Source organism: Engraulis encrasicolus, chromosome 19, assembly GCF_034702125.1.
Source record: "Engraulis encrasicolus isolate BLACKSEA-1 chromosome 19, IST_EnEncr_1.0, whole genome shotgun sequence".
NCBI classification, from domain to species: Eukaryota; Metazoa; Chordata; class Actinopteri; order Clupeiformes; family Engraulidae; genus Engraulis; species Engraulis encrasicolus.
In genome coordinates, this window is record NC_085875.1 from 21,750,726 (window position 1) to 21,813,151 (window position 62,426).

The 62,426-nt window shown below is 43.0% G+C and overlaps 4 protein-coding genes across 5 annotated transcripts in view; 3 read left to right on the plus strand and 1 right to left on the minus strand.

Annotated features, from left to right (window-relative positions):
• The window catches only part of LOC134435061 (procathepsin L-like), a 13,424-nt gene extending 1,117 nt beyond the window's left edge, over positions 1-12,307 (plus strand). Inside the window, exons 2-10 of one of the 2 annotated variants that reach the window (XM_063183817.1) lie at positions 1-39; positions 321-525; positions 945-1,045; positions 1,339-1,481; positions 1,854-2,027; positions 7,384-7,575; positions 9,737-9,902; positions 10,983-11,088; positions 11,553-12,307. The exon at positions 1-39 is cut by the window's left edge and continues 65 nt beyond it. In XM_063183817.1, coding sequence (XP_063039887.1) covers positions 946-1,045; positions 1,339-1,481; positions 1,854-2,027; positions 7,384-7,575; positions 9,737-9,902; positions 10,983-11,088; positions 11,553-11,652 — 981 coding nt within the window. In that variant the 5' untranslated portion in view covers positions 1-39; positions 321-525; position 945 and the 3' untranslated portion in view covers positions 11,653-12,307. Of the gene's footprint in view, positions 40-320; positions 526-771; positions 813-944; positions 1,046-1,338; positions 1,482-1,853; positions 2,028-7,383; positions 7,576-9,736; positions 9,903-10,982; positions 11,089-11,552 lie in introns of those variants that run through there. The other variant, XM_063183818.1, reaches the window with a different exon arrangement.
• A 12,032-nt stretch (positions 12,308-24,339) lies between these two features.
• LOC134435300 (procathepsin L-like) lies at positions 24,340-30,558 on the minus strand. Its single transcript, XM_063184184.1, has 9 exons — positions 30,535-30,558; positions 29,263-29,326; positions 26,861-26,931; positions 26,501-26,665; positions 26,161-26,352; positions 25,303-25,480; positions 24,934-25,048; positions 24,722-24,826; positions 24,340-24,551 (listed from the first exon to the last, which is right to left on the minus strand). Exons 1-8 carry the CDS (start codon positions 30,556-30,558, stop codon positions 24,724-24,726), a joined length of 912 nt encoding a protein of 303 aa, XP_063040254.1. The 3' UTR covers positions 24,340-24,551; positions 24,722-24,723.
• A 9,059-nt stretch (positions 30,559-39,617) lies between these two features.
• Positions 39,618-43,155, plus strand: LOC134435302 (procathepsin L-like). Its single transcript, XM_063184186.1, has 8 exons — positions 39,618-39,717; positions 40,308-40,450; positions 40,685-40,885; positions 41,217-41,408; positions 41,782-41,959; positions 42,537-42,672; positions 42,894-42,994; positions 43,089-43,155. The coding sequence occupies exons 1-7, from the start codon at positions 39,618-39,620 to the stop codon at positions 42,991-42,993; spliced, it is 1,050 nt and encodes a 349-aa protein (XP_063040256.1). The 3' UTR covers position 42,994; positions 43,089-43,155.
• Positions 43,156-50,462: 7,307 nt separating this feature from the next.
• On the plus strand, positions 50,463-59,547 carry LOC134435057 (procathepsin L-like). The gene is made up of 9 exons (XM_063183805.1): positions 50,463-50,553; positions 51,103-51,203; positions 51,509-51,651; positions 52,158-52,349; positions 52,688-52,885; positions 55,005-55,182; positions 55,758-55,863; positions 59,057-59,157; positions 59,336-59,547. Exons 2-9 carry the CDS (start codon positions 51,104-51,106, stop codon positions 59,386-59,388), a joined length of 1,071 nt encoding a protein of 356 aa, XP_063039875.1. The 5' UTR covers positions 50,463-50,553; position 51,103; the 3' UTR covers positions 59,389-59,547.
• Positions 59,548-62,426: the final 2,879 nt, after the last annotated feature.

The window sequence follows — 62,426 nt, forward strand, 5'->3', positions numbered from 1 at the left end:
TGGAGGACCTGGAGTTCCACGCTTGGAAACTCAAGTTTGGTGAGAAGGATTTTTGATGTTTGATCTTATATCTTTGAAATATTATCACCATGAAACGAATCAGTTGGATGGTGCTGGTTCAAGTTTAAGTGGTTTTTTTTGTCATTTCATTGCCCTAAGGTAACAAAATTGTGTGGAACAACAATACTAATTTCAAATAATATATAGTAAAAATTGTTGATCCACTAATAGATTTTTTAAGTAAGGTCTTCATCCCCTCAATTAAAGAGCTGTTTATTTTATAAAACTCACCTACTAATAATTATAATACTCTCATGAAGCGCTGTAATGCAGTAATCAATGATGGAAAAGAGGACGTCACTGTTGGAACTGGCTCCAGTTGGAACTGAAAGTTGTGGTCACGTGGCTGGACGTCATTTGGAGAAGTTAATAGATCCCCATTTACATTAAAGTAAATGACTGTGCAGCTTTTGTCTACTAAAACATTCTTCATAATCATCTAAGGAGGACACCATTCTGCGACAGGTAGGGATGATATTCAATTTGTTAAATAGATAGGCCTACTTATGTAATTGACTTGTTTAGAAACACAGGCGCGCACGCACACACACACACACTGTGATTTGCAGAGGTGTCAAAACTGAAAGCAAGAAGTAAATTAATGGTGTAAGTGCAACATTTGCGTATGACATTATAGCTGCTAAACCAGTTATTCCACTATCCAATGAGGTAGACTGTACTGAAATGAAACCTAAAAAGTACCCACCGACAAATGTTATCCAACCAGAGCAGAATTAGCTGGTCGTAGGCAGGTACACATTGTCTGTCTGTCTACTGGTTACTCAGTGTTGTTGTGTTGGAAGGAAACTGTTTTCAGTTTATCTTAACTTCTACTTTTCTACTTATCTGTGATTTGCGCACACTGGTCTTGATTTATGTTACAGCATGACGTGGTTGATCATAGCAGCTGCCTGTCTGGCAGTGGTGAGCTGTGCCAGCATCTCTCTGGAGGACCTGGAGTTCCACGCTTGGAAACTCAAGTTTGGTGAGAAATGTGTCTCTTTAAGCATACAGTATTTGTGGGCTTTTGTCCTTTACAGATGGTGTAAGGTGGTGATATGACCCCAGCCGAACTCGCGCATATGAGCAACTTCTGGTAAATGGTATGGGTTTCTTAGCAGCTTAGCGCAGTGCACCACTGCAGTCCCAGAAATTGTTAACATTTATTATCTTTTTAACTTTGAAACACGTTACCATTTGAAACATCCATCAGTTGTGAATACTGTAGTAAAGTTAAAAAAAAGGGAAAATCACCTTTCTCTGATTTCGGCAACACAGACAAGGTCTACCAAACTGTTGAGGAGGAGGCGTATCGTAAAGACATCTGGCTCTCCAGCCGTCGCCGGGTCCTGGCCCACAACATCCTGGCTGATCAGGGCATTAGCACCTACCGGATGGGCATGAACCACCTCTCAGACAAGGTAAGGGCAGCACACCTGCTTCTGTAGAAAGTAGCATTGTGGTGGAGATGCAAAATACAATACTAGTATTATTTAGGTGTTCCGGTCTACGTATTCTACTAATGCACATTACTGTTCTCTGTGCTTTTACGTACTTGACTCAGGTGTGGTTATTGGAGTTCCGAATTCATTGTGCCCCCAATAAAGTTCTACATAGAATCTTGGTGTTTTTTTGAGGTCACTGTGCAAACCAACCTTACTTTGGGAACTTTTCTGTTTGAGTTCATACACCTGGTTAAGTACCGGTGTCTGTACATCTAGCTCAACAAAAATCCATGCATCTTAGATCATCCTTCACAGTGTAGTCTGTTATGTTTTGTGCCCTCTGAACAGACTGCGGAAGAATATGGCCATCTCCTGGGTGTCCTGACTCTCCGCAATGTCAGCATGTCTCCACATGAGGACTCCCCTCGGCTGCTGCCTGCATCTGTAGACTGGAGGAGAACTGGCTGTGTGACTGACGTTAAAAGCCAAGGAGACTGTGGATCCTGCTGGGCCTTCAGTACTGTAAGTCAGTGTTTCCCAACCACTGTGCCGCGGCACACTAGTTCTTGTTTTTGTGTGAGTTTTTTTTTTAATATATATATAACGAATTCATTATTATCAGCAAATAATGCCCATGCCATTATCTATTAGAGCCTGCTGCTGACCGGTGTCCTAATCATGTAATAGTTCCGTATCACTAGGTGGCAGCAGGTAGCGAATTGCATTGGAGTAAAGATAAGAGGCATGAATGTGATTGTGTGACAGCAGGGTCAGGTCTCGTCAGAGCGTGTGGGTAGCAGAAATGTAAAAGTGATGGAGACGTTTTTGAAACCAAACATGAACTCCGATCTTGGTCCTGGACAAGCTTTACATTTCATTTGGATTTATTTGTACGGGGGATGCATTCAACGGCATTGATTCCATTGTGCTAGGTAGGCCTATGTGGTGAAAAAATATCCAACAGTGGTACCAAACAAGCAAACGAAACACCCTTCACTTCAAAACAAAAATGCAGACTATTTTTGTTGGCCTGCGTAGCCTGTGTAAGCAGACAGAGAACCAGGCAACATTCATGAGGGAAAAAATACACAAAGGTAGCGTATTAGGCCTAAATGAGAGCGCCCTTACTAGCTACCACGTAGCCGAACTTGTAGCTAAATCAAGAAAGTTCCACACAGTAGCAGAGACGCTAAATATTAACCGCCTGCAAAGCCGTGCGCTTTCTAGTCGAGTGTGAGGATGCGAGGGCTGATGCGAGGATGCTGAGGACCCTTCAAGTCAGACTATCCAGCTGCTTGCTGGTAAGCATTAGACCAGTTTTAGGAAAATTTGGGAATAGTAATCACCTCCTGTTACCTCGCGGGGGAAACTTGCACCTTTGACATACCCCAGGCACAATTTCCGATCATATTTTAATAATAATATGATCGTAATATTTCGCTAAAACATGAAATTTCTACATTGAGTTCAATGGAGCGCTGTCAGAACTGTCCGACCTCGTCCATTTGCTGCGTTGTGAGTGGTCAAACAGCATTTTAGGTCTATATTGTTAATATAGGCGGTTACAGAGTAGGCTATAATTTCTTTTCATTATTTCATCATTTTTGGTTGGTGGTGTGCCGCGAGATTTTTTCAAGGGGAAAAGTGTGCCTTGGCTCAAAGGTTGGGAAACACTGCTGTAAGTTACACATTTTTGAGGGGAATTGATAGCATATGCATGTCTGCTTCTATTCAGCTCTGGTGACAGATAAGTACACTTGCACTTAGTTATCTTACTGCATTTTCTACTAGAATATGGCATAGCCTACAATACGAGTAACCAGTAAGGAAAGCATTGAACATTTCTTGGTCAAAGGTGCATTGGTGGTTAGGCCCTATGGTGGTGTTTGCAAACAAAACTACCATCGTCCAATATTTAACTATAAAGGATTATAAAGAAATGAATGTTAATACGTATGTTCTTCAGGGGATACTGTGGTAAAGCTAACAAACCTGACCATATACGGGCTACATATATTGTCCATCGGGACAGCTTTGAATCTTATCTCAACCCCTCCCCATCTCTCTCTCCCACTTGCTTCCTGTCTGCTCTCACATGGTCTTATCTAAATAGTAGAAAATCACCAGGAATGTAAAAATGTGTACTAAATAGTGATTATTTAAGCAATAAGCCACGAGAGGCCGTGGGTTATGCTCGATTGATAACGGCCAAAGGGAGTGGGGCACGAGGAGTTCCGTAAACGTCCCCTTGCCCGTTATCAATAGAGCATAACCCACGGACTCAAGTAAAAAAACAGCAGGAATGAAATATCTTTGCAATCACACTGATACCCCAAACCACATATGGTGCAAAGATGTGCCCTCCTTGCAGACTCCCTACCCCAACTGCAACATATTCTCATTACCTACGTAGATGCGCGGGGTCTAATTTAGACACGCATAGAATCTTCAGGTGGAAGGTGTAGGTTTACGCTTGATTGACCACGGCTATCAGCCAATCAGAATCAAGAACCGGACCGCAGTGTTGGATACAAAATCCGGAAACTCCGCAAAAATATGCCAAAAGAGGATATCCGGTTGTCAGTAGGTGCGATCAATTTACTGCAACGGCTGTATCCGCATTTAGACAGCAATGCATTCTGGCTCAAAAACTTGCATGACGGTTAGATTTCCTGTCAAATTTCGGTGATGTTGCGTCGACGAGGTGACATGTCACATGGTGTCAAACTATCGCGGGATGAATGCGACTGCAGTCAGATCTTGCAACCTCTGCAGTTGCTTATCCCCTTCAATGCTCGCCTGCAGACTGCCTCCGAGGTCACGCGCCCATGAACTAGTTGGTCAACAACTCACTCACGTGAGTCAGCTCCTCCTCACTGCCTGTCCCCCCACTCCTCACACGTGGTGTGTTAGTAGAGCAAATTGGTGCGAGCTCATGGTCTCGTTCATATTTGTGGCCGACTTTAAATGCACTGTATTTAATAACACCCACATCGTGACAACAAGTTCTCGCTCACGTGCTTCGGCAATGTTGGTCGACAGCAACAAAGTCAAACACTTAGTGGTTTCTTTTGCCTTAAGACATGTAAAAGTTTTTATCTTTTACCTGACATGTTTCGACGGTGTTACTTCCGTCTTCATCAGAGGGTCACTGTGATGTTGATGAGTGACGTGCTTTAAAAACAGCTGATGTTGTTGTGGAGGTCTGACCTCCCTGTCAATAATGACAGGTTGGTCACACCTCCTGCTGTTAGAGTTGTCCTCTTAGGATGGTGGTCCAGGTGTGTGAGAGCATGTATGCCCCCTCATCCCTGTTCATGGTACTTGGGCTACGCTTTCTGATCTCCATAGACTCCTTAATCCAGCGGTGGTATCTGTTGTTCTCTTGCTGTATGACTTTTGCCTTGTCCCAGTCCATGATGTGATTTTCCCTCCTACAGTGGTCAGTTATGGCTGATTTGAGGTTCTCCTGTGTGGCTCTCTCCTTTATTGCTCTTGTATGTCTTTGTTCTGTTTCCTTTTCACACTCTTTTTTATGCTCATTTTTTCTTATGTTGAATGTCCTCCCTGTCTCCCCAATATATGACTTGTTGACCGGCACGGAATCTCATATATGACATTGCATTTGTTATGTTGGTCTATTTTGTCCTTGGGGTGTACTAGCAGCTGTCGTAGTTTGGTGTGTGGCTTTACTGGCGTTTGTATCTTGTGTTTCTTCATGGCTCGCTGTATGCGTTCGGTGATCCCTTTGATGTAGGGCAGGATCACCATTCCTTTGTTTTCCGGTTTTTGTGTGGACTGTTTTTTTCTTTTCTTCCCTTGTGTGTCCTCCTTCGTTTTTACCTGTAGGGCGCCTTTCTGAATGGCCCATGGTGGGTATTGGCAAGCTGCAAGTGCCTGTCGGATGTGTTGTTCTTCAGCTGCGCGTTCGTCGGGATCGGTAATGATGGATGCGCGTTCGTAGAGGGTTCTGACAACGGATAGTTTGTGCGCAATGGGGTGTTCGGACGTCCAGAGTAAATATTGGTCCGTGTGTGTTGGTTTTCTGTAGATGGTTATTCTGATGTCTCCCTCGTCTGTGTGGTGAATTTTAATGTCCAGGAATGCTATTGATTTGTCCTTCTCCTCCTCATGTGTGAATTGTATGTTGCCAGTTTGGTCTATGGAGTTGAGGTGATCAGTTAGTTGTTGCGTTCGTCCAATTTTTATTTTCTCTAAAATGTCGTCCACATACCTCCGCCATAACGTGGGTCTGCATTCCTCTGGGGCAGATGTGATGGCCTCCTTCTCCAGGTGTTCCATGAAAAACCCACACATTATGGCAGAGAGTGGGTCCCCCATGGCGAATCCCTCCTTCTGCCTGTATATTGTTCCACGGAACTGAAAATATGTGGATGTGGCGATGAAATTCAGTAATTGGCTTATGTCTTGTGCTGTCAGTAATGTGCGTGTTTTGAGTGTTCTGTCAGTCTCGAGGCGTTGCTGTATGATGTGTAGTGTGGCCTTCACTGGTGTTTTTGTGAACAGTGACACCACATCGTGTGAAATGAGCATCTCATCCTTCTCCACTTTTACCTTTCTCAGTTGTTCGGCTAGCTGTTTGGCGTTCTTGCAGTGGTGTTCCGTTTGGCCGAGAAGTGGTTTTATTATTTCTGCAAGGGCCTTTGAGAGGTTGTAAGTGACGGATCCGATGCTGTCCACAATGGGTCTTAATGGTGCTCCAGGTTTGTGTATTTTGGGGGTGCCATAAATCCGTGGGGTTATATTTGCTGTGGGTATAAGGTTGTTGTATGCCGTTTTTTCTATTTTCTTTGCGTCCAGTAGTGGTTTTAGTATGGCTTTGAGTTTTTTCTTTTTGTCTTCTGTTGGATCTTTCCTGAGTAGGCCTACCTCGTACGTGGCCGTGTCTGCCAACATATTGCACATTTGTGTTTCATATTGTTCTGAGTCCAAGATGACCGTCGTCCTGCCCTTGTCCGCCGGCAGGATCATGATGTTGTTGTTTGCTCTCACACACCTGGACCACCATCCTAAGAGGACAACTCTAACAGCAGGAGGTGTGACCAACCTGTCATTATTGACAGGGAGGTCACACCTCCACAACAACATCAGCTGTTTTTAAAGCACGTCACTCATCAACATCACAGTGACCCTCTGATGAAGACGGAAGTAACACCGTCGAAACATGTCAGGTAAAAGATAAAAACTTTTACATGTCTTAAGGCAAAAGAAACCACTAAGTGTTTAAGTTAAACAGTTAGACATAATGAACTTAATTCATATAGCAACAAAGTCGTACGGGGCTACTGTTCAGTGTGTGGCCAAATTAACTGCAGCTGTCAGTCCGCTGTAATTGCAGGGGATAATTCAAGACAGCTGTCAAGCATTCATGTCGTCCTATCACTGTTCCACACTCCAACCATGGCGGTAATGGCATTGCACTTTACCATGCCGCCAGTACTGACCGTAGAAGAAGAAAGGTACTCCCCTCCCGACCATTCCGTACAACGCTGTTATGATGTCAGTAATCCCTCCTATACTCATGAACGTGCGTTACACCCATTTGTGGGGGAAAACAACCTATGCAAGTCAATTGGTGATGTTGGGGTTTATTAAACGAAAGATACGGACCTGTAGACTAGCGTTGTTCACGCGCAACATGCTGAAAATGTGCTGTGTTGCCGGCTGTTCAAATAATATAGCCAAACAGCCGTGGCTGAAGCATGGAATGTGTTCATTTAGGCTACCCGATGTAGCATGTAAGTCAATGAGACATTCGGTTTGTTTTCACCCATAAAGGGGCATAACGCAAATTTAAGAGCAAAGTACCCGGATGGCCGTTCATGAGTATATATCTATCTCTCCTTGATTTAAACAGACAGGTGCGCTGGAGTCCCATACCTGCATTAAGTATGGCAAACTCCCCTCTCTGAGTGAACAGCAGCTGGTGGACTGCAGTAGGAAGTATGGGAATGAGGGCTGCAATGGCGGAGATGAGGGCGACGCTTTCCGCTACGTGAAAGACAATGGAGGGATAGACACTGAAGCATCCTATCCTTACGAGGGACAGGTAAGGTTCAGTACAACAAAGCCGATATTACAACGATTGTGTACCACTGATTCTTGAGAAAGTGGCTAAAACAGGTTGTAATCTTGAAAGAAAAAAAACGAAGTGAATTACAAAGTAATATAGTATATCCTCGTAGACAAAGGTCTTGGCTTTTCAGAAATGCACAAGGCCAATCTCCCCATTTTCAATTTTTTTCAGAAATCGGGTTTTTCTCCGATAATACCTTGTTTTTTGTCAACACTGTCAGACACAATTAAAAGCAATAAAAAGTGTATTGATTTGGTTGCATATGTATCTGGAGTTTTTAAGTGATTGTGTGTGTTTTTTGGTTCACACATATGCCTTTAAATGCTGAAAATTCACTTTCATTCTATTTTAATACTGCTTCATGTGTTCTAATTTAAAAATATGTGCTGTCAGACAATGCTTACTTTATGCCTAAATAGATCAAACAATTTTTTGTAATTTCACAAATATTCGCGTAGGCTTAAATTTGCGATTACTTTGATAATTCAACAACTCCAAAGGAAAATTTTGTAAGCACATTCATTTAAAATGTCCAAAACTCCTTCTTACGGTGGTGACTTAAGAACTGACGGTGGTGACAGTAATCTGAAGGTGGTGAAAGTGACCTAATTATTACCTACATTTAGCAAAATAAATAGCCCTCTCGAGTCAATGACATCTAGCATAAACACTTTATTTTTGTGTGTGCACAGTATGTTTGTGCATGTGTTTTTTCTTAATTTGTTAGATACTCTAGGAAGTAGGCCTAGATTATTGAAAATGTGGCATAAACAGGTTTTACGTTGTTCAAATCCAAAATATAGAGGTGTATTATCATAGATGAAGGTCTTGGCTGTGCAGTGAATGTATTGGCCAAGCTCCCCATGTTTTACATTTTTCATAAAATGGGCTCTTTCTTGGTTTTGTCACCAGCGTCAGACAGAATTAGAAGTAAAAAAAAATATGTTTACTGAGTGAATTACTTTTACAATTCAACATAATTGTAGATACTTATTGGAAGCATATTCTTAAAACTTGTCAAAAACATGTAAAACACATGATTTTTTGTGAACTACATCAGATGTCACCACCGTCAGGTTTTGTGACAAAAAACCCTCCAAATGCACCTCAGTGGAGGCTGGAGTATAAGTTTGGGTCACAATTATTACTAACATGTCTGGTAATGTTTCATTTACCAGGACAATTCAGTAAAATATGGAACATGATGATGAGCTGAACAAAATCTGACGGTGGTGACATCTGACGGTGTGAGACAAAAAAACACTCTTTTACATATTGTGCATTTTTTGCTCACATTAGCCACTTCGTTTTCGCTCTGTTTCTTAGGGGCTTCATGCCGCTTCTGAAAAAGTATATATAATTAACATGAATGTAACATAATACTATTAAAACCCCCGACGGTGTTGACAGTTTATGGTTGGGACAGTACCAGTGTCCAAACAAATTATCAAATTTAGGAGAAATGAGTAAACTTACAGGAACTTCTGTGATGGTAAAGTATTCAGTAGAGCTAAAGGTTTGAAAAGGGGTCCTAAGTAATGATAATGACCTTGTGCATACCTGATTTTATTGTCTTTTTAAAAAAAAATCTGACAGTGGTGACTAATATGCTGGACACACTTTGTGCAATCAGAAAATAGTGGTAAATATTGCTTTACACGCACTATGTGCATATCTGCAGAACCACTTCAATATGGACTTTCACATCATGGTGATATTATTCAATAATATCAGTGATTTTTACATTTTAAGTCAATTGAAATGATGATGTCTGTCCTTGAGACAGCTGTTTTTACAGGGTGTGGGCAGGTTTATAGCCATGAAAAGTAATACAATTACACTTAAATATTTCAAACGACTGTACATTTGTGTAACAGACCACTGGGTCTTTACCCGGATTCATTTTGTTCATGAAAATGTAGTTTATTTTCAACAGAATTGGCAGTTTATTGCTGAGACATGTTTTAGCCACTTTCTCAAGAATCAGTGGTACATTTAAAAGCAATGAAAGTTGAAGTTCAGCTGCTTTTGAACAGGTTTTCTTTTTGAAAACATCCTTGACAATAATAATGTCCTGTATACTTTTAAACTGCTACACCAGAAAAGTGTTCTTAAAAATTTGACCAATTCTCAGGATTCAACCTGTCGTTTTAAATCTTCGAATATTGGTGCCTACTGCCGAGGACATAAATATTTGGCCCATGGGAATGAGCATGCATTGCAGGAGGCCCTGGCGAATGTGGGTCCAATGTGCGTTGATATCGATGCCAGTCATGACTCCTTCTTGCACTACTCATCTGGTAAGCTGTTTTCATGTGTAGGCCTTTTTCACCTGACGTCAGACTACTTTGATTCAATACATTCGAAGCAGGTATAGGCTAAGTTACATCTGGTGGTAGAGACATAAACATACACCCCATCTCAATAAAATACATAGAGTAAAGGCGGGAATACGATTTAACGATTTAAAAGTTCTCACGACTCACGTCCTCACACTATACGAGCCGACAGACGGAGGCAAGCAGAATGCTCCCACTGTGCGACACGACAGGCATGTTTCCAGGGTCTGCAGAGGAGGGAACATGCACACCTGAAGTGGAGATGAGGTCGTGCTCAAGAGCGAATCGCGCCGCCCTGTCAGTTTGTGCATGTGTAGGCCTAGTGTCAAGTCGGGCCGTAGCACTGCTTTAACTGTGCGATTTAATCACGAGGGACGACCTGGATTTCAAACTGTTTTGATTTTCTTGCGACCCTACGATTACATACTCGTGAGGTGAACTCGCTTGTAGTTACCCCTTGTAGGCTACAGTAGGCCTACACGACACGAGACTCACGATTGACCTGCGATTGAGCAAGAAATCGACCCAATTCCCCAAAAAGACGTGCGAGTGCCAAATTGTGGAAAAAAGCGGGCAAAAAGTCTCATAGTGTAAGCCTGGCTTTATGCATCAGACTAACTAATTAATTATTAAATTAATACAATGCATATACTATATTTAAGATAAAAAATTGAATGATGGAAGCTGGTTATGCCCAGGGTATAATCCAGACAGGATGAGATGAACTCAGCCAACTTCCTGAATTGCGGGTTGAAATTAGCCTACAACTGGCCCTTCAGTGGCATGTTTTGAAAAGAAATTAAAAATAGCTTTACTTTCATCTGCCTTTAATTAGGGTTATTTATGTCTCTCCAGATACTTCTACCACTTTCTCAAGAACATTAAATGGCAATTGTGTATGATAATGTGCCATACAAATGGCTATTGCTACATGTATATTGATGTCAGGTGTGTAGAATGTGCCATTGTGTTCAGACTTTATCATTGATTTATTGATTAGGCCTATTTCTCTGTAATTGATCGATTGATTGATTGATGTAGGTGTGTACAATGAGCCTGCATGTAGCAGTTCGAAGGTAGACCATGCCATGCTGGCTGTTGGCTATGGCACTGAAAAGGGCGAGGACTACTGGCTGGTGAAAAACAGGTGGGGTTTTTGCTGCTATATCCACTTATCCGCAACAAACTCTTGTATTGCCTTCAGTGGCATAAAAAACTGGGTTTTTAATGATCTCACATATGCCATGCTATTTACACATATGCCGAGCAATTCATTTATTTTTTTGCACCTAGGATGGGGTCACCACAAACGTTTGTAAATAGCACGGCATATGTGAAATCATTAAAAACCCACTTTTTTATGGGCATCTCTCCATAGTTTTTTTTCTGAGTGCGAGCTTCAGACCTTCTGAATTTGAATTACTCAACAATAATAGGCCTACTTAAGTTACAAAGCTATTTGCTAAATTGTAGCTGTAGGATATGGACATCTACAGTGCATCTGTTACAATTACACGTTTTTGTAGATACATTTTTCTGAGCACTACTAAGAAAAAACTTGTGTAGAGTGTCTGACAATTATTGTGCTGCTTTTGTGTCTTGTCTCTGAAGTTTTGGTGTTGACTGGGGAGAGAAAGGCTACATCAAGATGGCCAGGAACAAGAGGAACCAGTGCTGCATCGCCTGCTCCCCAGTTTACCCTCTAGTCTAGTAGTCTAGTAGTCTAGTAGTCTAGTCCAACCAGAGGTCAAAGGGCAGGGAGACAACAATACTCACAGTAAATTTTGCAGTGTTAATTCAACACTATTCTGAACCTACAGTGTATCTGGTCTGATTTGATAGTTAATTATGGTTTGGCCCCACCCAAAAATGTTACTCTTTGGTAAGTCCACTTAATATTATGTGAATAAAGAGTTGAGATCACACTGGCCACCAGCATAATTTTACACTGACTTTTGACTCTTCACAGTGCCGTTAATACTCTGTGTGGATTTATGCTCAGCTCCTAAGTTTACTCTGAAATGTTGAAACCCTGTTTTTGCTAATTTAGCCATATTGCTCCAAAGACTGTAGCCTACCATACATCTAAAATCACAGTATGGCGATTTGGATAAGGTCGCCTATCTGCTGAGTATTATATAGCCTAATATTCACTCTCAAAAACACTGCATCATAATCAGACTCAAAGTCAACGTTTCTAATTTGATTACTAATGCTTAGTTTATTGATTATTAAAGTTTTGTAAATGCATAGGCTATCATGTGGCTTTCCCCACAGTTTTGACATCTACTGTAGATCTACTGCAAAAGATTGATCATTACAATGGCTTTGTTCTTTCTTACAGTAACATGCATTGTCAATAAATATTCAAGACAACAGTTAATACTTTCAGCTTTCATCGTGTCTTTCACTTCAATCGTCTTGTGGGCTCATCTACAGGTAGTTTGTCTCTGAATGTTAAATGGTGAAGTCAGCATTATTATGAGCATTATTGCTGCACGCATGGACCTTACACACAGAAAGACAGACAGACAGACAGACAGAGACACACACACACACACACCAGTGGCGGAGCGAAACAGTAGCCCCTCATACGGCTTGCCATGGTCACAAGTGAATGTGATGTCCAATCCTTCATTGTAACCAATTGAACATTAATTGACACCTGTCAGTAACCTAATTATGGGTCAGGTGGGAGCAATTGAGCTTCCCCTTTAAAAGGTACTACCTGTTATTTCACAGGTGACCTGAAGAAGACCGACAGGCAGAAACGTTGTCACGTTAAAAACCTGTTAATTTAACTTGACAGTGCGCGGCACTTCTCTCCTCCCACAATAGGGCCCCCAACACCCATACAGGAGGGCCCTGGGACAAATGCCCCGCTTGCCCATAGCGCCGCCCCTGACACACACCCACACACACACACACACACACACACACACACACACACACACACACACAGCAATCACATTGACATTGAGGAGTACACAGACACCGTGACCTCCTACATCACAAAATGCATCGATGATGTTACAGAAATAAAACACATCACCACCAGGGCCAACCAGAAGCCATGGTTCACAGGAGACGTTCACCGACTGCTGAGGGCCAGAGACAAAGCCTTCAGAGCAGGAGACGTAGCTGGCCTAAAAACAGCAAGGGCAAACCTGTCCCAGGGCATCAGAAAAGCAAAAAAGGAATACTCGGACAAAATAACAACACACTTCAAAGACAGCAGAGATGCACAGAGCCTGTGGCAGGGCATACAGGCCATCACGGACTATAAGCCTGCACCACGAAGCTGTGACAACAACACCTCTCTGCTAAACGACCTGAACAGTTTCTTTGCCCGTTTTGAAGCACAAAATGACACTCATCCACAGAAAACTCCTCCCCCCCCCCCCCCCCCCCCCATGATCAACCCCTTTACCTGTCCTCTGCCAGTGTGAAGAGGACACTGGCCACCATCAACCCACGCAAAGCAGCTGGCCCAGACAACATACCTGGCCGAGTGTTGAAGGATTGTGCAGAAGAGCTGAAGGATGTCTTCACAGACATCTTTAACATCTCTCTGGAGCAAGCAGTCATCCTATCACTTTTCAAAGCTGCTACCATCATACCTGTGCCGAAGAAATCATCACCATCATGCTTCAATGACTACCGTCCTGTAGCACTGACGCCCATAATCATGAAGTGCTTCGAACGGCTAGTCCTGTCACACATCAAAGCCACCCTACCCCCCACCCTGGACCCCTACCAGTTTGCATACCGAGCCAAGCGATCCACGGAGGATGCAATTTGCTCTGCCCTCCATCCAGCCCTCACCCACTTGGACAATAAAGACTCATATGTGAGAATGCTGTTCATTGACTTCAGTTCAGCATTCAATACCATAATACCACAACAACTCATCAGAAAATTTGTCCTAACACGCTCCATGTGCATGCCGTATTAAACATCTCGTGATATAAAATAGGTTATCAAAAAGACCAATGTCTTTGTATATTACACGCAGACTAATCCACTTTCACCAGCGTCTTTAAACATTTAAGTATCTGTCTAGTAAACTTGTCCACGGTGTAGACTGTCTATACCTGTATCACAATGATCAAGCCTCACATGCAAGTTGAAACATCTTCTCGTTAAATAAAACGTTCTTGGGTCTATCTTCAAAAGACCAATGTCTTACATACGAGCGAAGCATCGCCATAATATGTTTCATTTCAATGTTGTATTAAGAAATACCCCTTGACAAATTAAATCTTACATTACATGCAGACTGCCTAAATCACACATGTGTACGCCTCGTGTGCATGTTGAAACATCGTTAAATATAAAATACGTTCTTGGGTCTATCTTCAAAAGACCATTGCCTTACTTACGAACAGAGAATCTCAATAACATGTTTGCTTTCAATGTTGTATGAAAGCACCTGTTTATTATATCTTAATTAGTGGTGGGCCGTTATCGGCGTTAACGTGCTGCGACAATGTGAGACTCTTATCGCGCGATAAAGAAAATATCGCACGTTAATCTATACTCAAAATATGGCTTTGGAGTTTGGGTATGCACGTCACCATAGCGCTTGATTGACAGACGCTTTCAGACTGCGCCCCAGTCGCTTCTCCTCTCCACCTGTTGCTATCAGCAGACCTAAATATGAACAGGGTTTGCATGCTGAAAACATTAATCTCTCTGCCGTGGTAGGTGTTGTTTGAGTGTTTTTTTTATAAATGGTAGACTAAAGAGACGTTATTGTTTGAGGTGAAGCATAGGGAGAGTAGTGAGTAGCCTACCAGCCCGACATAGCCTACATTTCCTCACGCATTGCATGGAACACATAAACATTGCATGGACCACATGAACAACTTCCAGAAATCTTGCCTGTGCCATAATTGCAAAACATTCCGTGTGATATGCATTTTGAAGATTGTCAAACTGAAACTGTCAATATCTACTCTCGCTGAATGTTTGTGTTGCTATGCCGCATGTGCGACTATTGAGATACAACAGACGGTAATAATAAACCTCGCGGTTGCCGCGCTTGAGGTTTATTTTTTATTTTTTTGCAAACTGAATTCATTTCAAGTTCTTACTCCTCGAGAATTTTAACTCTGAGAACAACTGTCGGGTCCCCAAAGGCCAGTGCTGTAGGTTCTAGAAATCCAGCCTGGAGCTGTGGGCTGCTGTGCGCAGAGCTCCTCCCTCTCTTAAAGGAGCGGCTGCTCTTTTTAACAGTCAGTGGCAGATCTCTCTCTCTCTCTCTCTCTCTCCCTCTCTCTCTCTCTCTCTCTCCCTCTCTCTCTCTCTCTCTCTGTCTCTCTCTCCCCATTAGAAATGCTGAATTGTTGAGGTCATTTTGTTTAAATAGCCTAATTGTTTGATAGATTTATCTGTAGGGTCTATTCGCCTATACAACTTATAGCGCTGTTCATTCTGAAATTTCAGTATCTTATAACTGTAAATGCTTCCTAACATATTTGACACACTTTACAAATATTGCAGTGATTTTTTTCCATTTTTTCAAGATGAGATGCATTTGGGAAAAAAGAGATGAGCTCTGATCTAATGTGCCATCTTTCTTGAGAAACCCCAAGGTTTTTTTCGGCATTATTTCGCTAGCATGCCTATTCTGAATGAGCCATTTTGATATAGATTAATCTAGATTAATCTAGATTAATTTCATAATTACAGTGAGATTAATCTAGATTAAAAAAATTAATCTATGCCCACCCCTAATCTTAATACAGTTCTTATCACGATTCTTACCTTTAAAAGACGATTGCCCGAGGACACGCTCTCTCGGGCTGTTTTTTCCCGCTCAACTGTTTCAATACCGCAATCTGATTGGGTTGTAATGTTGTTAGGTTTCCAGCGGAGCATTCTATTGGCTGGGCAGATATAGTTGGCTGCTGCTTTCGCCTGTGTCGCTTTACTCGATTAAAAGTATGATATTAAAAAAATGTGCAAGTTCTAAGAGTGGCAACAAATTTTATTGTGTTAAATAAAAAATGAAAGTGCGCTCTGGAAATGTTCAGGTTCTCCCTCGCCAATTTTTTTCACTTTCAAGAAAGAAAGCAGCAACGGGCGGTGGGCCCATCGTCTAATACTTACTGTATCTTCCATGTCCGCGTGAATAATACTGACGGTCACGTCACTGCCGGACAGGTGCCAGTCAGGACAGTAGTCGTGCACGCGCATCTGGCGAGCACAGCAGTCATGCACGACTTCTCGTAGGCGGGACAGGAAGTTGATTCATTTTTCCATTTTCAGTTTAAAAAAGGCAATTTCTTGCGTTTTGCGACTTCAAAGGTAAACATTTTTAACTTCAAGCGTTCTGATATGACTATACAACCCCTAAAATGCAAAAAACGGGACTTGGCGTTTGGCAACAACAAAACCTGCAGACTGCAGCTTTAGTAACACTTTACAATAAGGGTACGTGAATATTAATATATATACATATCATTGCTGTATCCAATGAAACATTCCTTTGATCTGTTCTCCTGGCAGAACAACGAAGAATTCCAGCAAGCCATCCTATTGTCAAGCTTTCAGTCCAAAACCTTGCCCTGGCAAATCCACTGTCTCATGAGGCAAGAAATAGAGAGCAACAATCTGTTTAAGACATTTACCTGCTTGTTGCTTTGCACCTTGGCTTAAGCCATTAAACTCCTGGCCGTTACGCACAGTCAGAATGTTCTCCTTTCTTCTCTTTGAATGCAGCCGACTCTTCCTCCCTCCATTATCTTTATACAATATCAACATTTTATCTCAAGTTTCTCACAGTTATATGTTTGGTTGGCAGTTTTGTTTGGTTTGCAGACTAGTTCCTGTTGTAAGGTAAGGTAAGGTAAGGTAACTTTATTTGTACCCGAAGGTAGATTTGGTTGGAGGCAAAAGTAGCAAAAGCTTACACAGACAACAAAGTACTGACACACAAAAAACTTGCACCAACAGCCCAATACTAATGACAGTGACAAAGGACAATAACAAAACAAAACAAGGACAACAAAAACATGACAGACAGCAGACAAGTGCTCCAAACCAGGATATGAAGAAGTATAATAAACAATAAATATATAAATATGTATATAAAAACAGGGGAAAACCTTAAAATGTTGGACTCATGTGCTATTCAGTGTTTTAATAGCAGAAGGGATAAAACTGCATCTATACCTCTTAGTTTTGCAGGCCGGCATTAGGAACCTACGACCTGAGGGGAGAGGCTGAAATTCACCATATAGTGGGTGGGATGTATCATTTAAGATAGACCCCGCCAGTCTCTGCAACTGCCTACTGTAGAGAGACTCCATGTTGAGCTGTGATTCTCCAATTAATTTACCAGCCCACTTCACAATCTGATTAAGGGAATTTCTGTTTTTGAGGGGTAAGTTGCTGAACCATGACACAAGGCTAAAGGACAGAATTGACTCAATAAAACATCTGTAAAACATGGTTAGCAGCTTTTTATCTATATGGAAGGATGACAGCTTCCTTAGGCAATGTAGGCGCTGGTTCGCCTTTTTATACCCAGTTTCACAGTGTGCCACAAAGGTGAGCTTACTGTCGATTGTGGTCCCAAGATATTTATAATTGTCAACACATTCCACTACCTGACCTTTTATGGTAGTTGGTTCCTTATTAGTGGCGTGTTTTCTAAAGTCCACACACATGTTTTGTTTGGAAGTGACACGTTATCTTGGCTGGACTTGGAACGAGAAACGACCCGGGCAGCCCCTCATACAGCCCCCGTTTCTCTACAATATGATAGCCTTTAGTCCGTTGTCAACTATATTTAAGATGGACGGATGGGCCGCCCCATCTTAATGGTGGGCTGCTGCTCTCTAAGGGGAAAAACAACAACAACAACAGAAATACCCCCAAAACAACAACATCAGCCCCTGAGGACTGTTGGCCCACCGGGAAAACGACCTGTATGGCAGATTACCAGTCCAGCCCTGCACGTTATGTGAGAAGGCTATAGCCCCATAATAATAGTAATTGAACAGTTAACTACGATTGTAGGCTATTACACTACTATGACAATACACAGGGCCTTTAGTAATGTGCTGTAACTTTGTCATTGCCATTCTGATCAGTAGCCTATGTCAAGAGCAACACAATGCGAGCACTGGGGAACTGACGTATTAACCCTATTTTAGAAACAAAGAATTAGAACTACCACTCCTAAAGTTTGGGTACAAACTGTGACCTGTGCGGTGAACTTGCAATATTTCTGTTCAGCCGAAGAGCCATGAACACCAGTGCAAGGGAGAGGGATGGAGAGGGCGAGCGAGAAAGAGACAAGAGACACAAGAGGGTGGAGCGAAGCCACAGGTACAGAGAAAATAGAACAGTCTCCTGACCTTAAAAGCCACAGGTGACCTATGTCATTCAGGGTCATTTCACATGAAATCTTTGGGACCCGACCAACTCGGATTTTAGTACAACGTGGTGCGCCTTTTTAGTGGCAAGGTAGAACATTTTACATCACATTACATTACATTACATTTAGCTGACGCCTTTGAGCAAGGCGACTTACAAGGAGAGAGTTTATGCTCTAGCAGGGTAAGGCGCAGTGTACAGTTGCAACACCGACAGCATTGTCCGACACAAAGTAAAGAAGAAGACGTAGCAAAGGATAAGACACATTAAAAAGTGTCAAAAAGTAAACAGAGACATAAAGGCGCAGTGTGCAGTTGGGACAGTCACAGCGTTGTCCAACACATGGTAAAATACACGGCATAAAATAATAAGAAGGATAACAAGGCATTTTGGATAATAAACAAAGACATCTAGATGCAGTGTAGGCCTACAGTTGCAACACTGACAACAATGTCCAACATATGGCAAAAAAAGATGTTAAAAAGGATGTTAAAAGCAATTTAAGTGCACAAAAGATGTTAGGTACATAAGATAAGTTAAAACGTAGTGGCTAAGAAGATAAAAACTAAGGAAAGAGGTGACGAGGTGAGAAGAATTAGTTATGTTAAGAAAGTTAAGCAGAACACACAACACAAATTTGCACACACCTGTGGGGGATATAGCCTAATGCAGGCATCACCAACGTGGTGCCCGAGGGCGCCAGGTAGCCCTCCAGGAGCTCCTGATGTGCCCACCAAGGATGTTAGTAACAATGACTACCAGATTTTAGTCACAGTTTATGTTTATCTTAATTTAGACACAATATTATTTCTCTATAACCTATAAGCTAATTATTCAATCATTGATTTGGGAATGATGTCAAGACATCCGTAGAGGATTTTGAACAAACAAGTCGCCCTCGGGTAGCTCTAAGTAGCCCTCTAGTAGGCCTCGAGTAGCTCTCGGACCCAGAAAGGTTGGAGACCACTGACCTACTGTGTACGTGCGCGCACGCATGTGTGTATGTGTGTGTGTGTCTCATTTCACCTGAAATGACCCTTCTGTTCTGTTCTCTGGAAATGTGGCCACTGGTAGACTATGTGGCTCTTCAGCTGAACAGAAATATTGCAAGTTCACCGCAGCCCCAAAATTTGGGTCGGATATTTTAGGTCGGTGGAACAATCCGAGCAGTGTTGCCAGATGGAAAATGCTGAATTATCGTACGGAAATCTCAAAATTATCGATTTAGGGGGCTTTTTGGGTGGAAATTATGGTACAAGGCCCAAATTGTTGTTTCAAGGCATGTAAATGAACTGAATGACAACTCTGAAATTATCGTACATCATGTTTTTTTGATCGTACAGAGGACAAAATGCACAAAATTATGTAACAAATACTGTACGATATTTATCGTACATCTAGCAACACTGAATACGACCCAAACATTGACGTAATGGCTCATGCCATCTCTCACAAGCTCTCTGCATTAAATGTATTTTTCTAATTTGCAAATTTTCTTAATTGCTTTGGCATTCCTCAAATCTCTCAATTTGCAAAATACAAAATGCATTCTCAATACCGTTTGAGTCTCTAGCTCCAAAACCTTAGTTCATCTCTCAAAAAGAAGTTTGTGTTGAAGGATGGGTGGGACAAGATAGTCAAATGGATTTGTCATGTTGTCAACTGACTAGTTGGCCTACTATGAACATGTGCAGTCAACACACACACACACACACACACACACACACACACACACACACACACACACACACACACACACACACACACACACACTCTGTGACACTGTGGACACTTTATAATTTGGCGTGTGTGTGTGTGTGTGTGTGTGTGTGTGTGTGAGTGAGTGAGTGAGTGAGTGAGTGAGTGAGTGAGTGAGTGAGTGAGTGAGTGAGAGAGAACTGTGTATGTAAGAGTGAGCTACTGTATACATGGTTAATATGTGTGTAAGGATGTGAAATGTCTAGGCTATGAGCTGATGAAGCGCGCGCCTGGCAACTTCCCGACCTGTGTCTTGCAGAAAGGACAAGGGGATGTCTCCTCAATAAGACAAATGCACCCCATCTAATCTCACGAGGCACGAAAGAGAGAGCGACAATCTGTTCTCACTCTGTCCAGATATGTATCTGCTTGTTGCTTTGACCCCTTGCTTACAGAGGCAGCCAAACTGTATTTTCACTATGATTTTAACACACATCTCTTATTGCTTGACCACCTGGTCCCAAGCAAATATCTTGTCACTGATACACAAATTGTAGAAACAGGCACACATCCAACATATACCATCACTGTCCTATCATCCAGAAGTATGGTTTATAGTCTGGACAATTTAATTTCTTTTTCAAACTGCTGTTTATTTTTTAAAATTATAAATGATCTTGTTCCCCCTCCCCTTAAAGGAGCACTCATGCCAATTTCAATATGCTGTTGTATTACTCACGCTACCCTTGACTTGTCAGTACCCGGTGATGCTGCATTTTTTTTGGCTCAGCCCTTTCCGAGATATGAGCATTTCTAATGTGGGCAGCTTTTCTTTACATTTAAAACAATCTTAACATAGGCATACTCCAAATGTTTTCCCAAAAGGTATCGTTGTCTGCTGATGTTGCATAACCTTTTGGATGTTTTTGGGAATAAATATTTTTTATTAATATATATATTTTAATGTAAACAAATCCTGCCCTCATTACAATGACCAGGATCTCGGAAAAGGCTGAAGAAAAGAAAAACAAATCTCAGGTACTGACAAGTCCAGGGTAGTGTGAGCATTACAACTGCATGTTGAATTTTTTTTTTATCTTAACACCAATTCCTGTCCAGGGACTACAGATGAGAATTAGCCTCATGGCTATAATCTGGCTCAATTGTATGTTGTGCACTGTCCCTCTGGAATAAACAATAAATGAATACAAAAGAAATGAAATGGACATCCAATTACTGGCAGTTAAGAGGAGTCAGAGCGTTCTCCTCACTTCTCTTTGTATGCAGCTGACTCTTCCTTGCTACAGGTACATTATCTTTGATGTGTTTATGATGTCAGCTCCATGTTAACTCTAGAATTCGAACTACAATTCCGGTAGACCACATTTGTTTGGGTGCAGGGTCGTAACGAGACATTTTCAAATACCGAGGTCAAATACTGTGTGCTGTACTGTATACTGTACATTTAGAATGTGTCGAATTCTTCAGCCAAACTCTCACTGCCTTGAGGATAAATGGGGGTGGTGTATACAGATGAATTCATCATTGTTGATTATACATTAAAAGTAATTAAAAGTAGATACATTTTACATTTCTGAAAAAAATACAGAGGACATGACCTCAATGAGGTCCTGTGTCCTCAATGCTAGTTACGGCCATGTTTGGGTGGGATCTGTGACCTGTGCGGTGAACTTGCAATATTTCTGTTCAGCCGAAGAGCCATGAACAGCAGTGCAAGGGAGAGGGAGTAGAAGGCGAGCGAGAAAGAGACGAGAGAGACAAGAGGGTGGAGCAAAGCCACAGGTGCAGTGAAAACATAACAATCCACTGACCAAGGAAGCCACAGGTGACCCAGGACCAAGGAAGCCACAGGTGACCTAGGTCAATGGATTCTTCTGTTTTCTCTGGAAATGTGGCCTTTATTGTGTTTGTGGGTCGTGTGTTTCTCGACAACATTGTTGCTAACTTACAGTATATTGTAAATATGCTTGAGGAATATCATCCTAATAGATGTCTGAGGTCTTCCGAATCTCCTCTACTGGTTGTGCCTAGGGTCAAATCTAGACAGGGTGAAATGGCATTTTCATGGTTCTTTGGCTAAACAGAAATAGTGTGTCTCATTTCACCTGAAATGACCCTTTTGTTTTTTCTGGAAATGTGGCCACTGGTGTTTTCATGGCTCGATCGGCTGAACAGAAATATTGCAAGTTCACCGCAGCCTCAACATCTGGGTCGGATATTCAATGTATTGGTATTTTTTTTAGTACAGAATCACCAGTAGACCAAGAGAACAATACTACAATTACACATTAAATGTAGAAAACCTTCTCTGCCACTCAATCAGAAAACAATGTTGGGGAGAGCGGGGCACAAAGTAAAAATGTTTTGCTTATGGGCTGATATCTTAACATATACTGCAGTTACATTATTTATTTATCTTATTTTATTATTTATTATTTGTAAGAAACATACACATCTCTGTTACATATTAGCACTGGTGGTTCGTTATAAAATTTATAAAATCTATTTGGTTGTAAAAGCTTAGTTTCTTCCTGGTAGATGGCAGATAAATGTGGTGATCTGCACTAACAGCATCCTTGCCTCACGCTTGATACTAGTCTGCCTTCCCCCTTTAAAACTTTGGCTATTGACGCCCTCTGGCGTGAGCATGTGGAACTGCCATTCAGTTCAAATCAATTCAAGTATTTATTATTGAGTTATTCACTATTATAGATTTTTTATTGATATTTTATTCATCAAAATTTAATCTACAGTGTCATCAGTACAATGCACATACAGTATATTCACCCTGAAATTACTTGCAATATATTGGGTTCTATTTTATTGCATTTATCATACATAGATATTTTATGTACCTGTACTGTCACCATACAATATCAGTGCATAATGTACATTCCGCATTATGTAACCCCAGAGCCATCTATAGGGAGACAAATCCCATTGACCCATGTGTTCTGTTTGTTTTTGTTATGCAGTGGTTCTGTGTCCGTCTATAGCGAACAAAAGCCGCTTCCTGGCACTATTAAGATCTACATTGAAACAAGTGGTAAGTCTACTTCTGGTACCCAGATTGCCATAACTATCCCCAATAGATGGCTCTTTGTGTAACCCTGTCCTAGGATGCCTACTGTCGCTTCAATCCGTCGAGCGTTGGCGCCCTCTGCCATGGACATGTGGAACTGCCATACGGGGACGAGGAGGCTCTGAAGGAACCGATGACACACATTTGCTCACTTCTTGCTCAGGTTCTCTATTAGACTTTATTGACATACATTAACAAATTATACATATGTTGGAATTATGTTTATTGGATGCATTACGATTTACTCATTTAAACAGAAGAATGTACTTTATACAAAATAAAGAATGTCATCTTCAATACCACTTGCAGTCCTTCTTTTCTACAGTTCTGCCCTACAAAGGCAAAGAGCAGTAAGTGTATTTTTTCAAAAAAAACTTTTTTTGCAGGAATAGAAAGTGCACGGTCAGCTCTTCAATCTGTTAAAATTTCATGTTGATCTGTAAACAGTTTCATGTAAATATTTGAGATTTTAGTTTGCAGTGTGTATTGAAAAGTAGGCTAAAACCAAGCCAAAGTGCAGTATAGTGTTTTTGCTAATTGCGATTGCTAATAACTCACTAATAACTCACTCTAACTGCTAACCAATACACTTTCCAGACACTCCCAAGCAGCACAAACTTAAGAAATCCCATACTGTTCATGATTGCATGTTTGTATGTTTACAAGGATTGGGGAAGAAAATGATCAAAGAACAAAGAAGATGCTAATCGCAATTGCTAACTGCTGACTGTAGCTACCTAGCTTTTTCTTGAAAGTGTGCATTTATCAGCAGTAGGCCTAAGAATCTGTAAAATACACATTTGTTCCATTGCTTAGGCATCAAGGAATATTTTTACATCAAAAAATATTGTGAGTGCCTACTGGTTTTCCCATAAAAAGAGTAATTATGGTCATCATACTGCAATATCTTATTGTATGCTTGTGTAAATTTAAGCTGTTAATACAAAGGCAAAATGCAGTATAGTCTATAAAATTGCCAAATTGTGGAAAAATTTAATAACGATATATTGGTGGTGTTCAGCTCACTTTGATCTATCTAATTATACATTTTTGTGTTAAATAGGCCTATAGGGCCTACTTAAAAAGTTGTGTAAAGAAAACACAAAAAGCTGTTTTTCTCAGTTTGGGGTTTTTGCAATTAGGCTGCTCTTTGCCTTTGTAGGGCAGAGTAGACCAAACACCAGTCACAAAGGCATAGCAGTGCTGTACTGCACTAACATGTAGGCTACAGTATCTGTTATTACCCAGGTACATTCATAATGCATTCTGTAGACATCTATCGTGCATCATGTAGTTGCAATTAACACATCACGTATTACATTGAAGACATTATCTAACATTTATCAATCATGCCATTACATAGCTAAGCATCAGCATGCTGCTCCTGGGACATCCAGCATCCAGGCAAATGCAACTTGCAGCTGTAAAGTAAAGATGATTGCGATTGTCTGTATTATTCATATTGTTCATATAGGCTCATTTTTGTACTGCAGCACTTTGAATTTGCCATTATATTACCAAGGGTGTAAAGATGCTTTACATTTTGTTGGAGCCTGCATGTGGTCTGAAGCCTCGAGCATACCCCACTCACCGTCAGGCTACTATGGGGTAAAAGGCGAATGTAGCTATGCCACAGTGGTTCTTCTTATTTCTGGCCATCTTGATGTAGCCTCCCTCACCCCACCTGAGGCCATAACTTGTAAACAGAAGTTTATGTCATTTCCAAAATGCAGTGTAGGATATTTATATAATTATATTATTTTAGTCATTCAGATAGAGTCAGAAGTGTCACTGAGCACTCACCTGTTTTTCACCAGCCAGTAGTCTTTCCCTTCTTTAGTAGTACCATAACCCACCACCAACATAGCATGATTGAAATTCTCCATTGTGTTAACACACCGACGGTCATAATAAACACCTTAACACAATCAATCAATCAATCATTCATTCAATCAATCAATCAATCAATCAATCAATCAATCAATCAGGGGCAGGTACCAAGCCAGATAGAGTCAATACTACATTTTAAAGGTCCAGTGTGTAATAATTTAGTACTTTATATCCAGAATTCGTTCTGCCAATGTAAAAAACATTACCTGTTCCTGCATTATTATTACAGTCGTTAAATATTGCATTTGTCAAGTAAGCAGGTATATGTATTAACATCCTCACCAGACTTGTAGTTTTCAAAAGTGTCGTGTACAGTGTGTAGAGTCACGGACACAGGACCGAAGAGTGCCACCGCTTTCTGCAGAGCACGTTCATCTCCCTGTGGCACTTGTTTATAGTCAAGGCAGCGGGCAGCAACTTTTTTATGTGGTATTTTCCCTTGAAAACGGCATTTCAATGTCTGCAAATCCAAGTGGGTATAGTGATACTTACAGTATGTGATGCTTATGTAGGACATTTAGTCAAGGTCGCTAAATTAAAATCCACTGCGATAACCCATCTACCCAATGAGCATTTCACCTATAATGTAACCACTGCCTAAATGTTAGGCTGTTGAGTCAAGTTTTTGAATATTGGATGAAAACAATGTGTTTTTCAACAATAAAAGAGCCTACAATAGAACTTTTAGAATAAAACTTTCATTGTCTAAATGTTATTGTCTGGTGTGACTGCATTATGCTCTTTCATGTATTACAGTACTATATTGTACACTTATAGAACCGTACTGGGTACTGAGTGGATGTCACATGAATACAGTGTGTACGGTATCTTCAGGGTTGTTTCAAGGTATTTTGGGACCCTATAGGCAAAGAGGGACTAGGGACCCTTCAATAGTTTGAAGGGGCGGGTGGGTATGAGTGCTCCAACAGAGATTTCCATAGCAGTATCATTGCACTTTTCAGACATTGAATTTAGCGAGGTGCTGCCACCCTCACAAAGTTGACATTTCTGTCATTTAAATACAAGTACGGAATCAGTCATTGCCAGGGACCCCCTTTCATCGGGGGCCCTAGGCTATTGCCTAGTTTGCTTGCCTGGTTGTGACAGAACCATGTATCTTGCTCAGTTGCTTCCACTTACCTTAGCCTTGTATGGGTAGGCCTTTTCAGTGACGATGCCATGGCTGTGTTTCACATATTCGAAGGCGTGGTCCACAGAGCCGCCACGACAGCCATGATTTTCACTTGACTTGGCACAGTCCAGTAGCTGCTGAACACTCAATGTGGGAATGTACTTATGCTTAATGCACACGTGAGACTCCAATGCACCTACCTAAAAATATATAAGACACGCATCTACATTTGTCGCAAGACTAACCATTTTTGTTAACCATACTGTGTAGTATGTGCATGTACGGTATATAAACACGCACGCAGACAGGCACGCACACATGCACGCTGCAACCATCCACTCTTCTTACCGCACTAAAGGCCCAGCAAGATCCACATTTTGATTTGTGCTGGCTCCTGACAGGGGTCACACAACCCTTCTTTCTCCAGTCCACAGTTGGAGGCAGCTTAGGCCTTTCCTGTTGATTGGTTATGTTGTGAATTTGTACTTGGGTGTCAGGATATTCCTTTCCATTCTGAAGAAACGTAGAAATAGCAGTTAGCGACAGAAGTAGTCTGTTATACATACATTTGAAATTGTCACTCTTTGGATTGTTTTTTTATTCTATTTTGTAAAGAAACCACATACTGTATACTGTATGTGTTACACACACACACACACACACACACACACACACACACACACACACAATGTCTAAGAATGGACTCACAGCCCTGTGATGGTTGAAGAGCCAAGTGTTCTTATTCCTGGCCTCCTTCTTAGGGGTATTGTATACTTTATCTGTGGACAAAGACAGACAAACTTAAACAAGTGTTTTCCGTACCCTCCTAAGCTATTGTGCAGTTAACTATTTTTTAAAACTTCCTTCAGTCTGGAAGTCAGTCTTTGTTATTCCACTTTTTTACGAAGACAACCCAAATGACACATTTGTAATGCCTAATAAACGGTCATGGATGGCAAACCACACCTTTCCTACGAAAAATTGCATCGGTAGCCTCCAGACGATCTCACTTGTGAAATCGTGTGTGGTGTTAACGAGGCAACCTCTGGACTACTGTGCATCTTCAAAACGTGGTTATGGTTATATCACTGTTGTTGTACAAAAGCCCATCTGATATCCTTTTTATGGCAATTATAGTTTTTACAGTTTTTTAGTCAGACAGTTAGTTGGCTACCTTTTAGGTTTAAAGCCCTGCTTTGGCCCCCCGTTTTGCATTGTCAGTTAGAACATGGCAAGGTGAAAGTGAACAGCAGCTGGATCATGTCTGCAGTTTCCTCTTAGATGTTTTCATAGTTTGTGTGCTGTGCATCTATTGGTGAGTGAATTGTTATTAATATTACTGTATAAGGAACATTTGGTGTTGTTTAACTGCATTAGTAATGTGATTTTCTTCTAAACACCAAATTAGTCTTTTAGTGAAATTTTGAGGTAATTATTGCTGTGTCATGCTAACTAGCCAGTAGGCCTACTGTTAGATGTAGCCAGTAATTGTTACCATTCTAGTCAAGACAACTATACATTCTTTTTTATTTCAGAAGCACACACATTCCCACACTTTATTTTATTGTTACATTTATTAGCACTAATACATACAATGTGTCTGTACAAGTACTTGTAAAGCATGTACTAAGCAAAAACATTTGTTAAGCATGTATTCGCAAATGTATTGTCCATGCACAATAAGGGATTTATTACCAATTCAACCTTAGTAAAGACCTAGTAGGCCTTAGCTTCTGCTTAGTACATGCCTTACAAGTTACTTATGCAGACATTAGCATTTTATGTATTAGTGCTAATAGATGTAACCCTAAAATAAAGTGTTCTCGAAGAATTTTATAAGTTTGTGTTGTGGGTGTGAAGAGAAAATAAAGAAGACACTACTTTGAAATCTGCTTCTCTGTCATCATTGTTCTAACCGGACACTCTGTAGAGCTTGCAAACGGATGAGCAACTAGCATTTACCTACAAATATTTTAAAGTTGTACAAATTATAGATTTAGATATAAAATAAAAAAAAATCAAACAAACATCATGGTCATAATGTATAGGGTTATAATGTAATTACAAGCTCCTTACCAAACTTCAGTTTCAGTGTATTGCGCTCCGAGGAGAGTCTTGCACAGCAGCTGACCACTGCCAGAGAGGCAGCTGCTACAACCAACCACCTCATGCTGTAACATACAATCATAAAACACACTCAGTCTAACATTGGCCTATAACACCACAGGTATTTGCTAACAACTTTTGCAATAAAGATCTATAAAGTCTACATAATGTGGTCTATAGCGCAGCAGCACAATTAATGTTTGTTCATGCTACAATATTCATGGAGTGCTCATCATCTTTTACCTGTTCCTGTTCCTGAGTGAATCAATGTGGAGGTAGCACTAGCCCACTAGCACTTTTATGAGTGTGAACTAGGGGGGAAAGGCTGTGTCATGTCTGGATTAGTACCACATCCCTTTCCTGTCTATAACTTGTACATGTAGGTAATAGGTCACTTGAGGTTAGTGCATCAAGCAAGGCAGGTACCGTTGCCTACCTTACTGCAACATCCCAATGCAGTGTGCCATGACACATTTAATGGCATTTAATGACACAAAAGCTCTTTTACATAGGCAATTGTTAATGGTCTTCAGTACACACACATATACACACGCACACACTGAGGTGCTGAGATGAGATTCTGAGAAGATCACTAGAAAACCACAATGACGTGCACCCCCCACCCCCTCTCTCACTCACACACACACACACACACACACACACACACACACACACACACACACACACACACACACACACACACACACACACACACACACACACACACACACACACACACACACACACACACACACTGAGGTGAGAATCTGAAAAGATCACAAGAAAACCACAGTGAGGCCTTGTTGCATACATGCAACACACACACAGAGCTCAGGTTTACAATGTTCTCCAATCACAGACAGCATGCACTGGTAAAGTTTTATACTACTGTAACGGTTTTCAAAATGTTTTTTTAAAAAATAGAAACGGTAAATTGGCTAATGTGAAATATCATGGTCAATATCATGGTGAACTGTATTGGCAGTGGTGCAAGGATACCTTACCAACTTTAAACATGGGCACTGTGCCACACATCTCCAAATGAAAGACTCCCACCAAGGTCAGATTCTGAAGAGATAAAACCATTTGTCACACATACACATTGTCGCACCATTGAATGTCACACATACTCTTTTGGAGAACTTTGAGCACCTTGTCATCTGTTTACCAGTAACACTCACACATATTTTCACATTGTCTGACCCACAGGAAGGGCTGCTGACCGCCAGGAGTAATGGCTCATTCTTTTGAAACTCGGCTGTCGGTAGACCCGAGGTTGTTCTCCCGACAACCGTTGTAAATGCGTTCTATTGAAACAGCTGGGGACAATACAAACGGCTGATGTTAAACGAACTCGGAGTACACTGAAGCGCTCCGAGTTTGTGTTTCGGAACCCAGATTTGACCCATTCTACTGCACTTTTTCAAGGCGGAAGCCGGAGTTTACGACAATCGAGTTTCAAAAGAATGAGCCATAAACCAGGTTAAGTTAAGAGGTAAATCATCTAATAGAAGAGCCTTAATTTTCTAAAGAAAATAAGGACTCTAGTCTCTTCTATTAGATTATTTACCTTTACTGCAGAACCAGCTTCTTAGTATAAGCAAAGAAACTCAAGAGAAAGAACAATCTCTTGGCGGGGAATGCATTGGCCACGGTGTAGTACGGGGGCGTTGCCTGAGGACACGAGTGGATGGAAAATTAACTCCCTTGCGCATGGTCATTGGTCAGTGTCATGGGGTCTCTCACCTGGCCTGGTAACTCTCTCCAATTGAAATCAATTATCTGCCTCTCTGCTCTCTACTCACTCTGCCCTGTCTAATTAGCTTCACCTGTCTCTGCTCTGCTCTGCTCTGATCTGTTCTCATTAACCCACCAGCTGCACTACATTTCCTGCTCATCACCAACAGTAATTAAAGCCCTGTTTTTCAGCCTACCTTTGTCAGAACGTCTGCGAAGCCTGCGCCTGTTTACCCTGCTTGTCTAAGCTCTACTCCTGACTCCTGAACCCGGACCTGCCTGTGCTCTGCTCTGCTCTCCTGACCTGGAAACCCGACCTGCCTTTTGTCCCCGACTTCGACTACTCTTCTGCCCCGGTAAATCTGAACAGCCTTCCTCCTAGTGACTACGATCTTTGCCTTGCCCTGACCTGTACTGCTGCACTCCATTAATTCTGCCCTGTTGTGTGTGTGTGTTTCCCCCAGGATTCTTCCATCCGGACTCTTCATCGGTCATCTCCATAGGAGTCACATCTGCCGACGGGGGGGGCACACACACACAGGAATCTCTGGAACCTCTGGCATCCCGGTAACCCCACGAACCCTGGAAACCTCCTTCTCCCAACCCCCTTTTCCCCTGAACTTTAATAAACATCCAAAACGTGACGCATTTGTGGTCCGCGTCTGTCTGTACCGTGACAGTACGTTCTGACCAACATGGACCCAGCGCACGTCTCTCAGAACATGGAACTCGATGCCTCCGAACCCCCCACCACCATGCAGCGTCTTGAACGTACAGAGGGAGATGTCAACCGGATAACTGGCGACATTGCCTCATTGCTACAGCTTGGCCAACACCAGCAACAGCAGTTCCAGCAAACCCAGCAATTGCTACAACAGCAACAACATGAGATCCAGGAGCAGCGTCAACAACTTGCCCAAATGACACAACTGCTCACTCGCCTGCTTTTCAGCCTTCATCTGCAGTCTCAGCCACAGCCAGTCTGCCCACCGCCGCTTCAGCCCCTGCCAGTCTGCCCGCCGTTTCAGCCCCTGCCAGTCTGCCCGCCGTTTCAGCCCCTGCCAGTCTGCCCGCCGACCCGGCCCCCGAGTTACCTGCCCAGGTCACTGCAGCCACTTCTGCCGGAGCTCCAGAACCCAAGATTGGTCATCCTGAGAGGTTCAACGGTGACCCATCCCAGGTACGTCCGTTCCTGACAAGCTGCCGTCTCCAGTTCGATCTGCAACCCAGAACCTTCGCCACGGAAGGGGCAAAAGTCGGGTACGCCATCACACATCTGACAGGCCGAGCACGACTATGGGGAACTGCAGAGTTTGATCGTCGAACCCTCGCATGCACAACCTTTGACCTGTTCGCCGAAGAGATGACCAAGGTCTTCGATCTGGGCTCATCCACTGAGGAGGCAGCCCAGGCTCTGCTGAGTATTCGGCAAGGTCGAAGGACGGTTTGTGACTATTCCATTGACTTCCGGACTCTGGCAAGACGCAGTGTCTGGAACATGGAGGCATTGGTGGACGTATTCCTTAAGAGCCTGGCAGACTACATCAAAGATGAAATGGTTTCCCATGATCGGCCCTCCACCCTCGACGCAGCCATTGCCCTGGCCATTCGACTTGATCGACGGATTCAGACTCGCCGCCGAGAGAGAGGGCGCCACAGTCTGCCGACCTCCAGCACACAAAGCTTTCCGGCTGGTCTTCTGTCTTCCCCCACTGCTCCACCAAGCCAACCTGATCTGTCTGAACCCATGGAGATTGGTCGTGCCTCCCTCAGCCCAGCAGAACGTCAACGCCGTTTCTCCTCCAACCTATGCCTGTATTGTGGAAAGGAGGGCCACCGCGTTGCCAACTGTCCTTTAAAAGCCCAAGCTCACCAGACATAGGAGGAGTCCGGCTGAGCTCGATGACCATCCGTTCCTCCAACCACAAACCCCTGCTGCGAGTTCGTCTTCGCCTATCTGACTCCACACACACTCTTGACTGCCCTGGTGGACTCTGGCGCGGAGGCCAACATAATGGACATTGAGCTCGTCCGTCAGTTGCGATTGGGCATTCACCCTCTGACACCCCCTGTTCCTGCCCGGGCTCTGGATGGACACCTACTTGGCACAGTCACTCACGTCACCACCCTTGTCTCGATGATGTTGTCGGGCAACCACCAGGAAACCATCCGGTTCCACCTGCTCCGCTCCCCGGCCCAACCCCTCATCCTGGGCTACCCATGGCTTCGTCGGCACAACCCTCACCTCGATTGGGCAACCGGTGAAGTCAAAGAGTGGGGAGAAGACTGTCACCAAACATGTCTGCTCACTGCCATGCTACCCTCTCACTCAGTACCCTCCAACTCTGCCCCCGACATCTCAAACGTCCCGGAATGTTACCATGGCCTCCGGGAGGTGTTCAACAAGGTCAAAGCAACGTCTCTGCCCCCGCATCGACCTTATGACTGCTCCATCGACCTCCTCCCAGGCACCGCTCCTCCCAAGGGCAGTCTCTATTCCTTGTCGGCTCCTGAACGAAGGTCCATGGAGGAGTACATCAGTGATTCTCTGGCTGCAGGCATTATCCGTCCATCCTCTTCTCCTGCTGGTGCTGGGTTCTTCTTCGTAGGGAAGAAAGATGGGTCCCTCCGTCCCTGCATTGATTACCGGGGCCTTAACGACATCACAGTGAAGAACCGGTATCCTCTGCCTCTGCTCACCTCTGCCTTTGAGTTGCTCCAGGGAGCAACAATCTTCAGCAAGTTGGACCTCAGAAACGCCTACCACCTCGTGCGGATCCGGGAGGGCGACGAATGGAAGACGGCGTTCAACACCCCAACCGGTCACTACGAGTACCTGGTGATGCCGTTCGGTCTTACCAACGCCCCGGCTGTGTTCCAAGCTCTGGTAAACGACGTACTGCGGGACATGCTGAACAAATTCGTCTTCGTTTACCTGGACGACATCCTGATCTTTTCCAAGACCCTGTCTGAACACACCCAGCATGTCCAACAAGTCCTTCGGCGCCTCCTGGAGAACTCGCTCTACGTCAAGGCAGAGAAGTGTGAGTTTCACGTAAAGACAGTACCCTTCCTTGGGTACATCGTAGCAGAGGGAAATATCCAGATGGACCCATCCAAGGTCTCTGCAGTGACCTCCTGGCCAGTTCCGGAGAACCGGAAGAAGCTGCAACAATTCCTGGGGTTCGCAAACTTCTACAGAAAGTTCATCCGGAATTACAGCACCGTTGCCGCCCCCCTCACTGCTTTGACAAGCACCAAGCAACCCTTTGCCTGGACCACAGCAGCCGACAAGGCTTTCAGTAACCTCAAGACTCGGTTCACTACCGCCCCCATCCTCGAGATGCCAGATGCTGACCGGCAGTTCGTCGTGGAGGTGGACGCCTCCGATGTAGGGGTTGGTGCTGTGCTCTCTCAGCGGGCCTCTGAGGACTGCAAGCTCCACCCTTGTGCATTCTTCTCCCGTCGCCTGTCCCCGTCCGAATGCAATTATGACATAGGGAATCACGAGCTGCTGGTTGTCAAGCTGGCCTTGGAGGAGTGGCGGCACTGGCTGGAGGGGGCCACAGTTCCGTTCTTGGTCTGGACTGACCACAAGAATCTAGAGTACATCCGCTCTGCCAAGCGTCTGAACCCAAGACAGGCCCGTTGGGCCCTGTTTTTCACTAGATTCAATTTCACCCTGTCATACCGCCCTGGATCTCGAAATGTCAAACCTGATGCCCTCTCCCGCCAGTTCCAGAAGGATGATCCTCCAATCCAGACTCCTGAACCAATTCTGCCCAGCCCCTGTGTTGTAGGTGCCCTGACCTGGGATATTGAAGAACAGGTACGAGAGGCCCTCCTTGACCAGCCTGGTCCCAGTGCATGCCCTGATGGCCTTCTGTTTGTCCCTGGTCACTTGAGGTCGCAGGTTATACAGTGGGGACACGGTTCTCATCTCGCTTGTCATCCTGGGTCCGCTCGAACCTCCGGTCTGCTCGACCAGCGATTCTGGTAGCCTTCTCTGGAAAGAGACGTACGAGAATTCGTCCGTGCCTGTCACACATGCAACCAGAATAAGTCATCAAACCAGCCCCCCGCTGGCTTACTCCAACCTCTGCCTGTTCCAACCCGGCCCTGGTCCCACATCTCACTGGACTTTGTCACAGGTCTGCCCCAGTCTGATGGAAAGACAGTCATTCTTACTGTAATGGACAGGTTCAGCAAGATGGCACACTTTTTCCCCCTCCCGAAGCTGCCAACTGCCAAGGAGACTGCCCAGGTGGTCATAGAGCAGGTTTTCCGTATACATGGACTACCCAGGGATGTCGTCTCCGACCGGGGTCCACAATTCACCTCCACCTTCTGGAAAGAGTTCTGCAGTCTGCTGGGGGCAACGGTCAGCCTAACCTCCGGATTCCACCCCCAGTCCAACGGCCAGTCGGAACGCGCAAACCAGGAGTTGGAAAAGGCACTCCGATGCATGGCTTCTCGTAACCCTCACTCCTGGGCGCAGCAGCTGACGTGGGTGGAATATGCCCACAACTCCCTGACCTGCTCCGCCATCGGCATGTCACCCTTCCAGTGCGTGTACGGCTACCAGCCACCCCTGTTCAACAGCCAGGAGGGTGAGGTCACCTGCCCATCTGCCCTTGCCTATTCCCGCCGATGCCGCCGCACTTGGGCACGAGCCCGGACCACGCTCCTTAAGTCCGCTGCCACGTATGCCACCGGTGCCAACCGTCGCAGAACTCCGGCTCCTGCCTATCGTGTGGGACAAAAGGTTTGGCTGTCTGCCAAAGATCTGCCACTGCGTTTAGGGTCACGGAAGCTGGCCCCACGGTTCCTCGGGCCATTTCCCATCCAGAGGATTATCGGTCCGACCGCTGTTCGTCTCCAACTGCCGAGGTCCATGAGGGTGCATCCTACGTTCCATGCGTCCAAGGTCAAGCCGTTCCACGAGAGCCCCCTGGTTGCGGCTTCGCCTCCTCCCCCGCCTCCACGCATCGTCGATGGAGGTCCGGTGTACTCTGTCCGGCGTCTGCTCCGGTCCCGCCGTAGAGGTAGGGGCATCCACTACCTTGTCGACTGGGACGGTTATGGACCTGAGGAGAGAACCTGGGTGCCTGCCAGCCGGATTGTGGACCGAAGCCTTATCACCGACTTCCACCGTCTGCACCCGGATCAACCCGCTATCCGTAGGGGCCGTCCCAGAGGGGTCCCTAGCCGTCCAGCCCGCCCGGCTGCCTGTCCTGTGTCTGGCCCTGACCCTGTCTCTGTACCTGTCCCGCCTCCGGCTCCCTCCGACGATGAGGGTGCTCGCTCGGACCGCTCAGAGGAGTTCTAGCCCTCCTCCGGCTCCCCTCCGCCCCCCCGACGTGGTGTTACTCTTGGGACTTCTGGGGCCGTCCCTTAGGGGGGGGGGTTCTGTCATGGGCTCTCTCACCTGGCCTGGTAACTCTCTCTAATTGAGATCAATTATCTGCCTCTCTGCTCACTACTCACTCTGCTCTGTCTAATTAGCTTCACCTGTCTCTGCTCTGCTCTGCTCTGATCGGTTCTCATTTACCCACCAGCTGCACTGCATTTCCTGCTCATCACCAACAGTATTTAAAGCCCTGTTTTTCAGTCTACCTTTGTCAGAACGTCTGCGAAGCCTGCACCCTGCTTGTCTAAGCTCTACTCCTGACTCCTGAACCCGGACCTGCCTGTGCTCTGCTCTGCTCTGCTCTCCTGACCCGGAAAACCCGACCTGCCTTTTGTCCACGACTTCGACTACTCTTCTGCCCCGGTAAATCTGACCAGCCTTCTTCCTAGTGACTACGATCTTTGCCTTGCCCTGACCTGTACTGCTGCACTCCATTAATTCTGCCCTGTTGTGTGTGTGTTCCCCCCAGGATTCTTCCATCCGGACTCTTCATCGGTCATCTCCATAGGAGTCATATCTGCCGACGGGGGGGGCACACACACAGGAACTTCTGGAACCTCTGGCATCCCGGTAACCCCACGAACCCTGGAAACCTCCTTCTCCAACCCCCTTTTCCCCCAGAACTTTAATAAATATCCAAAACGTGACGCATTTGTGGTCCGCGTCTGTCTGTACCGTGACAGTCAGTGGGTGCGATGGATGCCATTTCCGTACTCCCTTGCACATGGTCAGTGGGGGCGACACCATGATGGATAATTTGTGGCCAAGTAAGGCAGCTGTTGGTCAGCAGTAATTGCTGGGGGTAATCAAGGACAGCTGACAGACATTCACGCTGTCCTATGACCTGTACCACAGTGAATATCATTTCCGTACTCCCCTCGCCATCATTTCCAACTACGCTGTTATGACGTGAGTAAGCCCTCTTGTCTCAAGCCTCTTTAGTATAGGCCACAGGTGCTTCTCAATCAGCGTCACTGACATTAACAACTTGACTCCAGCTGAACTACAGGGCCAGCCAATTTTTCACTAATTAAATGACTCACTTTACCTATGCTGCGTGACATCCCGCAATTGGTCCTTACAAACTTCCTGGACCAACGCAGAAAAAAACGCCAGCATAAATACAATAATCAAACAAACACACAACACATGTAAACTTAAACAATGTACAATAAACATGATACTCAACATCCCCACACATTCCCACTGCCCAAAGTCATGGTGGATGGTGCTCTGTCACTCACGTGATGCGCGCTCCCACTGAGTGGCCATAACCGACACTGGAGAGGAAAGCGTTCCCTCTGCATACTCCCTCGCAGTGCCGACAGTTCAAACACAAATGAAAACACTGTTTGTGAGTTTTTAAAATAATGAGACAGAGAGAAGGAGGAAATAGACTTTCTCACAGCTGGTTTCAGTCATCAGTGAATTCAGTACTGTTCATGTTTCATTATTGGGGTGTTTTTGCCCTCCCAACTTTAGCTTAAGTGCCAGTGCACACGCAGGCGCACACACACACACACACACACACACACACACACACACACACACACACACACACACACACACACACACTCTCTCTCGCTCTCTCTCTCTCTCTCTCTCTCTCTCTCTCTCTCTCTCTCTCTCTCTCTATTTCCGCATACAATGAATGTATGCATTGCGATCTTTGTGAGACTTTCTTAGAAGAAGCTGGTTCAGATAAAAGATTAAGTATGGTCATAATTCTGTGACTAATAGGCCACCATGTGAAAAATGTGTTAGCCAGTCACGCAATCATGAACAATCACTTGGTGTCAATTAATCATAATCGTGACTGTGGTTTTGATGTACGTATATATAACTTTTCTTTGTTTTTGATATTTCTGCAACACACTCTCTCTCTCTCTCACACACACACACACACACACACACACACACACACACACACACACACACACACACACACACACACACACACACACACACACACACACACAGCTCAGGTTTACAATGTTCAGCATGCACTGTAAACGTTTTATGCTAGGTGTATCATGGTCATTACCTCTGCCAAGGAGGTTATGTTTTCGGTCGCGTTGGTTTGTCTGTCTGTCTGTTTTTCTGTCTGTCTGTTTGTCTGTCAGCAGGATAACTCAAAAGTTATGAACGGATTTGAATGAAACTTTGTGGAGTTGTTGGGAATGACAATAGGAACAAGTGATTCAATTTTGATGGTGATCCAGATCAAGATCTGGAACCAGTTTTCAGATTCTTCACTATTGCCTCCCGGATGGGGTGAATTTTGACATGGAGTATCTAACTCCACAAAAAGAAGCCAGAAAGACTTGAGGGGAAAAATTAGGGTGTAACATAGTCAAATGTGCCATCAAACAGCGGAGGTCTGCACTCTCTGAGTGCATTTCTAGTTATGAATTGTACTGACAGAGCAGGAGTACCTTATCAACTTTGCACATGGTCACTCCGTCACACAAGACATCTTCCTCCCACTAGGGTGAGATTCTGATAAGATAAAAAAAACATTTGTCTCACATACACATTGCCACACCATTTAGTGTCACACATACTCCTCTGGACACCTTGTCATCTCTTTACCAGAAACACTCACATCCCACTTTCTGACCCAGAGGATATCTTATTCTATAGCATTACTAAGTGGGCTTGTCTCTGAGTCACACTTATTGTTATGCGTCGTGGCCATTTTTACCTTCTACCCACCTCCGCTACAACTCCTTGGGGCTTTCAAGACAGAGACTATTCTGACTCTAAAGCCAACAGCCAGTTTGGAGATGAGTCAGCAACAAAGTTGATGATGATGATGATGTGTATATACTGTATGTATATGATGTGTATATGATGCATATACTATACAGTCATTGGCTATGACCTAATAGGTAGAGAATTGGTCTGTAGATCAGAGTTGTAGAGGGCTTTACCCTAATGGTCCCTCTGTAGAAAGGGTTCATGATGAGTGGTGAGGCACTGGCGTGCATCAGTTAACGCAGAAAGTCGAGGTGCTGCTGGACTTTCTTGACCAGTGCTGCAATGTTGGTGATCCAGTAGAGGTCCTCGCTGATGCACACTCCAAGGAATTTTGCACTGCTCATTACCCCCACTACAGCACCAATAGCCAGTGGCAGGTATTGGCTGTGGCCTCTCTGAAAGTTGATTACAATCTCCTATGTCTAGCTGACATTCAACATGAGGATCTTGTCTCTGCACCACATGGTAGTAGAAGGTCCACCTCAATCCTGTCAACTAGTGTTAGATGAACACCACTAGATTCAGTGTGCTCGTGTTGTGCATTCTGATGTTCCAACATCTGACATAAAGCTCATATCGGGCCAGTTTATGTATTTAGAATAAGCAGTGCACTGCTAAGACAGGACTGGATGTCATAATGTTGATTGGATGTCGTAGAGGTTCCACAGCGGTACACAGTAAATGTGTCACTGAATACACGGTGATATGCATGGCCTCCACTCTAGGCTGGAAGCCTCAAACCACCAGTCTGCTTGCAGCCCTTGCACAAGCCAGCAAGCTGAAAAAACAATAACCACAGAGCTGCAGATTGTGTGGTTGTCTTACTAGTTCTCAGAAATTATTTAGGGCAGAATGGACAGCTGAGCGCAACTGAGTCAGCTCTACTCTTTTATCTTTTACTCTTCTACCGTGATTGTCGAACATACATAAATCCAGTATATGTCTCTACAATGCAAAGAAGGCCTGCCCACAGCGCTAACAGTGGCAGGAAATAATGCAAGATGCATCATTAACCATATAGACTTTTTTCCACATCTATTCATATCTCAACTAGTCATGGAAACATTGTTCATTTCTCCACCCTATCACACATGTACCACCCCTCACCGGCTGCACAAGAGAAGAGAAGGTCCAGGTCAGGTATAAATGCAGCAGGTTGCTCTGGCCCCATCACTGAGATCCTGATGACCTGAGCATCCTTCTGTTATCTGTGTTCAAGTCTTTCAAAATAATTACGTTTTCATGTCTTGATCACAAGGTAAGAGAAAAGTTTATAGCCTATTTTCATTTGATACATAGACACCTGTTATTAATTATTAAATGTTTGTTAGTCATATTGCTGTTATTATTATTATTATTATTGAATATACATATTCATTTACACACAGCACAAATTGGAATGCCAAAATTCACAATTTAAACTCATATGTTTTTCCTATACTGTGTTGCAGCATGAAGCTGTGCATCATAGCAGCTGCCTGTCTGGCAGTGGTGAGCTGTGCCAGCATCTCTCTGGAGGACCTGGAGTTCCACGCTTGGAAACTCAAGTTTGGTGAGAAACTGTTGAATATTAGGCATATTTATTTATTAATATATGTTTTACATAATATGTTTTCTTATTTAAATGCTCTACTGCAGGGTGTGCAAAGACCTTAGGAGAGGCAGGGGCTCAGGTCTGCAGGAGTGCATGTAATAAAATAATAATAATATTAAAAAAATCAGCAGAGTGGAAAGGGCACTTTGGACATCAAATACCAAAAGAGCGGGGGCAATATAACACCCCTGTAACACCCCTTTTTTGCACTTTTGTAATGATAATAATAACAATAACAACAACAACAACAACAATAATAATAATAATAGGTGTCACCAATGCGTGTACCGACCCGACGGCCTTCATCAGAGGCTGAAGGGCTGAAGGGCCGACATGCGTTGGTGATTTGCACATAATAAACCCATATAATTAAGACTGTTTTTGACTTTTTAAATCAATGCCTGGACCAAGGATGTTCTTCCCACTCTATCGACTCTTCTGCTGATACATAACCTACTTCTCATGGCTTCCCATACATAGGCAAGGTATACAACGTCATTCCAATCCTTATCTAGCCATTGGTCTGTCTGTGTGTTTTTGCCCCGCAGGTAAGGTCTATGAAAGTCCTGAGGAGGAGGCGTATCGTAAAAACATCTGGCTGTCCAGCCGTCGCAGGGTCCTGGCCCACAACATCCTGGCTGATCAGGGCATCCACACCTACCGCAGGGGCATGAACCAGTTTTCAGACATGGTAAGAAAAATACCTGGGTAACTTTACAAACATACGTATGCAATTGGTTGAGATGATTTTTGTATTATCCATTAAGATGTAATAATCCTCCCATGCTATCATAATTGAACACTTTGACATCTCTTTGTGCCCTTTTAAGTTTCTAGTTTCGTTGTGTTGCGTGTCGGATTACACCTGACACGACTGTTGTGTACAACTACTTGAGATTGCCTATACTGTTTGTACTTACCACAGGATGAGAAAGAGTATCGCCTGACTCTTCATGAGAAACAGATGACCTCTGACTTCCTGAAACAGATGTCTGAAGCCAATGCTTTGTCCGCCGTGCAGCAGGGGGGAGCTGTGTTGCCACACTCAGTGGACTGGAGGAATAAGGGCTGTGTGTCTCGCGTTAGGCAGCAAGGACCCTGTGCCTCCTGCTGGGCCTTCAGTGCGGTAAGTGTCAGTAAAAGAGTGAGTGTGTGTGTGTGTGTGTGTGCGTATGGCACACACTTCTGTTGTTTCCTCTGTCTGTGTCTGTGTTAGAATAACAAAGCCTGGGGGGCACTGTGGCGCAGCGCACTAAGTCCCCCACATTTGATCATGCATGCCCATGGGGACCCCGGTTCGAGTCCGGCCGGGGTCATGTCCCGATCCCACCCTGTCTCTCTGTCCCATTCGCTTCCTGTCACCATCTCCGACTGTCCTATCAAAATAAAGGCATAAAAGCCCCTAAAAATATAATAATAAAAAAAGAATAACAAAGCCTTCACTGACCTCCCATCAGGTCAGTGCAGTGGAATCTCACACCTGCATCAAGCACAAGAAACCTCTCACAGAGCTAAGTGTGCAGCAGCTCGTGGACTGTGCCTGGCCATATGGAACCCAAGGCTGTCGTGGAGGCTGGACTAACATGGCCTTCGATTACATGCAAAGCAAAGGATTGGTCAATGAGACGGATTACCCATACCGGTATTGGGTAAGTCCATCCTACATTTGTGTAAAACGTAAAGTAAGTGACAACAACATTCAGCTTGACAATGCCCTCCTGAGCCAGTCAAGGAGAAAAAAAGAAAGAAAGAAAGAAAGAAAGAAAGAAAGAAAGAAAGAAAGACTATAATAAGCACTATGAATGAATTTATTTATTTTATTATATGTAAAAAAAAAACATTGAATAGCAACAGTAACCATACATTGAAAGGAATAAAAAGACACGGATGTACACCAAAAAGTCTGAAGACTTATTTCCATTGTGGTCCCTTAATAACTATAATAACTTCAAAAAAGAATATAAGCAGTGGATCAGTGTTACTAACTTATCACTCTACTGTACATATGTCATTTTGTCACAGAATTTCCCCTGCCACTTTCCACAAGACGTACCACGTGACATGATTGCTGCCAAGGTCACTGGGTTTCTCCAAGTTCCCCCAGGTGATGAGAGTGCTCTCAAGGATGTGGTGGCAAAAGAAGGACCTGTGACAGTGTCAGTGGATGCCAGACACATCTCTTTCAAAGATTACACAACTGGTGAGTCCAAACATGCGTTCGTAGACCACTTAACACGGCCCCTGTTATAAATTAGCCAAAATGGCAATGACCAATGTATTACCAAAGGCCCTGTGTTCTGACATAGTGGTGGGTAGTGAAGTTTTTCAGTGACTATAACAGTGTTCCACTGGTGGAACGGTGTGTGTTAAGGGGACATAGACCCGGCACACACCAGTTCAGCAGTTTTTGGTTGCTCCTGCACAGTAATGGTGGGGTGCAGTGTAGCAAATAAGTGTAGCAGCTGGATTCAACAGTTGCTTGTAATGAGCAGCTCAGACAAAAATAGACAATCGTAATTGAACAGTCAACGCTGACAGTGCGTGGTTGTATTGAAAACTTTGGCAGAGCAGTAATTTGCACTTTGTTGGATCTGGAGTACAGTGAGAAAAGTACAATGGAGAGAAGAAAGTTACACTTTATCTGGTCCAAACTGTCTGGTCCAGCATGCCTTATTATTAATTGTCGATTACATTTGTTGAATTCCTCTATTGATTGAATATTTGCATGCAGTATTTGACTGATGGATTTGATTGATTGATTGTTTGATTGATGGAAGGTGTGTACCATGAATCTGCATGCTCAAGCGACGGCAGCAACCCAACCCATGTCATGCTGGTGGTGGGCTATGGGACTGACGTGATCAAGACTGGTTCTCAAGTCAAACGTATGAACTACTGGTTGGTGAAGAACAGGTACGACTTAAATCACAACTTTCCTCTTATTTGTCTAGCTTCATTTCCATACAGGCCTGATCCAGTGTGTGTGTGTGTGTGTGTGTGTGTGTGTGTGTGTGTGTGTGTGTGTGTGTGTGTGTGTGTGTGTGTGTGTGTGTGTGTGTGTGTGTGTGTGTGTGTGTGTGTGTGTGTGTGTGTTTGCGTTATTCGGATGTTGATATTTAATTCTTGTCTTTCAGCTGGGATGTTACTTGGGGAGACCAGGGCTATATCAAGATGGCCAGGGACATGGGCAATAACTGTGGAATTGCCTCGTATGCTGTTTACCCAACAGTATAGAGTAAGTATAGGAGTTGGGATGAATGAAATAAAAGTTAATGCTGGCTATGAATATTGTCTAATTGCTGTATTTAATCTTTTGTCTTTCAAATCAGATATGATGATGTGCAGAGGCCATAGAGGACTTGAGATGAGAAATAGCAGTCACTCCACATTCAGTTCAATTCTATTCTATTCTATCCTATCCTGTTCTATTCTATTCTATTCTATTCTATTCTATTCTATTCTATTCTATTCGGTTTAATGCTATATTATGCTATTCTATTTCATTCATAAACACAGTTTACTTCTTATCATGACAAAATATACAATGAGCCTAGCTTTCACCTTTGCCACAGTACGTTTTGTTTGTTAGCATTTGTTTTATGCACAATAAATGATAATCACGCATACAGATTTTTTTTGTTTGAGTGTTCATTCAAGCCCTTCAAATACTCAGCCAGCAGCATCAGTTCAGACGATCATTATGCCTCTCGACTGGAATTGTTTCACTGAATGCTTTACAGGAGAGACACTGTAAACATAAGCACAATGAGCCAAAGTTTACTGCTGCTACATAATTATGTCTAATTCATTGCGCAATTCAGGACTCTTACAGAAGTACCGTGCATGTGCTGCCCCCTGGTGTAAAAAAATAAGAAGTTATTTTCTCCCTTTGGGGTGTACTTCTGTACTGTATGTCTGGGCATGACATTATAGTGTGACTTTTTTGTCATTATTTGAGTGGGACAGTAAAGAGATGACAGGAAATAAGTGGGAGAAAGAGCTGAGGTAGGATTGGGACATGACCCTGGCTGGATTCAAACCTGGGTCCCCATGGGCAATGGTGCATGTAGTATAGGCCTATATGGTCAGGCGTATTAGCACACTGCGTCACCCCCCCACCACCACCACCACTCCCCTTGTTTTTACGGTTCTAAGACTGGAGAGAGAGAGAGAGAGAGAGAGAGAGATGTGTGTGTGAGTGCGTGCGCGTGTGATACAGAAAGAGATTAAGTGGAAATAACACAAAGAAAAGTTACATAGCCTATACATCAATGCCACAGCCACGATTATGAGCAATTGACACCAAGTGATGTTCATGATTGCATGACTGGCTAACACATTTTTCACATGGTGGCCTATTATTCACAGAATTATGACCGTACCTAGTGCTTTATCTGAACCAGCTTCTTCTAAGAAAGTCTTGCAAAGATCCCAATACCTACATTGTATGTGCAAGTAGGCGCATGGGTGTGTGTGAGTGACGTGTGTGTGTGTGTGTGTGTGTGTGTGTGTGTGTGTGTGTGTGTGTGTGTGTGTGTGTGTGTGTGTGTGTGTGTGTGTGTGTGTGTGTATGCGCGAGAGTTTGTGTGTTAGTGTGTGTGTTTGTGTGAGCATACGTCTGTGTTGTGTGTGTGTGTGAGTGCATGTTATTTACCCACAGTGCTGGTGTTGCATTGCAGATTGCTTTGATTTAGTGATTATCTGTGGTTTTGTAGACAGCGCATCGTGCATCACTTCATATCTTGTTTCAGATGCCATACTTTGCTGGTGAAACTCTGAGACAAAGGTCCTCAGATGATGTGTCACAAACCTACCACAAGCTACTTGTTTCAGAAGTTCAGAGTTTACAACTCATTGTGAAAAAGACAACATGATGTTTAAGATCAAACATAGTTAATTTCAGAATAAGTGTACAACTCATTGTGAAAAAGAGAATGCCAGACAAACATGTGGTGTACTAACCTGGGGTCCGTTTCTCGATTCTTGTTGTTGCTAACCGTCTTAAGACCGTCTTAAGACCGTCTTACCGTTCCCTTGGATTTAGTGGTGAGCGTCGCTGTCGAGAGAGAGTTGAGTCGCTCTTACGAAGGACGTTGCTACCGTCGTTAGCAAAGACGCTTTCGAGATACGGACCCCTGGTTCTCACCAGATGAACGTGGCTCTGCCTATAGCTTGTGTGTAGCCTGATCTCCAAAAATTCCGTGCTCCTGGACACGGATGTTAAGGACACGAAATGGGCACGAATTCCGTGATGGGCACACGGAAGTGCTTTCTATATTCCCAAAGCACTGTGTTAACTCTATCATCAGAAAATACATACCGAATGCTAATCCTAAACAAAATAATGCTATAGCAATTTAAGTTGTGCCCTGACAAAAACATTCCCTAACCTTAACATGCCATTAAAGACATATTTTTGAGAAATACCTTTACTAGTTGGTTGATAGGCTACCAAATTCATATAATGAATGTAAGAATGTTAGCTGTGCCCAGACCAAAACAATCCCTAACCCTAACCTGTGTGTCCTTCTGTGTGTCCATCACGGAAAACAATTCTGTGTCCAGGAGCACTGAATTTTGGCAAAATCAGTGTCCAGGAGAACGGAATTTTTGGAGATCATGTTGCAGCATGGCTGTGCGTAGGCCTATACTACAGCAGTCGAGTACAGCACAAATGACCAATGTGAGTTCATATCCCACACTCTCAGGAGTTGAATTAAACCTTTGAATAAGTGAAATAATCTAGACGCTGCACTCAATTTAAAACTAAATGTACAATTTATATGGTGAAATTACTCATTAGGGGTTAACATCGAGTTCCAAAAAGATATTCAGAGCTTGTGCTATTTTCTGTGTGTTGCAATCTGTTTCTGTGCAGCTCTCACTCATGCTTAACAACTGGAGGGCCATTTTAAGTAAGCACACCTGCTACTTAACCCCCCCCCCTTTTTTTTTAAGGAAGAATCACATTCTTTAAAGGTCCAGTAATTGTAGTCCTTTATTTTCAAAATGTATGCTGCCCATTTACAAATTACATCTTTGAATTTGAAATTTGACACTGAAAAGCAACTTAAGATTCAAGTTTATTACGTCTTATTATAGGTTTGAAGCCTATAAAGAGTAAAAATTGTTGTGTTTTTTGTGTCCTCAAAAAGATTAAAAAATAAAAATAGAAAAGAGGGGGGGGGGGGTGAAAAAAGTGCAAAGAAAGTGCCTTGTTGTCTTCAGCATGAGTTCAGTAATCTAACTGTTTGGTGGAAGAAACTGGAGTCTGGTAGTGTGAGATTTCAGGCTTCTGTACCGTTTCCCAGATGGTAATATAGTAAACAGTTCATGTTTGGGGTGACTAGGATCAGCCAAGATTTGTTTTGCCTTCCTGATGCTCCTTCCCTCAAATACAGCTCCAGGCCTTTTTATTAGAATACCATGAAAAAGTTGATTTATTTCCATAATTCCATCAATAATGTTAAACTGTCATGGATTGTAGATTCATGGCCCAGTTTTTTAACTATTCCGATCATTAAATTGTTTATTTTTACACATTTTGGTCTTCCAGCTCAAAAAAAAACATGCATTGGGGAATTCACATCATTAGAATATTGTAATAAAATCACAATTTTCTTCATCAAAATTTGTTTCACATCAGTGCACATCAAATCAGTTGAACTTTGGTACTTTCTACACAGCATGCAATGTTCAATACTTGGTTAGGACTCTCTCTGTCTTAATATTATTAATAATAACGGCCATGAAGCGTTTAACATTGAAGTCAATGGCAGAAACAGTGCATGGGAGTAATGGAAGGCCAGATATCCTTGATGCTTTGCCATCAGCTGTTTTTGTATAGCTGACCTGGTGTCCCACACTTCCCTCTTCAATATACCCGAAGATTTCCATGCCACGTTTTGGTGTTAACTCACCAGTTTAATTCTAACTCAACAGAAATTAAACCCCATTCATTTTCAATGGGGATTCATTTCTGGTTATTTAGAATTAAACTGGTGAGTTAGCGCCAAAACGTGGCATGGAAATCTACAGGGTATATTGAAGAGTGAAGTGTGGGGTACCAGGTCAACAAACAAGAACAGCTGACAGCAAAGCATCAAGGATATCTGGGCTTCCATAACTGCCATGCACTGTTTTTCCATTGACTTCAATGTTAAACGCATCATGGCCATTATGAAGACAGAGAATGTCCTAACCAAGTATTGACCATTGCATGTTATGTAGAAAGTACCAAATTCCAACTGATATAATGTGACCCGAATTTTGATGAAGAAAAATGTGATTTTATAACAATATTCTAATACCGGTAATGCGAATTCCCCAATTCATGGGTTTTTTGAGCTGGAAGGCCAACGTATATAAAAAGAAAAACAATAATGTTTGCAATTGTTAAAAAACTGGGCCATGAATCTACAATCCATGACAGTTTAACATTATTGATGGAATTATGGAAATAAATCAACTTTTTCATGGTATTCTAATAAAAAGGCCTGGAGCTGTAGCTCCAGTATGGAGGGTAAGTCACAGCCGCATTGCTTACAGTACAAGAATTCACTTAAAATAAGCGAATGATAAGGATCAAGAAAACAGTAAATGTTGACATGATACCTTTGGCTCTGATGATCAATAGCCGATATGAACTTGTGTGAAAGAATACACATCCAAATCCAATTGATTAAATGACTGATTTGGTTTGTTTGGCTTACTTATAGATTTCTGGAGAATCAAAACAATTAGCAGTCAGCAACTGCTGGACTTCTTTTTGGGGCTTCAGTTGCTCACAGGTCTTTTTTGACAAACTTCTTTAGAATAGGATGCAGCTCTGCAATGATAAAAAGTTTTTGCAGCGCTTGCAATTCACAGACAGTTCAAAGATAATCATCACGCAGTGTGACATGTGGTTAGTTCGTTTAAAGAAGGACTACAGAGCAGACTGGTGACATGTTGTGCCTGTGTATTTTATAACTGAGAAGGAAACATTTCAAAGTAGGGCCGTAACCAGGATTTTTCAATTACAGAGGTCAAATCTTGTAACACATTGTACACATTGGATTACATTACCATACAGTCAGCTGATGCTTTTATCCAGTGTAGCTTACAGATACAGCAGGGTATTGGTTACAGTCTCAGGAGCAGTGTGAGGATAGGTGCCTTGTTCAAGTGCACTTCAGCCATGGAGGGAGATAGGGAGAGAGAGGGTGGGGATTGAACCTGCAACCCTGTGATCTACAGTCCAACTCCCTAAGCATTACACCATGGCAGCCCCATCACGCCATGGTTACACCACGGCTGTATACAAGGGAGTCATTTTGAGTTGGTATTCTATATTTGGAAATATTTAATCACTCCTACTACACCCAAGGAAATGATTGGAGGTGATTTTAAAATGTATTATACTGTATTTAGATTTGTGCCGTCAGAAAAAAGAAGAGTGTATATAGCAGAAAATGTGCAAGTGTAAGCCTATTCCTGTTCCCTATGGGGTCGATCAAGTGCAAGTGCAAGTGGGGTCATTTAGGAATCTAAAGTAGCTGCATCAAGAATTTAGTGATTTTTGTTGAAGTCAGCTCTGATCCACTGAAGATAGCCACACATCACATGCTTTAAAAGATATGGTACTGATGAACATCTCCACAGGAGCTGAGACAGATAATGCAGCATACAGGAAAGAAGAGGAGGTGTGTGTGTGTGTGTGTGTGTGTGTGTGTGTGTGTGTGTGTGTGTGTGTGTGTGTGTGTGTGTGTGTGTGTGTGTGTGTGTGTGTGTGTGTGTGTGTGTGTGTGTGTGTGTGTGTCTTTGTGTGTGTCTGTGCCTGTGTCTGTGTCTGTGAGAGAGAGAGAGACTGCGTGTGAGACTGTGTGCATGCGTGCGTGCGATTGAGAAAGAGATTGAGTAATTGACCCTACGTGATGTTCATGATTGCACTGAAGACAGCCACACATGCTTTAAAAGATATGGTACTGATGAACATCCCCACATTAGCTGAGACAGATAATGCAGCATACAGGAAAGAAGAGGAGGTGTGTGTGTGTGTGTGTGTGTGTGTGTGTGTGTGTGTGTGTGTGTGTGTGTGTGTGTGTGTGTGTGAGTGTATGTGTGTGTGTGTGCGCGCGCGCGTGTGTGTGTGTGTGCGTGCGTGCGTGCGTGCGTGTGTGTGTGCGTGTAAGTGTAAGTGTGCACGTGCAGGGCAGCTGAAAGCTTTGGACAGGCCCCGGACAGTCATCTGAAAGGGCCCCCCCTATACATACAGTACAGTGTAATTAAGACAGAATTCTGGGCCCTCTTGGCCTTCTCCCTGGACCCAGGGCAACTGACCATTTTGTCCCCCCCTGTTGTCTTCCCTGTGTGTGTGTGTGTGTGTGTGTGTGTGTGTGTGTGTGTGTGTGTGTGTGTGTGTGTGTGTGTGTGTGTGTGTGTGTGTGTGTGTGTGTGTGTGTGCGCTTGCGTGTCCATTTGTCTGTGTGTTTAGATTAATGGTGTAGATAAAGGCAGCGTTGCGCTGCAATGGCATGCTAATACAACCACAGAGCTCTTAGCAAGAAATATGAGAAGCCAGCACAGACTAGCGGCATCAGATATTACAGCCAAAGATGTGTGTTAAAACCAACTCATTTGCACTCAAAGTCTATTTTTATGCCATGGTCTGACTTTGCTATTCCATGGTATCCAAATTCTGAGCCAGCCACTCAGCATACTGAACCTTACCTTAACTTTCGCCAAATATTTTACATATAGTTATTGTTAATCTAACTGTTAAAGCACATTGAGCTTGGGCGGTATTTCAGAAATAAGTCCGACATCATCACTGAAAGTTTTTACGTACACTATTTTACGTTGCAAATGTGCTTTACATAAGCATTTTATTTGCATGTGCGAGAAAATATTGTATGACATTATTGTATGTATAAACTTTAAGCAATATTGTCTTACCCTTTCAGATAATTTTGTTCCGGGCCCTGCCAAATCTGTTATTCGTGCTATACTATCATTACCACGAATCGGCATGGATAAGATTGGTTGGCAAGGTGGCTAAACCTCTATCGTGAATACCACGAATCGCCACGGATAAATTTGGTTGGCAAGGTGTCTAAACCTCTATCGTGAATACCACGAATCGCCACGGATAAGATTGGTTGAAAAGATGAAGCTGTTACACCTCGTGCAGTAGTGTCAACAATAATCGATTCGGCAATGCATTGCAATGCAGGGCAGGACATTTCAATAATCGATTCGGCAAATGCCATAATGCTGCATATTTTTTCAAGTTTCAATTACTTTCTTGGGCATTTCCGGAGCAAATGAACTTGAAATGAAATGAAAGCACTTCAAAGCATTGCAAACTGTAGGACTGACACACAACAGCCAATAGTAAAATGTTGTTCAGTATCGGACACCTTGTATTGCCTCATGAATGATGAAAAATTTCCCTTGCTTTCAGTAGAAATGTAATGCATTGCTATGCATTGTAGAATCGGACTGAAGCGATTCAAATTGAATCGTTACCTCCTGAATCGTAATCTAATCGAATCGTCAGGCTAGTGCCAATGCACACCACTAGAAGAAAGTCTTGTAAATATCATATGACTCTCAGTATTCACTCAAGGGGAGGACGTCCTAGTGTTCAGGAGGAGGCCCTACGACATCAAAATCTGTATAAATACGAGGCAGCCACGCTGCAACTTCAGAGGTGGCCTGGAAGGCCTTGAAGACAGCTTGGTTTCCTGTTTGCCCGTGCTCAGCTCTTTCAGAATAATTCACCTCGAGAACATCTCATGTGCCACATCATAGGTAGGACGCACAGACAATACACAAATGGTTATGCACATACTTGTAGCCTATACAGACACACTCTGGTCTGTTAAAACAGCAAAGTATTACAGAGTGTTTACGGTATAGTATTTGTTAATAACTCTTAATTGTGCAGTGCCAATCAGCACATATACATACGATGTGCCAGTGAGAGAGAACATGGGCATTCCACCTCATAATTTCATAGCAATACAAAAGGCAGTGATAATTCATAGTACTCTGGGACCAAATACACTGCAAATGTCCAATCAACACTGTTAATGTTGAAGCCACACTGCATTTTTTTTTTATTGTGTATGTATTTTGCAGGATTTTTTGGCATCCTACCATATATCTTCGGATTTAAATGTGTTTACCCACATAAATACTACATTTAATATTTGTTATACTTATATAACATACTATTATTATATGATATACTTATATTTGTTATACTATAAAACACATAGATATGACTCAAATGTAATTTAGAATAACAACAAATGTAATTTAGAGTAACAATAACTCGTTTATGTGATTGTAATATAGCATGAAGCTGTGCATCATAGCAGCTGCTTGTCTGGCAGTGGTGAGCTGTGCCAGCATCTCTCTGGAGGACCTGGAGTTCCACGCTTGGAAACTCAAGTTTGGTGAGGATATGGTTAAAATGCATTTGTTTTGTTTTTTTAAATCATCAATAATACCATATTATTATCGCACATTAAGTTTTCATTGAGTGAACTTTTGTATTACACTTTCATAAAGTATTTCACTTTTTAACGTATGATCATTATGGTAGATTTGATTCTGTGCACAGTCATATACTGTATTTGACTTCATACCATGTTTTTCATAGGATGAACTACCGATGTAGTACTCTCCTCATTTTAAGTAAAAACGTCATTCCTATCCTTATCTAGCCATTGGTCTGTCTGTGTGTGTTTTTGCCCCGCAGGCAAGGTCTATGAAAGTCCTGAGGAGGAGGCGTATCGTAAAGACATCTGGCTCTCCAGCCGTCGCATGGTCCTGGCCCACAACATCCTGGCTGATCAGGGCATCCACACCTACCACATGGGCATGAACCACCTCTCAGACATGGTTTGTGACTTTTACAGTATGAAATTGTATATGCTAAATAGCCTATATGTAGATACAGTATATTCAGATCAACAGACACACGCAAACAATTCTCCTGTCATGTGCTACTGTGCACTCTGTGATGAGGAGTTAAATTAACCCTTATTTAACATTTACAGACTGGAATTTAACACTGTAGAATATATATAATATTTGCTGTCAGGTAAAAAAAAAATTGTATTTGTTAAGCATTGTCCAGTGACTTTTTTTGAATTCTGGTGTATATTTTTGATATCTATATTCTCGAGTATTTAATTGAGTGTAGTTTAGTTCTGAAAAGTGTTGAAATAAATGCACAGGATGACGAGGAGTATCATGCAGGTCTTCACACCATGAAATAAAGTAGAACAATTGACACTAAAACCATGTTAAAAAAAATGAATGTGTGAGTGCGCGCCTGTGTGTGTGTGTGTGTGTGTGTGTGTGTGTGTGTGTGTGTGTGTGTGTGTGTGATGTGATGTGCGCAGAGTGATGAGGAGTATCGTCTGAGTCTCCACAGCATGGTGCCCAGGGACTTCCTGAACTGGACAGTGGGCGGGGCCTCCATACACAGGTGGGAGGGGACAGAGCTGCCTGCCTCTGTGGACTGGAGGACTGAGGGCTGTGTGACTCCTGTCAGATTCCAGGGATATTGTGGCTCCTGCTGGGCCTTCAGCTCGGTAAGTGTGTGTGTGTGTCTCTGTGTGTGTGTGTGTGTGTGTGTGTGTGTGTGTGTGTGTGTGTGTGTGTGTGTGTGTGTGTGTGTGTGTGTGTGAGAGAGGATGCATATGTGCAGGTGTTTACATGAGTGTTTTTGTACTTGCATGAGTGTGTGTGTTCTTGTGTATGTGTGTGTTGTGTGTACTGCATGTGCATCAGTCTGCGTAGAATGTATCATGTGGATACAGTACTGTATGTGTGACTATGTTGAATAGCCACACACACACACACACACACACACACACACACACACACAAACACACACACACACAATACCTACCTCTTTCTTCTCCTTCAGGCTGGAGCGATCGAGTCCCACACCTGCATTAAGTTCAAGCGGCTGCCCATCCTGAGCGTTCAGCAGCTGCTCGACTGTTCCTCCTCGCCCACCTACGGCAACAAGGGCTGCAAATACGGCTACGCGGCCAAGACCTTCATCTATGTGATGAAAAGCCCAGGGCTGGTCATGGAGAAGGCCTACCCATACAAGGGCAAGGTACGGTGCTGAAATTCAGTGGGGAAATAAATGAGAGTATTAAACCATTTTACCTGATGCACTGTAGATCCCATAGAACAGTGCTTCCCAAACTTTTTCACATGACGTACCCCTTGGAGCTAGCCTGATAAACCAGACTAAATGTGGATGTCTAATTTAGTCTGGCCTCGATGCATAATACATCCGAAGATTGTTGATGAGAACAACCTTCCCTCAAAACCCTGCCCGCTTTGATACAAAACACATCTTTGCGTTGTAATTGGTTTGCCAGATTCATGGCATTCTGGCTTCATTAAATCATTATGCGAGGCCAGACCCACCCGTAGACAAAACATTTTGCCGTCCAGCGGGTGGCGCTGGTTCACCAGGCTACCTTGGAGCACTTCATGTCCATCCGCGTACCCCCCCCCCCCCCCCCCCAAAGAAAAACACAAAAAAAAACAAAACAAAAAAACAACAAGCACAAAAAAACTGAGGAGCTCTGCATCCAGTTGAAGAGGTTGCGTGACAAGAACTCTTGTTACTGAAATCCTGGTTAATGTCAGTCGTCTGCTACACATAGCCTGCCTGTGTCGGCGTTTAATTTTCAGGCTTGTCAAAAGCAACACAAATAAAAGCAGAGGGAGGGGTCGCTTTCGAAAGTAGGCATAGTTTTACTTTTGTTCTCCCGCGCCGTCAGACGGCTTTAATATTAACGGCTGATGATCAACATTCAATGTAATGAGGATGGACTTCACATAGGCTATTTCCTGTTGTGAATGGTGCTTGCTGAATAATGCTCAGAAATTATATTAATTTTGGCGCTCTTGTGAATATAAAAGACGACGAGATTGTTATCTATAAAACACCACGTCGTCTGCAGAACGGAGGTCTCAGCTGTCAATCAATAGGCCTACCGTCAATCGCGCAAGGAAGAGAGAAGGAGAGGGAGAGACAGAACGTAGTTTTCCAACTTAGTCCTACAACTTTCCAACGTGACTGCTCTGGTTTTATCCATGTTCAGTGTTCCTTGCCCGTTTGACCGCGCCAGGGTAAAAGAAAGTGATTTGACGACACGGTCACCACTGTCACCAAGTGCTCTTAGCCCAATTTGCGCGAAAGAGAGTACTATAGCTATAGCGGCCAGGCACGCACACAGTATTCACAATGAAGGATGGAAATTACTCCTTTGCTGTGGACAAGACATTTGATCATCTCAATTCGGAGGGAAAATGTTGCCTTCTGTACGCGCACAAGTCAAACAACAAAGTGGTCCGTACGTGCCAGCAGGTGGACCGCTTTAGAAAAAAAACAAAAAAAAACGTCTTGTTGTAGGAGCCCTATACTTGGCGTAATGTAGATGACTGTGTCATTAAGTGTTCATTATATATTTATGTAGGCCTAGCACATTTTAAAAAAATGTAGGCCTATTGGTTATGCCAGACTAGGCATACATTTTCCCTCCTTTGACCATGCGAGCAGACGCGCAATGAGAACATGGCGTTTCCTACATTCGCATTTATTAGTTTTTTCCCCCCTCACATACAACTTTGTACATGCATAGTAAACTGCTGGGACTGATTGCTAGGTTACTTTTTTATTGTATTAGGCCTACGTTGCCACTATTCTTTGCCATTTGATTTTGTTTTTCTTCCTGCATTTTTTTTCTTTTAAATTCCAAATCTTTTCCCGTACCCCTTGCAATGACGTCGCGTACGCGTACCCTAGTTTGGGAAACACTGCGAAGGATAAAACACATTGCAAAGACAAAATACCCTTTCCACTTTCAAAATTAAAACAGCACCACACTGCCTTCTTGTGGTAGTGCATGGTTATTAGCAAGGTGTTTTAAAGTAGAATAGAATTGAATGCCTTTTATATTTCTACAACACACATGTACAATGTCAATGAAAGTATCTCTCTCAGCAGTACTATAAATATATATTATTATTTAAATGAAAATAGAAATTGCACAGAACTTTCTATGCATGTACCAAGCGTTTCAGAAATGCTAATAACTTGACATCTATTTATGCAAAAGCAGTGAACGCTTAATAATTTGTGCTGTCTTTTCATTAACCTTAATAATATGTAGGCCTATTTTTTATTCATTACTTTTAAACAAAATATAATTTTACAGGTCACACGCTGCAAATATGATGGAGAAATCCCGAATGACATCATTGGCGCCAGGGTGTCTGATTTTGTGAACGTGACGTCGGAAGATGAGGATGCTCTGAAGAACGCGGTGGCGACCCAGGGACCTGTATCCATAGCCATGGACCACTCCCACATCTCCTTCAAGGCCTACCAGTCGGGTAAGTAGACACAGGCCCAACCACACCAGAGAGAATACAGGGAGAGAAAGAATGGAATAGAATAGAACAGAACATACGGTAGATAGCAATATCTCTGACCACACTCTGGAGAAGATAGCACACAGCAATAGCATCAATCTCAGCTGATTGATTGATTGATTGACTCATTCATTCATTCATTTGTTTACTCATTCATTCACTCACTCATTCATTCATTCATGCATTTATTCATGTGTTGATTGATTGAATGACAAAACACAGGCAGGTACTCAGACAGAATTTGACTGATTGATTACTTGCTTGCTAGTTGGGTGGTTGATTGATTGATTGATTGATTGATTGATTGATTGATTGATTGATTGTCAGAAGGACGCACAGAAATAAAAAGGAAGACAGACAGACACACAGACAGACGTATGTATACTGACAGATTGGTTGATTGATTGTCAGAAGGACACACAGAGACAAAAAGCCAGCCAGCCAAACAGACAGGCACACTGACTGATTGATTGATTGATTGATTGATTGATTGATTGATTGATTGATTGATTGATTGATTGATTGATTGATTTAAGGTGTGTACTATGAACCCCAGTGCTCAACTCATGACTCCACCCACCTGATGCTGGTGGTGGGGTACGGTACTGAAAATGGTCAAGACTACTGGCTGGTCAAGAACAGGTGAGCAGTAATCACATTTGCCAATCACATTTGACTGCATTGTGTCATAACCTGGCGCAACTCGTACTGCCTGTTAAACTACTCCGAATTCCAATTGTCAAGTCAGTCTGCTGAATGTGCTTATTGACAGTTCTTCTTGGTCTACCACTCTTGACCAGGACTCTCTGGAGTTGCAGCTCAATGGGGCATGGCAAAATTAGGGATATAGATAGATAAATAAATACATACATACATACATACATGCATGCATGCATGCATGCATACATACATACATACATACATACATGCATGCATGCATGCATGCATACATGCATACATACATACATACATACATACATACATACATACATACATCAGTCCCTCCAGGATTTTGCACTGGGATTTTGTGATTTTTGCGGTCAAAATGTCTGATTTTGTGGCGGCATTTTCTCATTTTTTGCAAAGATTTTGCGGCATTTTCTCATTTTTTGCAAAGATTTTGCACCCATTTCTGGGTTTTTTGGTAACTGAAAACCACAATCAGTCTAAGAAGCAGACTTAAGACAGAAGAGAGAGAGAGATTCAGAAACACTCTTAATATATAATAGAATAATAAAATAGGCCTATTGTCAAAAATTGCCAGAGCGTCTTATAAGCCAGTGCGTCCAATGTGTAAAAAAAATCAAGGCCGCGACACTCATAAATCTCTGTCGATATTTTAGAACGACTTCGGGGGAAAACGGGACTGCGCGTTATGAAAAAATACTTGTGGGTATAGCCTACCAGTAGGCTAATGAAGAGCGTCGCGGGGTACAGTAGCCAGGCTGTATGCAAGCATTACAATGTCACCTGTTGGAAGACGCGTCTCTCTCTCTCTCTCTCTCTCTCTCTCTCTCGTGCTCGTATTGCAAGCTGTTGCATATTATTTGCTTGATGCAAAGTTGTGATGGCATACACGCTCTCGTTGACATGGTTGTGTGCATGGTTGCATGGATTCGCAAGACTTTATTGCAATAACACAGTGAAAGCGTGGAAGGGCCGTTCACTTCCTATCTCGGTGTCCTTGACTGAAACAAGTTGCAAAACTCCACACTTCCGAATCCTTTGCGATAGGCACTACAGTGCTTGTTATCAGAAGGCTTGTGCCTACGCATAGACATAGACCCTTAAAATACAAACATTAGCGAACATTGAAAAAAGATCAGACAACGACCGTCGGGTAGCATGCTCATGAAAGCGACAGGGGAGAGTGGAGAAGTTGTAACGTAAGATGTTTGCTACTGTGCGACAGCACCGCCACTATTTCATGACTGCATACACTTCTTCGTCATGGATAAATGGGCTACAATACTTTCTCCAGCCAGGATTGCACTGAAAAGTAGGCTACTGCTGTTAAAAAAGGTCACGGGTGAGCAGCACCGACGCCTGCGTGTATGTGTGAGGGAGGGGAGGAGAGACGCGGAGCAGCTGAGATGAGGGTCGCGACTTCCGAAATAGCAGGCAATTCTTTTTCAATGTTTCAGTGACATATTAACAAAAATGCTTCCTATTGGTTTTCGTCTCCGGTGGTATTGTAGTCACATTTTTTTTTTTTTTTGACGAAAATAATCAATAAACTCCACAGAATGTTGAAATTTTGCGGGAAAAATGCGGCTTTACAGGAATTACGTGGCATCGCGAAATTATGCGGAATATCATTGAATTTGCATGAATCCACGCGATCGCTGAATCGCGAAAAACTGGAGGGACTGGGAAGTACAACAGTATAAAAAATCATCTTCAGGCCCAGTGATCTGAATAAATCTAACTCTTCCAACAGTTTGTTTTTTCTCCATGGTGGCTGGCTCTCCCCAGTAGTACACAGAGACATTTGAAAGACTCACTCATCTTATACCATCTTTGATCTAATATAGTGGTTCTCAAGCTTTTTTGAACAAACGCCTCCTTAGCATCATCACAAGCCTCCCAACGCCCCCTTGACCTCATCATAAGCATGACAATGCCCTCCTTAACTCATTGAGTGCCAGCCATTTTCAAATTCAGACCGGGGCGTTGACTGGCTTTTTTCACCGTTTGAGTGATTTTTCAAGAGCCATAAAAAATGGAGTTCTTTGTCCATGTGAACAACAAACATACCAGATCAACGTGTTAGACCACACCCCCCATAAAAAAAACGCAATTGACTTGATATCAAATTTTTGGCACTGTGCCATACATTCTGAAAAGACTCGTTTTCAAGTCCATGGCACTCAAAGAGCTACTATGAAAATAATAAATGGTCTAATGCCCCCCAATGGCAACTAGACTCCGCCCCTCTTTCAGCTGTATCCTTCTCAATGCCCCTCTAGAGCTCCCCAACGCCCCCAGGGGGGCTGTACCACCCCCGTTGAGAGAGACTAATTTAATACCATCTCTTGGTGTCACAGTACATGTAGTAGAGAGTTCAGGTGATTTATTGATTCCAAAGGAAATTAAAGTGTTTACACAACACACACATTTCTGTAGAAATATAATGTTGTTTCTAGAAATGAAATTTGAGAGGAAGCCCACTGAGTGAATGGCTACGTTTACAGGACTTTTTAAAATTCAGAATTGATGATTCAGAATTAAATAGATCTGTCGAGTTTACTTTGATCTTTCATTTAATTCCGAACTGTGAAGTGTTTACATGATGTTTTCAAAGCGGAATTAAGCTTTATTCAGAATTAAAGGGAGTTCATTCTGAATTAAATGTCTCATGTAAACTTAGCGATTGACAGCTGTCATTACCTGCTCTCACTTTCGCAGAGATGTAATCCCGCCTACCCATTCACCTGTCTTGCGCGAAGATGCCTTCTTTTAGATATTTTCATGGGTTTTAGCTACCGTATTTTTATCTGTTATTCTTTTATCTTCCTGTTTTATTCCTGCCTTTTTATCTCGTTTTCATCTGCCTTTGTATTGTGTGTTTATCTTCTTTTACAGCACACCTTGCGCTGCTATTGTTTTATGCTTATGCTTTTTGTCTTCTGTTTTGCATGGTCTTTTGCATCCCGCATGGTCTCCGCTTAAGGCATCCCGGGGCTGAGGCTAGCTACCATATGCCATACATGCTTACTGTACACCAAGCACACAAGGGAGTACTAGTGAATTAATCTATAATAACTGTGAAGATGGGGAAAATGCACTTGTATGTAAGTTCCAGTTCCATGACGCTTGTGTCTTTGTGGTGCAGCTGGGGCACTGCATGGGGGGAGAAAGGCTACATCAAGATGGCCAGGAACAGGAACAACAACTGCGGCACCGCCACCTATGCCTTTTATCCCATTGTCAAGAGTAAGTGATAATTTCACTTGACTACTGTCTACCAGGAATTAGATTCCACGAGAGCTGCTAGTCAAAGTCTTGGCAAAAATGAAAGTGTCTCAAAGATTTCAGATGCAAAAGATGTTGCTGACTTTGATCCATAATGTCAAGACCATAATACTGTTTTCTTTTTATCTTTCACTCACAGAGGGAGGGATGATGCCAAAGAGAAACGATGACATCAGCTTTACATATATGTGATTTTGTCTAGCTCTATTATTCTGTTGATTTCTATTCTATTCCATTCCATTCCATTCTGTTCTATTCTATTTTTATTCTATTCTATTCTATTCTATTAATTTCATATGTCAAAGAGGGAAAACTTGTTTACTTTACTTACTGTATGCACTTCAAAATAAAGGCAACCAATGAGAATAGCAACAATTCATTTGTAGTTTATAATGAGTATTGAAGGGATGGAGATTCACACGCTCTCAAAACAGAAAAGAACATCCGTATCACATTCTTTTTTAAAGATGTTTTTGGGCTTTTGTACCTTTATTTTAGGACAGGATAGTGAGAGAGGCAGGAAATGAGGGGGAAAGGACCTTGCGTTGGAGTTGAACTTGGTTTGCTGGCCTAATGGTACGGCGTCTTAGCTCATTGAGCCACTGTGACCATATCACATTCTTAGATAGGCCTATGTGTTGATTGCAATGACATACAGTGCTTAGTCATAAGCTTCAGTCGACACACAAACACATGCAGAGACGCACGTGCACACGCGTGCACACATGCGCAGACACACACACACACACACACACACCCGACACAGCCCCACATAGTGCCAGTCCCTGAGTTCTTGGCAACAGAAAGGATGCTGCATGAAATGGAATCTCTTGATGAAATAATTTCCCCTCGCTGAAATGAATGACATCTATTCCCAATCCACCCCCACTCCCTCTCCAGATGCCACCACCCCACCTCTCATTCCCCATTCCCCTGGTGTAATTAATGAAATTGTATTTAGCTGCTTAAACTCGTCCTTCCTAAATGTCACATACGGAAAGAGGAATCTGCTCTGATAATATTTATTCAGAGAGTGGAGGAGCGGGGGAGGAGGGTGGAGGAAAAGGAGAGGAGGAAGAGGAGGGAGAAATGATTAAGAATTTAATCAGATCAAGCCAGTCAGTGTGACCTCATAGCGGTTTTCTGTGCTCTTTTGTAAATATCACTGTCAACTTATGCCTAATACCTGTGTGACTGTGCAGATTGCAGTTGTGATAATTAATTGGATAGATGGATAAGGTGGGTAGAATCGGTATTTCTATCAGCCCAGACAATGTACTTGCTGACTCTGACTGCTGGTAGGGCACATTGTGGTTATGTAATTTGTGAGCTTATGCAGATGTTAACGGGTATAAATAGGAGTGTGGGACCAAATAATGCCATTTTAAGTCCATTAAGACATGCAAACGATCGATGCTTGTATTAATAAAACGTTGAATGTTTGAATTTGTAATGAAGCATAATAAAGAGTAAAATGATTCAGTAAATGTGCAAAACTGCTTTATGAAAATAAACTTAGAGAAAGACAAAGTTAGACTTTGTTTTAAATTCTCTCTCTATGGTTTGACATGTGTTTTCGTATGCGGTACCCGTCAAACTATACCAGTAATCCAATGTGTGATTTGTTGCTACTCTGACCCTTTCATTTTGCTTGTCATTGTTCTTGAACCAGTGACATGGACATTTACATGTAGTAACATGTAAGATACAAGATACGAGATATCTTACTGTCATGTGTACATGAATTCCAGAATTCATGTGCAGTGAAAAGTTTCCCTGCTCGGAGAGTGCCAAAAAAGGTAAGTAAAAAATAAAAATTAGGAAAAGTTTTGAAAAAATATACACTTTGTATAAAACTTTTTTTTTTCTTTGAGTGTGAAAACGCAGATTGGAGAAGAAGGGACTATCTCACTTGAACTAGATCATGCTTCTGTTAGAAAAGTTTCCCAAGCCAAACCAACACTGGGTGTGTAAAGATGAGTAAAAGTTAATGAAATGGGACAAAAGGAATGGCAAATGGCATGGAAGAGATCGAGAAACACTAGAGGAGGCCATTGGGTATGGGTAAAAAACATTTGGGCGGTCGTTGCAAATTAATTGATTTTGCAAAATCCGCCCTGAATGATGGGAGCTGGCACGCTCGCTCAAAGACCCATTACCAGCAATCAATTGAAATCTGTTTTACTCCTGCCAAAGAAGCCAATTAGGACATTTCATTTCACTTTTTGATTTACAACGCCTATGTCCTGAAAGCTACCACAATTTACCGGAAATGGAGGACGTAAAGGTGGTGGTGGTGGTGTGTGTGTGGGGGGGGGGGGGTTGTTGGAAGCAGACCAATGCTCATCTATCTGTTGGGATAAGGAGAGGTGAGAGGAAAGGGGGAGGGAGAAGAAGAGAGGGAGGACGGAGGGCAGGAGAGTAGTAGAGGATGGGTGGGGAAAACAGGGGGAAGAGATGAGATGAATAAAAGAGACAAGGGAGAAAGTTCAAGGGGGTGAAGTATACACAGGGTTTCACAGTGTTATTTTAACACTTACAGTGGGAGCCACTTCCTTTGTTCCTCTCCCCATCGCCACACCATGCAACTTCCATGAGCTTTGCAAAGTGTTAATGTGAATGTGAAGTGAAAGCCCAACTGGGAAGCTCCAACTCCCATTGTCATTGTGACACAGCAAGTTGTGACAAGTGTGCACTGTACACTGCACACAACGAAATTGCCCGTGCAAGGGGCAGCCCCCAATGGCACCCCAAGGGAGCAGTGTAGTGGGAGAGTACCATGCTTAGGGTACCTTAGTCATGGAGGAAGATTGGAGAGAGCACTGGTTAATTACTTCCCCCACCAACCTAGCGAGTCAGGAGTTGAACCAGTAACCTTTGGGATACAAGTCTGACACCCTAACCACTTACCCATGACTCATAATGTGTTGGTGATTAATGGAGATGTCTACCCAGGGTTGTCAAACTCAAAATGACCGAAGGCCAAAATACAAATCTCGAAGCTCGAAGAGGGCCAAGCTCAATATTTATTTTTAAAACGGCTTAAAATTGTGCATACACACACTTAACACTCATGTTAAAATTTCACAAAAATATTTCGATCCTAGTTCCAATGTGACCGCACATATTCTGTTGCATGTGAGCCGTTTCAAGGGCCTGGGACCACTCGTATTCCTCTGACACACCAAATTTCATGTTTAAGTCTTATTATTACGCTATACATTAATGAT

What these genes read in the sequence shown, in the direction of transcription:
- LOC134435302 (XM_063184186.1), top strand. Translation starts at nt 39,618, where the DNA reads ATGAAGCTGTGCATCATAGCAGCTGCCTGTCTGGCAGTGGTGAGCTGT. An exon ending in CGCTTGGAAACTCAAGTTTG is followed by an intron (nt 39,718 to 40,307) that starts GTGAGAAACTGT and finishes TTTGCCCCGCAG; the next exon opens with GTAAGGTCTATGAAAGTCCT. An exon ending in TGAACCAGTTTTCAGACATG is followed by an intron (nt 40,451 to 40,684) that starts GTAAGAAAAATA and finishes TACTTACCACAG; the next exon opens with GATGAGAAAGAGTATCGCCT.
- LOC134435300 (XM_063184184.1), bottom strand. Translation starts at nt 30,558, where the DNA reads ATGCCAGAGGTTCCAGAGATTCCT. An exon ending in CAGAGGTTCCAGAGATTCCT is followed by an intron (nt 29,327 to 30,534) that starts GTGTGTGTGTGC and finishes TTATCTCTTCAG; the next exon opens with AATCTGACCTTGGTGGGAGT. An exon ending in TCTTCAACCATCACAGGGCT is followed by an intron (nt 26,666 to 26,860) that starts GTGAGTCCATTC and finishes ACGTTTCTTCAG; the next exon opens with AATGGAAAGGAATATCCTGA.
- LOC134435057 (XM_063183805.1), top strand. Translation starts at nt 51,104, where the DNA reads ATGAAGCTGTGCATCATAGCAGCTGCTTGTCTGGCAGTGGTGAGCTGT. An exon ending in CCTACCCATACAAGGGCAAG is followed by an intron (nt 52,886 to 55,004) that starts GTACGGTGCTGA and finishes ATAATTTTACAG; the next exon opens with GTCACACGCTGCAAATATGA. An exon ending in CTTCAAGGCCTACCAGTCGG is followed by an intron (nt 55,183 to 55,757) that starts GTAAGTAGACAC and finishes GATTGATTTAAG; the next exon opens with GTGTGTACTATGAACCCCAG.